A 63,917-nucleotide genomic window follows, 5' to 3' on the forward strand; every position below is an offset into this window, starting at 1 on the left:
CATCCTTACAGTACAACTTTTTATTTTTCATTTGGCGATTTTCTCTCACAAATCTCACAATTCACTTGCACGCTATGAACTGAACTGCTTCCGCATCAGAGATACGATAGCTCACTTGCTTTGCTATTTCCTCAAATACTTTGAATAGGAACATGACGTAATTTTGGTCTAGAATCAAAGTACTACATGTCTGCCATCTAGTGGTAGGGAATACAAATGAGATATTACAGCGGTTGGCCCGCTCCGTCTGGCCGTTAGTCTGAGGGTGGAAACCGGACGAGAGACTGGAGGTGGTACCGACCAGACGGCAGAAGGCCTGCCAGAACTTGGCCGTGAACTGGGGCCCTCTGTCCGAGACGATGTCCTTGGGGAACCCATGCAGGGGGACTACGTGTTCAAGGATTAATTCTGCGGTGGTTTTAGCAGAGGGGAGTCCGGCGAGAGCCACCAAGTGCACGGCTTTGGAGAAACGATCCACGATGGTGAGGATGGTGTTCTTTCCTTGGGATTCGGGGAGTCCAGAGACGAAATCGAGGGAGATGTGGGTCCAAGGGCGTTTGGGTACAGGGAGGGGCTGCAACTCCCCGGTGGAGGGCGCGTTGGAGTTCTTGGAACGGGCACAGATGTTGCAGGCCTGGACGTACTCCTGTACGTCCTTCCTCAGCGTCCTCCACCAGAAGGCCCGGCCGATGAAATTGATGGTTCTCTGGACTCCCTGGTGTCCAGCCAACGTGGAGTCGTGTCCCCACTGGAGCACCTCTTGTCGAAGGATGTTGGGGACGAAGAGGCGTCCAGCGGGCGTGTCCGGTGGTGGTGGGTGTTGGCCGTGCGCTTGGCGAACTCTCTCCTCTAACCCCCACCGGAGGGGAGCCATGATGATCTGGGGGGGTAAGACAGGCGCGGGTTCGGAGGTGATGGTGTCACGTTGGTGTTGACGGGAGAGTGCGTCGGCTTTAGTGTTCTTGGATCCGGGACGGTATGAGAGGTGGAAGTTGAAGTGCTCAAAGAAAAGTGCCCACCGCGCCTGTCTCGGGTTCAGCTGCTTTGTCTGGCGAATGACGGTGAGGTTCTGATGATCCGTCCAGACGGTGAATGGGTCACTGCCGCCCTGGAGCCAGTGACGCCATTCCTCCAGAGCCCACTTGATGGCCAACAGCTCACGATCCGCTACCCCGTAACGCTGCTGAGTGGGATTAAATTTTCTGGAGAAGAAGCTACAGGGATGTAGCTTCTCGTCTGGACCTCGTTGTGAGAGAACAGCTCCTACGCCCACATCGGAAGCGTCCACCTCAACAACGAAGTGTTTGGTCGGTTCTGGATGAATGAGGACAGGTGCAGTGGTAAACTGATGGCAGAGTGACTTGAATGCCTGGGTGGCTTACAGGGTGAGGTGAAAGTCTCCGCGAGATGGTTTAGTAAGAGCAGTGAGAGGCGCTGCAGTGGAACTGAAGCCCCGGATGAATCGCCTGTAGAAATTGGCGAACCCCAGAAACCGCTGTAGCTGTTTAAGCGACGTGGGTAGGGGCCACGCACGCACAGCCTCCAGCTTCTGGGGATCCATGGCCACACCCTGGGCTGAGATGACAAAACCAAGGAATGTGGTGGTGTGCTGGTGGAAAGCACATTTCTCCAACTTACAGAACAACTGGTGGGCCAGCAACCTCTGTAGCACTGCTCGGACATGCTGGGTGTGCTCCTCTTGGGTCTTGGAGTAGATCAGGATATCATCCAAATAGGCATAACACCATCTACCCAGCATGTCCCGGAGAACGTCGTTAATGAAGTGTTGAAAAGCAGCTGGACTATTGCAGAGGCCAAAGGGCATGACAAGGGTCTCGTAGTGACCGGTGGGGGTTATGAATGCCGTCTTCCACTCGTCGCCCTCCCTGATGCGTACCAGGTAGTAGGCGCTCCGTAAATCCAACTTCGTAAAGAAGTGGGCACCAGAGAGGGCGTCCAGGGCAGTGTTGGTAAGAGGGAGTGGATGACGGTTCTTCACGGTGATCTGGTTGAGCCCCCGATAGTCAACGCACGGTCGGAGACCCCCGTCCTTCTTTTTGACGAAGAAGAACCCCGCGGCCGCAGGTGAGCTGGAGGGTCGGATGGTACCTGAGCGAAGACCCTCCGCCACGTACTCCTCCATCGCCAGTTGTTCTTGGGCCGACAAGGAGTACAGATGGCTGCGGGGCGGTACCGCGCCCAGCACGAGATCGATAGCGAGATCGTAGGGGCGATGAGGAGGCAGCCGAGCCGCGCTACGCTTGCCGAAGACCTCGGCCAGGTCGCGGTACTGGACGGGGATAGCTTCGAGGTCGACATCGGGGGTCTCGGACTCCCCTGAACACGTCCCAACCTTGGCCCGGAGACAGAGCTCCTGACAGGTCGCACCCCAGTGAATGATCCGTTTGGAAGTCCAGGAAATGAGAGGGTCGTGAGTGATGAGCCAGGGGTGTCCAAGGATGATCGGTGGTGCGGGAAGCTTGGTGACGTAGAAGTGAATGTTCTTGGAGCGTGAGCCGATGACCAGTGTTAATTCCTGAGTGCGGTGAGTGATGGGGCTAAAGCTGAGGGGGCGACCGTCAAGGGCGGTGACATTCAAAGGTTGGGATAACGCCTCATTTACAATCCCCAACTGGGCAGCATAAGCCTGATCGATGAAGTTCCCAGCCGCACCCGAATCAACGAATGCGGTGGTCTCGACCTGTTGGTGGCCCATGAGGATTGATACCTGTAGCAGCAACCGGGAAATGAAGGACTTAGGGTAGGTTTTTCGCAGTGGTGGGACCAGATGAAGACCTCCCCCTCTTCACCTGGTCTGTCCGTTTCCCGGACGAAGAGGGCAGATCGCTCGGTGATGGTCCGGGGAGGCGCAATAGGCACACAGGCCCTCGCGGTAGCGTCTGGCCCTCTCTGCCGCTGACAGGGAGGTGCACCCTATTTGCATGGGTTCCCCGGCTCCGGTTGAGTGGGCCTCTGAGGCGACTGGTGGAGGTGGTGGAGACGCAGCGACAGCGTGAGAGGTAGATGGCTCTGGAGTCCTCTGGTAACCGGGGGGTCCTGTAAAGGAACGGAAAACAGATTTAGTGTTGTGACTCATCCGCTGATCCACTCGGAGGGCCAGCTGGATCATGCCCTCCAGGGTGTCAGGGAGCTCCCGCACAGCCAGTTCGTCTTTGAGACGGATGGAGAGTCCTTCATAGTAGGCTGTGCGGAGAGCGGCGTTTGACCAGGTTGTTTGAACAGCAAGGGTGCGAAATTCCGTGGTGTATCTGCTGACGCTGCGACTCCCTTGCTTGAGGTGGTAGAGGCGTGAGTCGACCTCCACCTCGCTCTCAGGGTGTTGAAAGACGGTTCTGAGTTCGGTGGTAAAAGCCGGATATGAATGAGCATTGTCCCCATCGGCCTTCAGAACCGCCGTAGCCCACTCGGCTGCCTGCCCCGTGAGGAGGGACGTGAGGTGAGCGATCCTGCTGCGGTCAGTGGGGTAACGTGAAAACTCCGCTCGGAAATGCACCAGCTCCTGCCGCAGACTCACAATTTCCACAGCCTGCTGCCGGATCACTCCCACCAGCTGTTCCAAATCCGCCGGGACCATCTCGGGACCAGACATTCTGTCACGGAGGCAAGACAGGAAATGAAAGATCGAGGAAAGGTCCCTGTGTAGCGTGGCGGAGAGCTCGAACGCGGATGTACACGAACAAGCAGGTTAACCACGCAGTTTATCTGAGAACGCTCCGACAAAGGAGTTGAGATTCCCACCAGGAAATCCGCGTTCTCACACGCACACAGACAAACACACAAAAGCTCCGGAGAGCGGTACTCACGTGAGTAGAGACGATGGGTGAGAAGACGACCTTCAAAAGAGTCCAAGAACTCTGTTTTATGTATATGAACTCAATGTCTGGTGCCAAACCAACCTTTACTTCCTGTTTATATAGCCACGGAGATTACTTCCGGGACCTCGTGACCTCACATGATCCGGTGCGTGTGACAAAATCATACTTATTTGACCACCATCAATTCGTGGCAGTAAATGAAGAGGTATCATATCGGTACCGCAAGGCTCAGTACTAGGGCCATTACTTTTTACGCTTTACATGTTACCCTTGGGTGATATCATCAGGAAATATGGTGTTAGCTTTCACTGTTACGCTGGTCATACTCAGCTCTATATTTCTTCACGGCCCCGCGAAACATACCAATTTGAAAAACTAACGGATTGTGTAGTTGAGTTAAAAAATTGGATGACAAGTAATTTCTTACTGCTAAATTCTGAAAAAACAGAGGTGTTAATCATTGGACCTAAAACCTCAGCGTGTAATAACCTAAAACACTGTCTAATACTTGATGGCTGTTCTGTTAATTCTTCGTCATCAGTTAGGAAACTAGGTGTGCTATTTGATGGCAATCTTTCCTTTGAAAACCACATCTCTAGTATTTGCAAAACTGCATTTTTCCATCTCAAAAATATATCTAAATTACGACCTATGCTCTCAATGTCAAATGCTGAAACATTAATTTATGCGTTTACGACCTCAAGATTAGATTATTGTAATGCTTTATTGGGTGGTTGTTCTGCTCACTTAATAAACAAACTCCAGCTGGTTCAAAATGCAGCAGCTAGAGTTCTTACTAGAACCAAAAAGTATGATCATATTAGCCCGGTTCTGTCAACACTGCACTGGCTCCCTATTAAACATTGTATAGATTTTAAAATCTTGCTAATTACTTATAAAGCCCTGAATGGTTTAACTCCTCAGTACCTGAGCGAGCTCTTATCGCATTATAGTCCCTCACGTCCACTGCGTTCTCAAAATCAACCGCGGGCGGCAGATCATTTTCTTATCTAGCGCCCAAACTCTGGAACAATCTACCCAACACTGTTCGGGACGCAGACACACTCTGTCAGTTTAAATCTAGATTAAAGACCCATCTCTTTAACCTTGCTTACACATACCACATGAACATATTATTATAATTCAAATCCGTTAAAGGATTGTTAGGCTGCATTAATTAGGTCAACCGGAACCGGGAACACTTCCCATAACACCCGATGTACTCAGTGCATCATCAGAAGAATGGCATCAGATCAGATGGTCACTGCAGTCCCCCGGATCCAGTCCATACCCAGCCCAGACAGTGGATCAGCACCTAGAGACGACCTCTACAGCCCTGAATGTCAGCGGAGACCACATCGACTAGATGAGCCCAGAGACGGATCCCTAGTGAAGACCTCGTCACCTAGACGGCTGTCGGCACAAGACCACGGGAACCAGATGAGTCCTCTGCGTCTGGCCAGAGGAGAACTGGCCCCCCAACTGAGCCTGGTTTCTCCCAAGGTTTTTTCTCCATTTGTCACCGATGGAGTTTTGGTTCCTTGCCACTGTCACCTCTGGCTTGCTTAGTTGGGGACACTTTCTCTTCACACAATATTTTATTTTACTGTATTTGATTAACTACGTTTACCTGAAAATTGAGTGTTTATTGTTGCCCTTTTGCATTGTTGATGTACTATTTCCTATTTAATACTGTACAGCCGCTTTGTCACAATTCTGTATTGTTAAAGGCAGTATATAAAGGTGACTTGACTTGACTTGACTGGGGGGATCGCGGATGAGGGACCCCGTGATCCTCCAGTAGTCACTAAGCCAAAGCCTGTTCATGCCATGCCTGTCAAGCCAGAGTCTGTTCACGTTATGCCGGCCACTCAAAAGCCTCATCGCACAACGTCTTCTGCTCCAAGGCCTGCTCACGTCACGTCTGCCGCTCCAAGGCCTGCTCACGTCAAGCCTGCCGCTCCAGGGCCTGCTCACGTCAAGCCTGCCGCTCCAGGGCCTGCTCACGTCAAGCCTGCCGCTCCAGGGCCTGCTCAGGTCATGCCTGCCGTCCCAGAGCCAGTTCACAAGATGTCCGCCATCCCAGAGCCAGTTCACAAAATGGCCGCCATCCCAGAGCCAGTTCATAAGATGGCTGATCCTCTGATGTCAATCAAGTCAGGGTTGCACTTTCTGTGCCACGTCAAGTTACAGCTGTGTCTCCTGAGCCACGTCAAGTTACAGCTGTTGTTCCTGAGTCAAGCCAAGTTACAGCTGTTGTTCCTGAGTCAAGCCAAGGTACAGCTGTATTTCCTATGTCAAGTCAAACCACAGCTGATCTTCAAGAGTCAAGTCAAGTCACAGCTGATCTTCACGAGCCAGGTCAAGTCACAGCTGTTCTTAACGAATCGAATCAAGTCATTGCTGATCTTCCTGAGCCAAGTCAAGTCATGGCAGACCTCCCTGAGTCAAGTCAAGCCACGCCAGAGTCCCTGCCAAGATGGCTGCCACGCCAGAGAGTCATGTCACGTCACTGCTCTCGCCAAAATTTCCCCAGAGGATTTTTTTTTTTTTTGGGGGCGGGTCATAGTACCCAAGCTCCTGCTGATGCAGAGCTTGGGCCAAGACTGAAAAAACTAATGGCCGTCGCCAGTGCCCCCAGAGGTGGCAGCTCCGGCTGCAGAACCTCCTAAAGGGGCGGCATTTCCCCATGGACTCTCTGCCTCTTCTGTCATGGCCATGAAGGCCATCAACGAACTCACTGCCTCTCCTGTCACAGCCATGAAGGCCAATTATGAACTCATTGTCCATGTCCCTGCTCTGCCTGCGCCGCCACGGCTCCCTACTCTGCCTGCCCTGCCATGGCTCCAGGCTCCTCAGGATCAGACATGGTTCCATGGCCCAGGTCCACCATGGTACCACAGTCTGCCACTGCTTCATGGCCCAGGTCCTTCACTGCTCCACAACCTGCCACAGTTCCACGGCCCAGAACCGCCATTGTTTCACTGTCTGCCACTGCTCCACGATCCAGGCCCACCTCTGCTCCACAGCCAAGACCTGCCTCTGCTTCAGGGCCCAGGACCACCACTGCACCATGGCTCATTGTCTTGTCCACTGCTTCATGGTCCTGGCCATCATTATGAACCTGTTCCCCTACATGAGCCTGGCCCTCCATCCCTCCCCCTGTATTGCCTCTGCTCCACCTCCAGGACTGTGTTTTGTTTGGACGTCTGGAGCCACCCTTAGAGGGGGGGACATGTAACGTGGGGTTGTTTTTGTGTTTTGCTTCACGTTTATGTTTTCATGTCTTTTATTTTGAAGTTTTGCCATGTTCCTTGTTTGTGTCTTGTTTGTGTTTCCCTTGCCCTCTTGTATTCCTGCCATTGGTTTCTCTGTTCAATGTGTCATGTTCTGATTGGTTGTTCTAGTCTGTCTGCTCATTGGTTTGTTCATGTCATGTGACCCCTATTGTTTGGTATAAGTAGCCCTCATGTTCGCATTGTTCCTTGTCGTGTATTGAAGTGTAATCCTGCTGTTGGTGAGTTCTGTTCTTGTTTATGCCTGTGTTCATGCCACGCCAAGTCTGTTTCACGCCAAGTCTGTTTCAAGCCAAGTCTGTTCATGCCAAGTCTGTCAAGTTGTTGTTGGATTATTATTTGTTTAGATTCACATTTTTTACAATAAACTGCATTTGCATTTAAATGTGGTATTTTCACATGCTTTCAGATGTACTACCTACACAGAGCCGTAGTTCACAGAGAAGCTACGCAAACAGCTGTCATTATCATGAACGAATGAAATGAATTATCATTTCTTTCGATTTTATAATCACGCAATAATATTGTCTACGATTTTTGCGTAACCTATCAGTGAACTACAGCTCTGTGTAGTAATTGCTGCTCCATCTGAAAACAGGTCTATAAGCCCTATATACAACTAGAGATGTAATGATATGAAAACTTCTTATCACGGTTATCAGTATTATCATGGTATTGTTAAAATGTGCTGGAAATGTTCAAAAAGTACTGACACATGAAACATTTCACCAACTTTTGTATTTAAATTCAACAAAAATTAAATAAAATTACTTTTTGTTTGCATAAACACTAAAACAATAAAGTTACCTATGATGTCTGGATTTTAAATGACAACATGACTGACAACAGTTTATCTCATACGAAATGTTAAAATAAAACTTCGAAAAGGTTTAATAAAATAGCAAACCTCACATTTTAGCCTTTAAATAAAGAAAAGGGTTAAGTCAAAATGTTTGATTAACAAATGTTTATATGCATTTTATCTGATTCATAAGTATTTCTAGATACCTGTCTGAATTGTTTAAATTTATATAACCCACATAAGCTTGTTTTTCATCAACCAGTCAAAATTTACGGCCAGGCATGCAAATTCGGTCCTTTTTTTGGCCAGACAAAGAGTGCACAGGCTGAATGTACAAGTAACTCTGTAAATCCACTCTCTGACACTAGATGGCGCTTACGGAAAAGCTGAATTGCAGCTGTTTCCCGTAACCTCCGTGGATAAAGCAGCCTTACGATTAAAGAATCAAGTATTACAGGGAGCAAAGATGAAAATAAAATGTCATCGAATCTTTTCTAAAAACAGTCAGAACTTTCAGAGGTACATTCTTCATTCATATATTCATTTGTATTAATCCCTTAGCACTCTTTTAAAACCTTGCATCTTTCTGCAACATTTTCACACTGTGAAAATGTGAGACTGTTACCTAAAACTTTGCTTTGGACAGTATTTATGTATCCTTAATTGTTCAGATCATGGTAATCGGATACAGTTTTAATGATAATTAAATATGAAACGGTAATACTAACGGTGGAGGGTTTTTATCACAAGTTATCATTAAAACAGTAATTGTTCCATCCCTATATACAACGTTCCAATCTAGATCCTCTTCCTACTTAGCACCCCACCTCCTCATTAGCAAACTATCATCTATGAAGTATGCAGTGTCTCTTTTCTTAGCAGCCTCAGAGCTAATCACAACTGAGAAACATTCATGCAAAGATGGGTCCTCCTTTTGGGCAGCAATAATCTGAGAACGAGAAATAGGCAGATCCAATGAATGGGAACTTTCCAATAATCCCGCTGAGCTTTTTACATTAGAACCTCGTACATCATCTGTTTTAGCTTCAGAGATAATCCCTTCATCTGCTAACACATGTCCCACTAATGAGTCAGCCAACTCAACTTGCTCCACAGCCTTAGCTGACTGGGCACAAGTCAGAGAACACCTCAGGATGGAAACGAGCAACATCATTAGAATTTAAACAAACAATCGGAACGTCTGTCACTTCTGGCATTGGCACAACTTTGCCTCCGGCCAAATTGTTTCCCAAAATGAAAGTTATCCCTTTCACAGGCAGTGAACTACACATTCCAACTCTCACAAATCCAGACACCAGAGTACAGTCTAGATGGGCACGATTCAAAGGGACAGGCACTACTTGCATTTCAATTCCACAAAGTAGAATATTTGACTCACAATATGATTCATCAGAGAAAGGCAAAATATTACACACCATAATGGTGTTATGAAGTGGACGGGACACAGATGGTAAGTAAACGCAATAACAGTTTATTGTAATGAGTTCAACAGACAGGGTGAGAAGAAGAGGTAAGTAGACAATCTTGATAGAGTTTGAGAGCGCAGAATGTAACAAATGGACTGCATTGCCCCAGTATCCCTGAGGATGACAATTTCTCTACGATCCTCATCTTTACCAGACAAAGAAACAAACCCTGTCATAACAAAAGGCTTATAACTTGGTTCAAAGACATCAGTACGACTTGATAGCTCAGACGGTGGCACAGTCTTTAACAATGCAACACTTTTAGGGTTTTGAGCCTGTTGCTTACGCCTAAGCACGGGGCAATCAGCAATCAGATGTCCATGCTTATGGCAATAAAAACAGTCCCTGACCTCTTTTGACTGCAATGCAGCAGGTTTTACCCGAGCACTCTGACTTTGGGATGGGCCACTAGTCACGCTCTTTTCAGTGCGCGTCACGGAGAAAACGCCCTTATGAGTGAGCACGAACTCATCTGCTCAGACAGCAGCCTGCGACAATGACTTAACCTTTTGTTCATTTAAATAGACCGCCACATTCAGGCAAACACCCTTTGAACTCCTCAAGCAGAATTAATTGTCTTAGGGAGTCAGAGTCTTCGGTTTTAGTTGCACTGCACCATTTACCAAGTAACAGGTATTTTTCCCTAGCAAATTTGACAATTCCACAACATTCTCTTGAACAGACTTGAAAATTATGTTGGCATTAGTGGTAGCGCATTGGCATGGTTCAAATCATACTTATCTGACCGTGGCAGTGAATGAAGAGGTATCATACCAATCACAAGTGCAGTATGGAGTGCCTCAAGTCTCAGCACTAGGGCCATTGCTTTTTATGCTTTACATGTTACCATTGGGAGATATCATTAGGAAACATGGTGTTAGCTTTCACTGTTATCCTGATGATACTCAGCTCTATATTTTGTCGCGGCTCAGCAAAACATACCAATTTGAAAAACTAACAGAATGTGTAGTTGATATAAAAAAAACTGGATGACGAGTAATTTCTTATTGCTAAATTCTGAAAAAAAAACAGAGGTGCTAATTATTAGACCTAAAACATCAGCATGTAATAACCTAAAACACTATCTAATACTTGATGGCTGCTCTGTCAATTCTTCATCGTCAGTTAGGAACCTAGGTGTGCTATTTGATAGCAATCTTTTCTTTGAAAGCCACATCTCTAGCATTTGCAAATTTGCAAAAAAACTCTATTTTCACTGGCAATTTGAAAATATCAAAATCTGCAAGCAGCAGATCATTTTCTTATTTAGCGCCCAAACTCTACCTAACACTGTTTTGGAGGCAGACACACTCTCTCAGTTTAAATCAAGATTAAAGACCATTGGTGGGCAGTGTGCCGACATACAGCATCATTGCGCTACAGGCGTCTCATGTTCGAATCCTGTCTCTCCCACTTTGCTTTCTGTCCATTTTGATCTGTCCTATCATAATAAAGGCTAAAAATGCCAAAAATAAATTAAAAAAAAAAAGATTAAAGACCCATCTCTTTAACCTAGTTTACACATAATACATTAACACATTTCTATTAGCTAGACAGACTGGCTTAACCGACCGTCTGCTAGCCGCCTCACTTCACAGAAATCTGATCCCCAGTTAGCCAAGTACGAACTCTAAACAAACACCAGTAGTAGTGTGTTTACTACTGGTGTTTGTTGAATTTGTGAGACTGGTTTGTGAGAAGGTAGCAATAAATGGCCAAGTTACACTGTTATTGTCAGGCATTCACCACAGCCACCTCCATCTGCCACACCTCCGGTAGCACTGCCCACTCGTTCATCATCACCCGTCGGAGAACGCTAAGGTCACCTTCTTCATCTCGTTGCTCACCGGTAAGGCCCTACAGTGGGCAAAAGCTATTTGGAACTCTGAAAATCCCATCATTCATTCTTATGAACAGTTCACGAGCCATTTCTCAGAGGTTTTCAGCATGACAACCGGTACACTCACCTCTTTCGATCAGCTCTTCCGTCTTCAACAAGGTATTTCTTCAGTGAACGAATACACTCTCCACTTCCGTAAGCTGGCGGCGGCTAGCGGCTGGAATGAGACAGCACTGCTGGGAGCCTACAGACAGGGACTTAACCCGGACATTCGCGCTGCGATGGCTTTGTACGACGACAGTATTGGACTGGAGTCCTTCCTGCAAAGAACCACTCGAGTTTCCCAGCGACTAGCCGCCTGCCAGCCCTCAGTGACCGCTCCTCAGCTCGTCTCGTGGCTGCTAGCTCCCCAGTACCAGAACCCATGCAAATCGACTCAACTCGCCTTTCTCGCACCAAACGAAATCGCCGCATCTCGAATGGATTATGTCTTTACTGTGGACGACCTGGTCATCTTCTACGTACCTGTCCCATAAGACCCCCACGCCCCGTGGTGAATACCCTTTCCACAGAGACCCAAACCACCTCTCTTACACTATTACCCGTAACATTGCATACTTCTAATTTGTCTGTATGTGTTTCCGCTCTGGTAGACTCTGGATCCTCTGGCAACTTTATCTCCCAGGACTGTTTAAATCAGCTTCAACTCTCCCATTGTCGACATTCTCAAGTGCTGGCAGTGAAAACCATTAAGGGAAAACCACTGGCACGTGGGAGGATACGTCATTCGTCACCTTTCATCACTCTACAAATAGGACTGTTTTACTCGGAGGAGATGCGGTTTCTGGTACTGGAGGATTCCACCGTCAGTATCACCCTGGGATGCCCGTGGCTCCAGAAACATCGTCCTGAACTCAGCTGGGGTCCTTGTGATATCATCCGCTGGAGTGACATAGACTTGTCAACGTACCTCACTAACCATCCGTTCCTGTTCACCTGTCGTCAACACAAGTGGAAAGCCCTGAGCCATCCTTCACCCCTGAGATCCCAGCTGAGTACATGGCGTTCCAGGATGTATTTAGCAAGCAAGCAGCCACCCACCTACCACCGCATCGGCCATGGGATTGTGCCATCGAGTTGCTACCTGGGGCCCAGCTCCCCAAGGGGCAAGTATACCCTCTGTCCATCCCGGAACGCCAGGCGATAGAGGAGTATATTGTGGAGTCAAGGATTCATCCAACCATCCACCTCGCCGGCCGCTTCAAGCTTCTTCTTCGTGGGCAAGAAGGATGGAAGTTTACGTCCATGCATCGATTACTGTCAACTCAATTCTCAGATCAAACAACAACCATATCCACTCCCTCTGGTCCCAGCCGCCCTCGAAGAGCTTTGTGGAGCCCAAGTCTTCACGAAGCTGGACCTGCGGAGTGCGTATAACCTCGTATAAGACGGCCTTTGTTACACCTACTGGCCACTATGAGTACCGGGTCATGCCGTACGGCTTATCCATTAGCCCATCCGTCTTCCAAACGTTTATGAACGAGGTGTTCCGGGAGTTCCTCCATCGGTTCATTGTTGTCTACATTGATGATATTGCCAGCACGTCCAGCAGGTCCTCCACAAGCTACATGAACACAGCCTCTATCTCAAGCTTGAAAAATGTGAGTTCCATCACCCATCCGTACAGTTCCTTGGGTACATCATCACTGCCGAGGGCGTGCAGATGGATCAGGGGAAGGTTTCTGCAATTCAAGAATGGCCACAACCCCTTACAGTTAAAGAACTTCAACGTTTCCTGGGATTCTCCAATTTCTACAGACGCTTCATCCAGAACAACAGTTCCATCACGGCTCCATTAACCTCCCTCCTGAGGGGTAAACCGAAAGCTCTCATCTGGAACCCCGCTGCTCACGAAGCATTCCAACGGCTCAAGGAGATTTTTAGCACCGCACCCTTACTACACCACCCAGATCCCAAACTTCCCTTTACGGTTGAGGTCGATGCTTCCACCACTGGAGTGGGTGTGGTGCTATCCCAAGCGGTCGGCGAGCCTTCTCTCCTCCATCCCTGTGCTTTCTATTCTTGGAAGCTGTCTCCGGCGGAGCAGAATTATGATGTCGGCAATAGAGAATTACTGGCCATCAAACTAGCCCTGGAGGAGTGGCGCCACTGGTTGGAGGGATCTAATCATCCATTCACCATTATCACTGATCACAAAAATCTCCAATACCTTCGAGAAGCGAGACGTCTCAACCCCAGACAAGCACGTTGGGCATTATTCTTCACACGTTTCAACTTTACAATCACCTATCGACCCGGTTCCAAGAACATTTCTGCCGACGCTCTCTCACGACAGTTCTCCTCAGATCACCCTGCTGAACCTGAACCCATCATCCCCTCCAACCTAATCATCAGCCCCATCCTCTGGGAGCAGGACGATACCATCAGGCAAGCCACCCTCCAGGAGCCCGCTCCACCGGAATGCCCGGAAGGGAAGATCTTTGTTCCTCGCTCTCAACGACTAATCATTCTGGGCACAGCTCATCAGTCTCCGGGCTCTGGACACCCAGGTAGCCAACGGACCCTCTCGCTCCTTCAAACCCGATACTGGTGGCCCAGTATGCGCCGTGATACCATCAGGTACGTCCAGAGCTCCTCTGTCTGTGCTATGTCCACCTCTCCCCGTCAACTTCCCACAGGAAAACTGGTACCACTGCCCATTCCACAGAGGCCCTGGTCCCATATTGGAGTGGACTTTGTGACCGATCTCCCGAGCTCCGAAGGTAACACCTGCATCCTAGTAATGGTTGATCGCTTCTCCAAAAATGTGCAAGTTTTTCCATTTAAAGGGGTTGCCCACGGCACTGGAAACTGCTGAACATCTGTTCCAGCAGGTGTTTCGCCACTTCGGCTTGCCCGAGGAGATCGTGTCGGACTGGGGACCTCAATTCATCTCTCATGTCTGGAAAGCTTTCTTTAAGCTTCTTGGTGTTTCTGTTAATCTCTCCTCCGGTCACCATCCACAGACCAATGGCCAGACAGAGAGAAAGATCCAAGAGCTGGGACGTTACCTCCGGGCATACCGTCACAAGGATCAGCACAGCTGGAGCAGGTTCCTCCCGTGGGCCGAGTACGCACAGAACTCTCCGCCAAGATACCACCGGCTTAACACCCTTCCAGTGCATACTCGGTTACCAGCCTCCGATGTTCCCCTGGAGGGAGGAACCTTCCCATGTTCCAGCTGTTGACCACTGGTTTTGAGAGAGCGAGGAAGTGTGGGACTCAGCTCATCACCATCTCCAGCGGGCAGTTCGACAACACAAGAGGTTTGCTGACGTCAGAAGAAGACCTGCTCCTGCTTACCAACCTGGGGATCAGGTCTGGTTGTCCATCCATGACCTATGTCTACGTCAGGCCTGCCGCAAGCTGAGTCCCCGCTATATGGGTCCATTCAAGATCCTGAGGCGGATCAACGATGTCAGTTGATCCAGCTTCAGCTCCCTCCAAGGTACCGCATACACCCCACGTTCCATGAACCATCTTAAAACCCTTCTATCCCTCTGCCACAGATCATACGGGAGCTGAAGCGGAACCTCCTCCTCCAGAAGTCCTGGACCAGTCTTCCATCTACACGGTTCATGAGATCTTGGACTCACAGTGTCGAGGGGGCCACCTAGAATACCTCGTGGACTGGGAGGGGTATGGACCCGAGGAACGGTCCTGGGTACCCAGAGATGACATCCTAGATCCCACCTTGCTTCTGGACTTCCACAGGAGTCACCCGGATTGTCCTGCCCCTCGCGGTCGTGGTCGCCCTCGGCATCGGGAGCCGCCCCTGGAGGAGGGGGTAGTGTCAGGCATTCACCACAGCCACCTCCATCTGCCACACCTCCGGTAGCACCGCCCACTCGTTCATCATCACCCGAATTCTAATCTGTTGCACCTGATCCTCATTGAGCCACGCCCTATATAAGAGACACTCGCACACTCTCTCATTGTCTGGTCTACCGTTCACATACTAAGCTACTTTGGACTCTATGCTGTTTCCACGTGGATCTCTCCATTGTGCTCTGGCGTTTGGCGTGGCTCAATATCTGGACTCCGTGTCATCTCTACTTTGCAAAGACTTTTAGTTAAGAACTCTTTATTCTGCTTTTCACCATTTTGTTCATTGTACAAGTTTGTCAATAAAACGTTGGATTGGATTGCTATTCACCTCTCGTCTCCTCCGTATCAGTGTGTGTGTTTGTGACAGTTATATTTTTAAACCACAGATGCAGAAAATACCATTATTTTATGTATAAAATGTGCATGACCTTTGGAGGTTAAAATTCACTCTTTGGACTTATGTCACAGGTCTAGTCCTCCTTCTCTTTTCTGCATTGTGATTTTACAGTTTCTTTTCTGCACTCTGACAAACATGAGTCAGCGAGCCCAATTTCCCAATAAAGGCCAAGACACAGCTGTTTCGTTGACATTTTTACTTAAAGGTGAAACAACAGCCCTTTTAGTGGTTTCACTGCAGACATAAGACATCTAAAAATATAAAGGTAAAATGAACAACCTCATGGCCTTGCTAACGAGAGCACTATCCGACAGGAGTTTATGGAAGGCCATTTAACTATTAAAATATATGTTACCACTCGGATTGAATGCTCAAAATATCAACTTAAACAAAATTTAAAATTAAAATTTGCAAAATTGCTACTCATTTCACATTAATCTCATTAATATTGCCAAACTGAGACGGAGCAAGAAAAAAGCGTACCCACATCATGCATTTCCTATTGTGACTGCTGTGTCGCATCATCTTCCATCAAACAAATAGCTGCCGCTGAATTCAGAAGGATTCACAATAACAATTCTAACTCCGTTACACTCACCCCCACTGAATTCTTCTGAATTAAGGCAGCAGTAGTACAAAAATACAATACATTCACCATTCGCACATGGAGAGACCTACTGGTAAGCCAAACACGAAGTTATCTGAAAAGATGAAGTGGAAAGAGATGAGCGCCAATCTCTCAGACCAACATCTGGCAGTAAGATGCCCATATACATCTCACTAAACTCTATGTCAAGGCAAATAGTAAGCAAATGTAACAAAAACAGGTATGCCATAAAAAGAAAATACATAAAAAAACAAAGCATCAAATCTTGAGTATCATACGTTTACAACATTCAAACAAAACAAAGAAAAATTCAAACAGTCTGAATTTTTTACATTGCCCTGGTGAAAAAAACAGCATATGCTGGTAGGTATATTTTGATGCTGGTTCAGGCTGGTCCTTTGCTGGTTTATGCTGGTCATGTTGCTGGTCAAGGACCAGCATAAACCAGCTAAGGACCAGCATAGATCAGCAAAGGACCAGCTTAAACCAGCATCAAAACATACCTACCAGCATATGCTGTTTTTTTTCACCAGCGTGACACAACATTTTGTCCACCCTGGTGGTGTACAACAGTCTATTCACGGGTTTGAGTAGACGTCCAAAACGAGACCTGGGTACAGCAAATGTACCAGAATCAGGAACCGACACCCAATCATCGTTATCAACTTTGAAGCTCACTAATCAGCTGGCCCTCAAAACTTGCCCCCTGATCACTGTGTATGCGTTCAGGAAATCCAAACACACAAAAGTATTTATCCCACAAGACATGAGCCACCTGTTTAGCAGACTGATCTTTACATTGGAACGCTTGTGCCAATCTGGTAAAGACCAAAAGCAGACCAAAAGTCAGTGCACACTAACTGCAATGGTCTACTGGTCACAATATTTTCCAAGGGAGCTCGACCCTTAGGCTCAGCGGTTTTACTGACAACACATCTTTGACAGTGTAGTACGTACCCTCTAATGTCTCTGTCAAGACTCAACCAAAAGAAACAACGTCTCGCAAGTCCCAAACTTCTGGACTGCCCCGCTTGGTCATGAATGCCCCTTAACACCTCTAACTGAAGCGACTCAGGGACTACGTATTGGAAACACTTGCCCTTCGACAACTGATCATGGGAGATCCGGTAGAGAATCCCATTTCTCACAACAAATTTCTCCCAATGCTTAGGGTATCTAAGCACCTTGGCAGATTGCTTTGCTCGCTCCACATAATGAATAACTCTTGACAACACACTATCAGAGAGCTGTTTCTCATGCAGATCATGCTCGGAATTAGGGTTGCCAAAAGGTACCGGGTTCGGTTTCCTGCTCACATTTGAGCGCTGTTGAGCCGATTTTTAAACATTGTTGATTGGCCATAGTGTTCACACGCTCAACAGGCACGCTCCTCACCGAGTGCTCACACATTACTTATCATTGTAGCCAATCACAGTCATGTCTGTTGAGCGCATGAACACTATGGCCAATCAGCGATGTTTAAAAATCGGCTCAACAGAGCTCAAATGTGAGCGGGAAATGGACGTTTTTAAAATTTCAGTACCGAAAGTACTGAACCCGGTACCTTTTGACAACTCTACTCGGAATATGTCAGTTGCATCTCAGGCTCAGAAACCATCTGGGGAAGATGATCCAAAACAGATAAAGCACGAAATCTTGCACCATCTTCCCATTTTCTTTGTGAGTCAAGCACAGCCATTACATCCTCCTTATCCAAGGAAATGCATGCAACACTCATCAAATTACTGTGCAAAAGATTACTACTAGAAGCACTCGGCTTTCCTTTAGACCCACTAGACCACCGAAAAGCATTCTGAACTGAACCAGCTGAAACATCCTGTACATCAGACAAAAGCTGGTCATATGATTCACTCAACAGTCCAGAACCGATATTAGATCTCACAAACGGAACCCCACTCAAAGTGTCAGCCACAACATTCTGTGAACCTGGTACATATTTGATGTCGAAATTGTATGCTGCAAGTTTGGCAACCCAATGCTGCTCACAACAATCAAGCTTAGGTTTGGTTAGAAAATGAGTGAGCGGGTTATTATCAGTCCATACCATAAAATCATGGCGTCCAATCAGCTACAGTCAATTTCTTTAATGCACAATTACATTTATTTGTGCACCCTCTTTTGGTTTTCTTTATCTGACCTTTCAAAAGATTAAAAAGGGGTTTAGCCACAGTTGAGTAGTTAGGTACGAAATCCTGATAATAGTTGACCATCCTAAGGAAGGACCTTATGTGCCTCTGGGACGCTGTAACTCCATCAGCCTCCATCAGATCCAATCAGGTCATTTTGGATATACTCTCAACCTTACCTGGATCTGTGGACACACCAGACACATCAATCACATGCCCCAGAAATCGTACAGACTTCCTGAAGAAGTTACATTTCTTGGGGACAAGTTTTAGATTGTGTGTTCTCAATCAACTGAATACCATCTCAAGACGGTCAAGTGCTGTTGTTTTATCAGGCCCATAAACTATGAAATCATCCAATTAACATAACATCATGCGCATGAAACTTCCTGGACTGTTACACAGCCCTTGAGGAAGCCAACTGTACTCATATAAGCCCATAGGTTTTGTAAATACAGAGTACTTTCGGTCATCCTCATGTAACGGCATATTGTAAAAGCCGGAGGTCAGGTCCATCGTACTGAATAGTGAATTCCCCCCTAACGCAGCCAACAATCGGCCTGGTGGGGAAGTGGAGGCACATCTTTTAATGTCCTTTTATTTAACCATTGAAAATCCGTACACACTCGCAGGTCTCCATTCTTTTTCCAAACAAGATCTAAAAGAGATGCAAACTCACTAGTTGACTTGAGAATAATCTCTGAGGAAGATTTTATTAACTTAAATATAGAGGAATTGTGTCCAAATTAATCTACCATTATAGTTCTACTCTATATGTTGCTGGACCAGCACATCCTGTGTTATTATAGAAACCAGAAGTATAGAAAAAGGGCCCCACTAACAGAGTTGTACCTCATGTTATTGTAGAGGCCCTCTAAGAGGCCTTAAGGAAAAACATCTGTTTCCCATGGAAGTGTTTACCTTAGGGGACACCCCCCATGATTTAGGTTAACATGCTTACGTGGAGACCACTATATAACGCCGTTTTCAACCATGTAAAGATTAGTTCTCTATAGACAACTCGGCTTGATTGTCCTCGGCAATAAAGTCTATCTTTTGACATCAAAACCCAAGACTCAAGAGTGATTCTTAGACGGGGAAAGAGGGGAAACCACAACAAAATTGGCGTCACGAACAGGATTCGAAAGGACAGCGAGGTGGACCACGGCAGGCAGACTCTGGATGAGCAACACAACAACTTGGCCAAAGGTAAGCAGTTTTGCTTATATAGTTAGGTTGTGTTGTTTTCCAGAGTTTGCTTGTGGTGAGACACTTTAAATCCTTCTAAATTTATCGAACTGTAATAATTGGAGGAAAAGAGTTGAAATAAATGGGTTTTGATTCCAAAAGCACTAAATGCATGCATTGATCTGTATTTTCTGTTGAGTTGGGCTTGAGGAGAACAGTGAATTCAGGTTTTTATATTTAAGTAGAAGTAGATTAAAAGAGTTAAAAGAGAAGCGCTGGGTAAGAAAGTCCTACAAGGTTAGGCAAAAGTCCTACAAGGGTAGGCACTGCAAGGGTTGCCTTTCCTTGAGTTAAGGTCTCAAGTGAAGACAGAGTGCAAACTTGTAAGTTTATTTATTAAGTCCTATGGTTAATGCTCTGTTGGTGTTAGGAAGTTACAGAGGGCTGGAGGAGTAGGCAAAAATCCTGCAGCGTACTGCTTTTTTACTGTGTTGAGGAAAAAGTTTCAGTAAAAGAGCGAGTAGAACTGACAGGTCACTCAGGAAGAGTGTAGGCTATTTAAGTGTATGTGTGGGGTTGATTGTGTAACAAACTCTGCATCTTGTGAGCGGCAGCTGCGGCCCCTCCTGTGTTTCACAGAGAGGAAGCGTAGTTGTTGCCTCGCTTGAGAGGAGCGTGAGCCCGAAATAAGGGACAGTATGAATGTATAAAAACCTGTAAACAAGGGACAGTGTGAATGTATGAATCCTGGAATTAAAAGGACAGTGTGAATGTATTAGCCCTGGAATTAAAAGGACATGGATAAATGAGTGCAGAGCTCTAAATAATAAAGTGACTTATATGAATTTTGTTATAAATAGGTATAAGATATGGACTTTGAAGATTATTGTAGCAAGAGACCAATAAAAATAGGATATACATTTATTATTTAATGATTTATCATAATAGATGAATAAGATTGCACGTGCTTAAAAATGTATATATTATGTCTGAAGACGTCTAAAATTTGTATCTTGTTATCCCTGGGAGACAGTATGGAAGTTAATCCATTACAGAGTTTCAAAGATTTGGGTTTGAATTAACTGAAAGATAACTTGTGGAGAGCAATGTTGAATGAGAGCAAGATTGGGTGACCAAATTAATAGAAATTTTGATACATAAGCCATAGACATTTCTCAATAAGAATGTAACTTTGGTGATTAAATATATGTAGGTTGGGAAATTCATTCACCATTACTAGATTATTCTGAACATCTATGTGAATTTAAAAGAAAATTATGATGGTTTTTACCGTAGGCATGTCATGCTGTTGTAGAAAATATTATTTTGTTTAATTGTAATATTCCTAGATAATAAAGGTAGATTACTGCTGTTTTCTGCATTTTGCAAAGAAAAAACTGCTTGCTATTTTTCTGCAATGAAGAACTTGCTTTACTAAAATAGAATAAGGGAACTGCTGCTTTAACCAGATGAATGTTTTATATGGTAGGACCATTGAAAGATTTGGCTGAAAAGTGAAATTTATATAAAGAGCTAATTGCTCAAGACACAAGTTTGACTAAGGTCAATTTGATTAATGCGGTCTCTGAGTGTTAGAGTTTCAGATGGCTTCGACAACAGTGCCTGGAAAAAAGGAAGCAATGTGCTGGAGTCTGTCTACCAGTGTGGTGAAGAGGCAAAGACAAAGCTGCAGAGAGAAGAAGAGGGAGAAGCAGATGGACTTTCCACCCCCCTCCAGAAAGAGGAGTGCATACTTCTGCATGGAGAAAGGCTGACTCAAAACAGGAAAAGGTGAATCTTTCACTTGAGACTTTTCCTGAGGATGAAGAGAACATCCTGAAATGCAAAACTGTGACAGGAAAGCCAGACTGAGAGGAGGCAGAGAAACAACAAAGACCCTACACCACATCAGGCCATCACAGACTGACGACCTAATGCAACGGTCAAACAGCTTCAACAGACTAATGGTCTACACAGAAGAACTTTCATCACTTCCCATTGAGTGCACAGGTGCTGCATATCTAATGATCACTATAGAGACTGCTTCAAATTTGTTTATTATATTAGAGTAATTAGTATTGGTTATTCACTGGTCTCACAGCAGTTCTTTGAATTCTATGTTTTAACTAACATTCTTGATCTGCTTTTCAACAGTTACCAGTCCAGCCTTAGGTCTTAAAGAAAAGGAATTTTGACAGACAGAAGATAGTGCATGACTTACTGATCACACAAAAATGGAGCTGGATTTGGCATAGTGCCTAGAAACCTTGGTGGGAGACAGAGGCCTGCATGGTGAAACAGTGTGGACCCTCAGAAATGAGAAACATATGGACCTGTCAAGGGTCTCGTTCTATACCAAAACAAGTCTGGGGGCCTCTCTCTTCCACTCTAGGGAGAAATTTATTATATACATAAGGTATAGAACACGCCTTAAAAAGCTGTATAAAAGGGGCAACGCAAAGAACTTAGTTAGATTTGCTCTGCAGAGGACTTCTCGGCTTTATTCTCTTTGTAAATAACGTCTATCATCTGAAATCAAGACCAAAGGCTCTGAGTGTGGTTCTTCAGCAGAACGGGCAGGAACCACCGCTATTTAATTAAACTAGGGAAAGGTACAACTGAATCGTCAACAAGAATGCTGAGTTCTTATGAAGAAGACTCTAACAGACAAAAATAGGGCTGATAAAACAAAAATATTGGTCACTCCATTTTGTTTAATGGTCATTTTCTAGGACTAGATTAAATAAGAATAATATGTCTGTAAAGTTCCAAAATTATGAAATCACAAATGTTGTCATCACTGGGGGTAACAAGATAGAAATTATTTTGGCCATGGATCCTAGATCATGTGGAGATCTCCAATCCTCTTTTTAGATAGCATGACTAAAATTCAAAGTAGACAAACATGTGACATTTGAGAAATTACAATCGGCTTTCTCAATTGCACAGTACCTGAACTAATTATTCCAAACAAAATAATTTATTAAATTTTGTTGAAAAAAGAGGTTGCACAAAAAATTAAACTTGATTTTAGCCTAAGAGTGGGGTGTGAAAGGGTGTGAAAAAGTGTGAATGATGGTGTGCAATGGTGTGACATGGAGTGAAAGAAGATGTCTGACGAGACACTGAGGCAAATCAATTAAATTGCCAAAACAGCTGTATACAAAAATTTAAATGTGGGCCCACAGGGCAGATTATGGCCTTAAAATGACCCTGGATGAATTGGTTAAGTTTCCGGGTCAGCACCTAAGTTATTGTTGTGGCGAAAAGAAAACCAGTGCCACACTTGCGCAGCGTATTACGTGGGAAGGCAAAGCAAGGAAGCTTGCTCTGTCCACCCCACAGCTAACTTTCTTTTCCAGCATCCCAGGATGGAGCTGATTCTGTGTCAAAAGGATAAATATTGTCTTTCTGATTGTTAACATTAATAAAGTGGGTTGAGTGTTTTCCTGCTTAAAAAGCCTATGCTACTTAGCAAAATAGACCAAAAAATTTATCCAGTGATAGAGGGACTAAATTTCTAAAACAAAAAGAAAACTTAATTAGCAAATTGTTGAGAATAACATTGAAATTATTAAAAAATAGTTAGGATGAAAACAATTTAATAAAGCCAAATTCTTTATTATAGAAAAGGGGTATTAACCCTGCTCTTTATGTTAATACAATGGATTGCAAACAGATGTATGAGAAGCCAAAAAGGGGCTATGACAGCCCTCAACCCACTTGACATTTCTACAGGTCTCACCGAAAAGGACGACTGGCCAGATGAAAAATGAACATACCTGATATCACTAACCAAAACTCTGAAAGTTTCCATTTACAGGCAACAGCAGTTCTATCAAGGCCAGGGAAGGTTTGCCCCACCAGTGTATGCAGTTATGATCTCAAGGGGAATATCACATTGATCAGCAAAACGGGTCCACATCTCTCTCCCTAAAAAACGCCAACTAGCTTCAACAACCCTACACAGCATGGAGTGAGGGATTAAGGGCGTGCTAGTAACGACCCTCCCTTGCCGACGAGGGAAAGACCATTGCAACGACTCGCAAAGAGTCACCCTGGTGAAGATGGAAAAAAGGGGGAAGGAAATGTGGAGCTGACAAGAAGGGAGAACACAAGAAAGAAAGACAGAATTAGAGAATGAAGAAGACATGTAAAACTGTGTCATAAAAGAACTTTTAATATTAGAAGGAGTAGGGAGGCAGGATATTTTACTTCTCCCTTGAAGTAAAATGTATATGTGGGGGAAAGATGCTCATGGTTTTGACTGTTGTGCGAAAGGGGGAAGTGACAAGGAAAGTTAAGCAACAAGAGTCTTGGTCACCACACTTGAATGCAAAGTTAGAGGATTTTTGGTCCACATGGGAGACTTAGGATAGATATAGGGTCAGAAAGGTAATAATAGCTTAATCTTGACTACAACTGAACCGGGACTGTAGGAAAAACAACATAGGAATGTTGATGAGAATTATGACATGTAGGAAGATGATACCAAACTAAATGTTTTATGGGAAACAGCACAAACAATTAATGATAATTGGGCAACTTTCACAACCGTTAAACTAAAAAGACTGCCTATTCTGTTCTAAAACACAGATGAGCCAAGTAATAGTAGTCCCTAATCCATTCAGTTATGAACACTGTACTGAATTCAACAGAAACTTTTGTCATTTGGAGAAAGTCTTCAGACCTCATTGTCCAGCTGAATGTCTAGGCTCCCTAAGCAATGCTAAACACAAACCATACTACAAGCATATACCTCGACTGAGAGCTAAATGTAGAAGCTTAGATATAACTGAAGATTTGAAAATACAAGTTGATCAAGTAGAGATTCCACTATGGTACACCATAGACTACAGCAAAGAATATGAGTGCTTTGTTAACCCCACAGGTGTTGTAAATGTGGGACAATTCAAAGGGAAATGCAGTGTCATTTGGAATATAGATACAGCAATATTTCAAAGTTGTAACGAGGACGCTGAGGCGGCATTTGAATCCAATTGCGGAAGTTTATTACAAATTACAGCACACATAAACGTGGAAACAGGCAGAGGGTCGATTACCAGAAAAGCAGTCCAACAGGGCCAGGTCCATGTAGAGCAGGTGGGCCTGGATCGTGGAGCAGGGACAGACAGTGAAGCACCGGAGGACCTGGGTCGTTGGGCAGGGACAGACAGTGAAGCACTGGAGGACCTGGACCATGGAGTAGTGGCAGACAGTGGAACCTTGGAGGACCAGGGCCATGGAGCTGTGACAGACAGTGGAACCTTGGAGGACCTGGGCCGTGGAGCAGTAGCAGGCCATGAAGTACTGGAGGGCCTGGGCCGTGGAGCTGTGGCAGACCGTGTAGTACTGGAGGGCCTGGGCCGTGGAGCAATGGCAGAGTAGGGGACCATGGTGGGGCAGGCAGAGCAGGCAGAACAGGAAGCCATGGCGAGGCAGGCAGAGCAGGCATAACAGGGAGCCATGGCGAGGCAGACAGAGCAGGCAGAGCAAACAGGAGCAGAGATATCCACAGTGGGACTAATGACATGCATAGCAGAGCGGTGTGTACTTGAATGATTACTTTGGTCTTCTTGATTGCGACATGGCAGGTAGAGAGTTCATCGTGGAACGCCGCCCCCTAGGAGGATCAGAGCTTGCGCTGACACCTCTGGACAGATGCGAGGCAGGTCTGGCAGGGCAGTTATAAACTTGTGACAGGACCGATCGTGGACAGGCCTCTGGAGCAGACTCATGGACAGGCGAGGCCTCTGTGGACAGGCAGTGTGCAGCCCACAGGCCACTGAAGATGGACCGATAAGGCCTCTGGAGCAGACTCATGGACAGACGAGGCCTCTGGAGCACAGTGTGCAGCCCACACACTGAAGATGGCTACGGCCATTACAGGCAGCACAGCAGATAATGGGGTGTCTGTTGACCTTGAGGGTGCTGATGATATGGGCTTGTGGCTTGGGAGCGTGGGCTCTGCGTGGCTTGGGAGCGTGGGCTCTGCGTGGCTTGGGAGCGTGGGCTCTGCGGGGTCAGCTGATACGTGAGGTGGCTTGAGAAGGTCAGAGGGGACCTGGTGAGATTCTGGTAGAATAACAGTTTTATGACTTGACTCAGGGAGGCCTGCCGTGGCCGGACTTGACTCAGGAGCAACAGCAGTAACCTGACTTGGTTCTTGGAGATCAACTGTGGTGTGGCTTGGTTCAGGGAGATCAGCTGTGGCTTGACTTGGTTCATGAAGGTCAGCTGTAACTTGGCTTGGCTCATGAAGATCAACTGGGACTTTGCTTGACTCAGGAACCACGGCTGTGACTTTGCTTGACTTGAGGGCTACAGCTATAGCTTTACTTGACTCAGGAGCAATAGCTGTAACTTGACTGGACTTCGGAAGAGCAGCTCTGACCTGACTTGACACAGGAAACACAGCTTTAACGTGACTTGACGCTGGAACAACAGCTGCAGCTTGACTTGACTGTGGAACAACAGCCGTGATCTGACTGGACTCGGAAACTTGACTTGACTCAGGAAACGCAGCTGTAACTTGACTTGACTTGGAAACTTGACTTGACTCAGGGGACGCAGCTGCAACTTGACTTGACTTGGAAACTTGACTTGACTCGGGAAACACAGCTGCAATGTAACTTGACTCAGGAACAACATGGCTTGGCTCAGGAACAACATGGCTTGGCTCAGGAATAACATGGCTTGGCTCAGGAACGACATGGCTTGGCTCAGGAACGACATGGCTTGGCTCAGGAACGACATGGCTTGGCTCAGGAACGACAGCTGTAACTTGGCTTGACTCGTGGGGCACAGCTGTGACTTGGCTTGACTCGTGGGGAACAGCTGTGACTTGGCTTGACTCGTGGGGAACAGCTGTGACTTGGCTTGACTCGTGGGGAACAGCTGTGACTTGGCTTGATTCATGGGGAACAACTGTGTCCTTGCTTGACTCATGGAGAACAACAGCTGTATCTTGGCTTGGCTCGTGGAACACAGCTGTGACTTGGCTTGGTTCATGGGGAACAGCTGTGGCCTTGCTTGACTCTGTTGCTTGACTTGACTCTGTTGCTTGACTTGACTCTGTTGCGTGACTTGGCTCTGTTGCTGACCGGGCTCTGAGCTTGACCGGGCTCTGTAGCTTGACCGGGCTCTGTAGCTTGACCGGGCTCTGTAGCTTGACCGGGCTCTGTAGCTTGGCCGGGCTCTGTAGCTTGGCCGGGCTCTAGCTTGGCCGGGCTCTGCAGCTTGGCCGGGCTCTGCAGCTTGGCCGGGCTCTGCAGCTAGACTTGACCCTGGAACTGGACTTGACTTGGAAGCCTGACTGGACTTGGAAACTTGACTTGACCCTGAAACTCGACTGGACTTGGAAGCTTTTGACCCTGGAGCAGCAACTGTAGCTTGACTTGGTTCTGCAGCTTGACTTGGTTCTGCAGCTTGACTTGGTACAGGAACAGTAGCTGTCATTTTAGCTGCCCATACAGCCATTAGGGGTGAGTCCAGTACGCGTGCCATCATAAGGCGTGGCTTGGAGACAGCGATTATCTTGTGGAGTGGCTCTGGGATGGCAGCCATCTTGTGAACTGGCTTGGGGAAGGCGGCCATCTTGTGGATTGGCTCTGGGACGGTGGCCATCTTGTGAACAGGTTTGGGAATGGCGGCCATCTTGTGGACTGGCTCTGGGATGGCGGCCATCTTGTGGCCTAGCTCTGGGACGGCGGCCCTCTTGTGGACTGGCTCTGGGAAGGCGGCCATCTTGTGGACTGGCTCTGGGACGGCGGCCATCTTGTGGACTGGCTTGGAGATAGCAGCCATCTTGTGAGCTGGTTGTAGGAGGGTAGCCATGACAGGTGCAGACTCCGGACAGGCAGGAATGGCGTGAGCAGGCCCTGGAGCGGCAGGCATGGCGTGAGCAGGCCCTGGAGCGGCAGGCATGGCGTGAGCAGGCCCTGGAGCGGCAGGCATGGCGTGAGCAGGCCCTGGAGTGGCAGGCATGGCGTGAGCAGGCCCTGGAGCGGCAGGCATGGCGTGAGCAGGCCCTGGAGCGGCAGGCATGGCGTGAGCAGGCCCTGGAGCGGCAGGCATGGCGTGAGCAGGCCCTGGAGCAGGAGACGTGACGTGAGCAGGCTTTGGCTTTGCAGGCATGACGTGAACAGGCCTTGGCTTGGTGGATGTGGCCTGAGCAGGCTTTGGCTTGGCAGGCATGACGTGAACAGGCTTTGGCTTGGTGGATGTGGCCTGAGCAGGCTTTGGCTTGGCAGGCATGACGTGAACCGGTTGTGGTCTGGCAGATGTGGAGTGAACAGGCTGTAGCTTGGCAGACGTGACGCTAGCAGACTTGGTTTGAGGGGGTTCTTGCACGATGGTGACAATACCAGACATGAAGGTTGTGGTGTGAACGGTCTCTGGTTTGTTTGATGTGACGTGAGCTGGTTGTGGTGTGGTGGTTACTGCGGGATTGCGGGGTCCCTCGTCCGCAACCCCCACAGTAAATGTGGATCCACTTAATAGCAGGGCATGATCAATATATCTCTCCAGTGACCAATGAATCTTTCCCCCAGGTAGCCACGAACGAATGGGATCATTCAAACCCACCCGAAAAATGTCCTTCAGTGCCACGTCATTAAAATCAACAAGGTAACACAGTCCACAAAATTCCTCTACATATTCCTCTATAGCCTTGTCCCCTTGACGAAGGCAGAGGAGACGAGATACTGCTGGGTTCATGTTGGCTGATCGTTTCCGCTGGATTCTTGGTAGGCGAAGTATTCTGTAACGAGGACGCTGAGGCGGTGTTTGAATCCAATTGCGGAAGTTTATTACAAATTACAGCACACATAAACGTGGAAACAGGCAGAGGGTCGATTACCAGAAAAGCAGTCCAACAGCATACAACACATAAACGTAATCCAAGCAGCAGAGAGATAAAGCAGGCAGTGGGTCAAATACCGTGAAGTCAGTCCAGAAACAGCAAACAATCCAATAGGGGTAACCCGTAAACTCAAGAGTCCATAAACAAAGCAAGGTAGCAACAGGTAATCCAACAGAGTAAATATAGAAACGCTCGGTAAGGCAGGTGAAACTGGCAATACTTCGCAAAGTATAGAGCACATGGTCAGTCTTTAAATAGTGTCAAACAGGAAGTAACAGTAGAAGCAGCAGAGGGAGCATGCAGGCAGTCCTAGGGTGAGGGCTCCCTCTGCTGGCTTGGCGTTACAAAAGTGTTGATGATTCTAGAGATTTTCCACCCCTTCGGGCATCAGGAATAAGCAAAAGCGAACCAATTTGGCCAGCTAAAACCTGTAAAAATCAAACTATATCATTACCTAATACAGACCTATATAAAGACCAAAGTATAGCATTAGCTGATTTCTTTTGGATGTGCGGAAAAAGGAAACTTTTGTCTGCCCTACCATTAGGATGGAGAGGTAAATGCACAAGAGTACGATTAGTGCAAGAACTCCATATAATAGAATGGGATTCAAAATCCTCATTGGGGAGAAACGAAACAATTAATCACAAAGTTAAGAGAAATTATATTAGAAATTACCTATATCCCTAATAATACAGCCCCAGAAGGAACATTTACAAAAGCCATGGCTAAACTTAAAGAATTACAAATAGAGATGGCAACTAACGCTGGAAGAGACGAAAAACATGGGATTGGTTTAATTTAAAATTAGGATCATGGAGAGCATGGCTAGCAAAATTAGGAATACTCTTGGGAGTGACAATCGGAATAGGAGGATTGCTATTTTGCTATATACTACCATTATTAAAATCCCTAGTAATCAAGGCCACAGTTAAACAAATGGGAATGTCAAGGTATCAAGATGATGGAAAAAAGAATCTGACTCAACATGAATGTTATCAAGACTTGCTTTACAAAACTGCATTGCAGTTACATCTGGCAGATGAGATTTCAACTTCTTCTGACGATGAATAAGACAAATCTATCTGTAATCTACGTTTTATTATATGTGTTTTATTTCAATATCAAATGATATGTATCTTATTTTGATTTATTTTTGTTTAGTATTACTCCTATGTACTTTTATTTTCATTGTATTCTACATAACTGTGATAACCACAGGCAAGGCGAACCAACCGCACGCACATGCTTCAACAAACTATGTTAATGGAAAGATATGTTAAGGTGTCAGGGTCTTTTACTCCCTTCTAGCCAAAAGATAAGAGGGGAGATGTTTGGCCCTGACATCTTCCGGAATGCCGTGGCATGATTTAGTTAATTGATAATGAAACATAGTGACTATTTTTGTCACTGAGTAGTAATTACTAAGAGGCTGGATCTTGACGCAGCACTCCGGAAAGGTGAGACGTAAACGTCTCAAAGGGGGAATATGAGGAAGATTTTATTAACTTAAATATAGAGGAATTGTGTCCAAATTAATCTACCATTATAGTTCTACTCTATATGTTGCTGGGCCAGCACATCCTGTGTTATTATAGAAACCAGAAGTATAGAAAAAGGGCCCCACTAGCAGAGTTGTACCTCATGTTATTGTAGAGGCCCTCTAAGAGGCCTTAAGGAAAAACATCTGTTTCCCATGGAAGTGTTTACCTTAGGGGACCCCCCCCCCCCCATGATTTAGGTTAACATGCTTACGTGGAGACCACTATATAACGCCGTTTTCAACCATGTAAAGATTAGTTCTCTATAGACAACTCGGCTTGATTGTCCTCGGCAATAAAGTCTATCTTTTGACATCAAAACCCAAGACTCAAGAGTGATTCTTAGATGGGGAAAGAGGGGAAACCACAACATCTCCTTCTCCATTTCATTCAACACACGACGCAGTACCCGATATTCGCTAGAAGCTACATGTCAGGACAGAAGTCGGAATGGCTTTGTGTCTGAAAGATGGATCCTATGGACAAATCCAGTCGCATTTCCACAATCCAAATGATGACGCAAAAACACATCATTGTACTGCACAACTATAATCGGCCAATTTCTGTCTACAATGATCAGTCACGTCTCAGGAATCTAGATCAAGCCCTTCTAGACCAACTGACCTCAGTTTCTCAACAACAGACCTCAGATCAATTGAACTACCTTTCACTGGCTGAGTCTGTTGCATCTGAGAAAGCATGTGCCTATCATCAAGTCTTCAAGTGCAATACCTGCAAACAGGTCGGCTATCTTGGCATTACGTCTCAGCATAACAGGTTTGTTCCATGTATTGATTAACTTTAATGGGACCCACCTATCTCCCCATAGGTGTGTGATGAGTCTGGCCACAAGAATGCATCTAGGTGCCGACCGCAAACTTGTAAGCTCTGTCAACACAGCACTACCTGGAGACACTTCCACGTGCTTAGGTAATCTGCCCCACACAAGGTACTCACGACCAGGCTCTAGAGAGACTGCCGAATTACATTTCACCGTGCCGATTTTGTCAGGCACCCCGTCACCCCTCCAGTGATTCAAGCCTGCAAGCATAGAGAGGTAAGCCTCAGATCATTACAAACATTAGGTGTGGAAACAGTCTTTCAAAACAGTTCACACTGCTTAGAACATTGTACGATATGTTTGATGACGTTTGTAGCAACAATAATGTCATCATGGTGCCCACTGACAACTAAGGTGGGTACCAGCATTTTGCATTCATAAATCTCCAGCTCAAGTGTGACAGTACGTTTCTACCCCCCCGGTGAAAAAAACAGCATATGCTGGTAGGTATGTTTTGATGCTGGAATGCTAGTTAGGTAGGTTTTGATGCTGGTTTAAGCTGGTCCTTTGCTGATTTATGCTGGTCCTTAGCTGGTTTTTGCTGGTCATGTTGCTGGTCAAAGACCAGCATGAACCAGCTAAGGACCAGCATAAACCAGCAAAGGACCAGCTTAAACCAGCATCAAAACCTACCTAACCAGCATCCCAGCATCAAAACATACCTACCAGCATATACTGTTTTTTTCACCAGGGCCCACAACCAATTAGTATAACATCTGGGCTGTCTCCACTTTGATCACTGATTATCCCAGCTTCTAACAGTTTGTGCTCTGCGCTCTCACTCATGGTACAACCCATGGATCCGCTGTCAAGCATACCATCCAGGACCACTTTATCAGCCACATGACTGGAGCATAGAACAAACTGTCACTACTGCAGACAACATTTGAGTTCTGGAACCCTACATTCTCACCACAACAGACAACAACATTTTTTCAACATTTGGAATATCAACATCATTTTGGTTTCAGTTGCTATCCAAACTTGTACAGCCTCCCACCATATACAGGTTGGTCAGTTTCCTGACTGAGACTGTGGACAGGCTGAATGAGTGTGCCCAGGCAAAAAACAACCAAAACACAACCTGTTTTTGAGGCAGTAAGACTTAGTGGAATGTGCAGTATTACCGCAAACACCGCAGCTCCTTCCTCTGCCCCTGTACCAATTCACATTCCTCTCAGGCTGGACATTGGTACCCTGCTGCACTCTTTCCATCATCTGCTCCAGCATACCCATCATTCAGTTCAGGACATTTTCATCTGATATTCCCATCTGATCATGAGACTTAGGAACTGCTCGATACGAGCAGCAAGCACTGCGCAACAGGTCCTGCACGCCATCAGACACAGGAGAAGGACTCACATAGTTTGCAAAGCCAGCACCAGGTTCCTGCAAATGAGACATCGGTAAAAGCTTATCAGTCAGTGCAACATCAACATTTCTTATGCCGAGAGAGCTGGCAGAGCCCAAAGAAGAGCTCCCCAAACCCCATTTCCAGCCCTGGCAATAAAACATACAAGTTGAAATAGTTCTGCCAGAGCTCAGCAAAATATGCACATCTTTAGCGGTAATTCACCAATACGCTAAATGCCAACTGCCATTTAAAAAAAGGAGGAAAAGAAGGAAAACGAGAAGAAAATCTCAAAGAGAATACGAGAGTTCTAACAACCCACACCATCCAGCCAAAGGTCCAGAATTTATGTATGTTTTTTTTTTTTGTTTGTTGTTTTTTTTAATAAACAAATGTTTTTTTTTTAAATAACACTTTTGAAGCCATAAAAAGTATTAAATACATTAATTAGTATAAGAAAAGTCTTAAGTATAATTTCAAGAGGTCTTAAATTTGGGGACAGAAAGACAAGAATCGTGTTATGGATTAAATGTGCTAGTCGTTTGATGCGGGCCACACGGACCGTTTATACGCGCGGATCACAGTTCACACAGCAGCGGAGCGCAAGTTTACTAGAGCAGAAGCATTTACTCGCCAGCACTAAACAGCGCTGTGAGATCCAGAGTGAAGCGCTTGAATTCGGTGAAGAACACAATGACATGGCGATTTAAACAGATGAAACAGCGCTGACAAACATGAGAAACACTGTGCGCAACGATAGTCAGAATAATTTAATATGGATTATTTATTGTAACACTGACTGCACTATGGTATTGCGGCAGAATTGTGGGACATATCGAACTTTGTTTATTATGTAGACATGTATTAAATCTATTAGAAGGAGTAATGGAATATAATTACAGTATTTTGTAGTGATTAATAGCGTTTGTGCATTTATACTAAGACCACTGTTTTTTTATACAAATACCTAGAAGCTGTCACGCTTCTGGCAGGAACAGACGAACAACGACGTAGTGAAATGAACACTTTAATAATCCACAATGAACAGGAAACACAGGGAGGTAACGATAAGGTCTGACAAGGCAAGAGGGAAAACACACGCTATATATACACAGACTGATTATAAACACAGGTGCAGACAATGAGGGAGAAACCAAAACACACAGAGCTGCAGGGGGAAATAATGGGAGAAACCAACTAAAAAGTCCAGGGGTGTGACATTACCTCCCCCTCCCGGAAGGCGCGTCCTCGCGCCGACAAACAGGGAAAACAAAATGTACCAAGTCTTAGGAGGGGGCTTCGGCGGAGGACGGACTCCTGGGAGGAGGGCAAAAGATGGAGTCCAGGGTGGTGACGGAATAGTCCATGGAGGTGATGACAGAGGGAGGAGCCAAGGAGGTGACAGGAGGGGGCTGGAGCAGGAGGAGCCAGGTGAGACCCAAACCGCAGCCATGATGGAACCCCACGGTGGAGCCGACGGAGGGAGGAGCCATGGTGGAGGAAAGGCTGACGACTCCCGGGGGCCGACCGACGGAGGCGGAGCAGGTGGTGGTAGAGCCTGAGGTGGAGACGGAGAGCCGATGATCCTGGGCGACACCGAGGATCCGGAGGGCTAAGGTGGAGCCCAAGGCTCTGGCGACCAAGGCGGAGACGGAGATCCGGAGGTCCGCGGCGGAGCCGGAGCAACAGAGGACCGAGGTTGTACCCGCGGGAGGGAGGAGGTCCATAGAGCCGGTGGGACGGAGCGACGAGGCGCAGCCGGAGGAGTGGAGTCCTGAGGCGAAGGTGGGATGATGACAGACCGGGGCGGAGCGAAAGGACGATGGAGCCCGATGGAGCCGGTGGACCGATGGGCGACGGTGGAGACGAGGGAGCTGAGAGACGGGGTGGAGCCGCAGGGTCGGAGGGCCGAGGCGGAGTCCAGGACTCAGAGGCTGAAGGCGGAGATGAGGGATCCTCCAGCCATGACGCCGATGGTGACTGGCAGACCTGCGGTGAACCCACCGCACAGATGGTGGGCTGAGGGTGAGCAGAGGTGCTGACAGGCAGCAGTGGTGGCATGGTTGAATCATTACGGCCATTAAACAGAAGTAACTGAGGGAGGGTGGGTGGGAAATTTAAGTAGATGGACGGTTCAGAATTTACAGGGGGTTCAATATTTAAATCCTCAGGGAAACATAGATCAAGTTCATTGTCTCTTTTTGTATGTCCCAAAATCCAATTAAGCTCACCCTCAGCGGTGGTGCAGTGGGTAATGCTGTCCTCAGCAATTTCCCATTCCACTGATATCTCCACCGTCGCGGTCATAGTGGCCGGCTCACACACCTGGTCTGACGGCTCGTGCAGCTCAGGCTCCATGACGATCAGCAGCTCTGTCGCTCCTTTCTGCGATGGCTCGCTGGTCGCGGTGGGCTTTAGCTCTCCGTCATCAGTGGGCTCTGGCTGGTATTCCGCTGGTCGGGGTGGTGGCTTGTTGGGATCTGGGTCCGGAGTGACACTGGCGAGATTCTCCAAGGAACAGGCAGGAAACGAGGATCGGTTTCTCGCCAGTGTCCACTCCACAAACGAGGCGAAATCGGCTCGAGGGCCGTCCTTGGACGTAGCTGGTGGTGTGAGCTACTAGTTGGAACATGACGGTATATCCCTCGAGCGGTAGATCCTCCTGCTTCAGCCGAAGGAGGATGAATTCCGGACAGAGTAGGGGATTCATAGTGAAAACATAACGGAACCAAAAAACTGCAAAAAACGAACAAGAAACAAAACGGGGGGGAACACGCAAAAAAAAACAACTGTATTGGTCAGACCTTCTGTCACGCTTCAGGCAGGAACAGACGAACAACGACGTAGTGAAACGAACAGTCTTTAATAATCCACAAGGAACAGGAAACACAGAGAGGTAACGATAAGGTCTGACAAGGCAAGAGGGAAAACACACGCTATATATACACAGACTGATTATAAACACAGGTGCAGACAATGAGGGAGAAACCAAAACACACAGAGCTGCAGGGGGAAATGATGGGAGAAACCAACTGAAAAGTCCAGGGGTGTGACAGAAGCCATGTAGTTCATTTTTATACCATGGTATTGAGGTAAATAATAATTTCTAATTATTTCATCATATAAAAATAAGATTGTTACAATTTTTACAGATGTTACTGTTTTTGATAATGAACATTTTCTGAGCTGTAAATCAGGATATCAGTTTAATATATTACTAGACATCTTGCTTATTCCATATTAATTCTATTTCTGCAGGTCTTTAAAAAAGTAACAAAAAGCCTTAAATTTGATTTTGAAAAACCCTGCATAAAATTTCTTCCTTGATATTTGTATTTTGAAAAGAGGGAAAGACTGCATAGGGCCCAGAGGCTAAAAGGGGCCCAGAATGGGGACCCAGAAAACTCAGTGGGAGGGTGTAGCATGGGTCAAGGAAGAACACATTCTGACCAGGGGTGGTTCTAATACCTTTGTTTCAGACAGTTTGTTCAATTTGCACAAAGAACATGGACTGGATTTCTTACTTTTATGTTCTTAAAGTACACCAAAATGAATTAATTTCACTTTAAAATGTATAAAATTTTCTCCGGGGGGCCATATATATATGACAAAATAATCACAATATAATTTTATGAACAAATAGTTTCACTCTATACTACCTGAAGTACTAACTAAAAGAATCACAATTAAAATAAAACACTTACTAAAATGTACTAAAAAGAATGCATGTCCTGTGACCATTACCGAGATCAGAGAACCATGAACATAGACTATAATGTGTTGTTAAACTATTGTATTAATAACTATTAAGTATTATATTAATATTAATTTAATATCTCTGGGGACTGTATGTTTTGTAAATCGAAAGGGGTTCTGTAAGCAGAAGCAGTATCTCCACACTCTGGCTCAGTAGGTGGCGGTACTTTACTTTTAAGCCGGTTTGCCAACTACTAATAATCGTTAGGAATGAGGTTAAGAATGATTTACGGATAATATTAAAATTTAAAGAAGCGGTAGGGGTTTCAGGAATTAATCCGTTGGCGTTGACTCAAGAGTTGAAGAGATTGGTAGGCGAGATAGCATTTGCAAAAGTGCTACAAGATGGGGCTTTACTGATAGCTTGCAAAAATGAAGAGCAGAAAAACAAGGCTATAAAATTAAAAACTGTGGGAAAGCAGACGGTGTTGGGCTTTAAGATTGTAGGACAGAAATCGTGGACTTATGGTGTGATATATGGAGTACCGATAGGAGTTAATATGGAGGACTTAAAAAGGAATCTAGAGGGAGGAAAGATCATTGACGCAGTCCGTTTACAGATGAATAGGCAGGCATAATGCTGCTTATGGAGGGTGTGAGGTGAGGAAGAGGGCAATAGAGGTACAGCAGGTAAAGGTAAGGAATAACTTAACGTATGCTGAAGCTGTGAAGGTAGTGAATGCTAGGAGTAAGTCAAGAGAGATGGGAAGTCGGGAGTATGGGAGAAGAGAGGATGATACAGGAAGATCTGATGGTAGGGGGGTTAGAGATGAGACAATGTTGGTAAATAAGAAAAATTTTGTGCTTTTTATGGTAGAAGTAATTAACTGTACTGCCCAAACAGAAAGACGAACAGAAAAGATACAGATAATTCTCAAGGCAGCAGAGAGATTTCTAGAGATAAAGGGGTTGAAATGTGAAGACATAAGGCAAAGTCTTAGTACAGAATTTCAGTCAAGCCAGGAAGTATGGGTTGGATAGCAGATTCATGTTAATCATTTTACAATGGAATGCTAGAAGTCTGTGTGCTAATGGGCAAGAGTTTAAAGGATATATAAGTCATTTGAAGGAGAAGCCAGATGTTATATGTATACAGGAAACTTGGCTAAATTCTAGATTAGATTTTGTTGTAAAGGGATATACAAGTGTGAGAAGGGATCGGGAAGATGGTAAGGGTGGAGGTTGTGTCACGTTCTTAAAAGAGGGTATGTCTTACAGAGTTTTGGAGAAAGGAATATCAATGGAGTATATTGTGGTAGAGATATGGTTAGGTGTGAAAAATTATGTTATAATAAACTTCTACAATCCATGTAAAAGACTGACACAGAACAGTCTGGAAGAAATAAAAGGAATAAGTGAGGAAAGAGTAATTTGGTGTGGTGATTTTAACGCACATAATACCTTATGTGGTGGGTTATCAACAGATACAAATGGATTAATAATTGAAGAGATGATAGAGAGTAACAATTTGGTTTGTTTAAATGATGGGAGTGGTACACGTTTGGATGTAAATACGGGAAGGGAATCAGCTATAGATCTTACAATTGTCTCATATGTGTTGGGTGGAATTATGAATTGGAAGGTTTTAAAGAATTGCACAGTAGGGAGTGATCACTTTCCTATAGTTAGTACAATTGTAAATAATGAAGATAGGAATTTAAATCGGGGCACATCAGGGAAATGGAAGTATGAGAAAGCGGACTGGGAAAAATTCAGGGTGTTGAGCGAAGAAGGACTTAAGTTGATAAAGATGGAAGAAGATATAGAAATTGAAAGGATATGCACAGAGTTAGTATCGGCCATTCACAATGCTGCAAGTGAATGTATTCCGAAAAGTTCAGGAAATAGAGTGGGGAAAATAGTTCCATGGTGGATTGAGAAATGTTCAGCAGCAGTAAGAAGGAAAAGGAAGGCTTTCAAAATCTTAAAGAGAACTCATAATTGGGAAAACATGATAATATATAAGAAAAATCGAGCAGAAGATAGGAAAATAATTAGGAAGGAAAAAAAGGAGTATTGGAGATCATTCTGTGAAGAAATTGGGAGAAGTACGCCAGTAGAGGATGTATGGAATATGATCAAAAAGATGAGTGGAATCAGGAAAGAGTATGATTATCCAGTGCTAAGTACTGGGACAGAGATTGCAGTATGTGATGAGGATAAAGCAGAATTGTTTAGGAAAGAATTATCTAAAGTAAACAGCTCTGATAATCTGTTGAAGTGATGAGGCGTTGGAAATAATTCTGGAATTTTACAATAGGGTATGGATGGAAGGGGTGTTACCCCTGGGATGGAAAGAAGCACTAATAATACCCATAAAGAAACCGGATAAAGATCCTAGCAACCCCTTAAATTATAGACCAATTGCTTTAACATCTCATTTATGTAAATTAATGGAAAAAATGATTACAGATCGACTAAGGTATAATATGGAGAAAAATAATTTTTTCTCTCCATATCAAAGTGGATTTCGTCGTGGAAGAGGAACAATGGATTCAATCATTAACTTAGAATTAGATATTAGGAAAGCTTTGATTAATAAAGAAACAGTTGTAGCAGTTTTCTTTGATGTAGAGAAAGCCTATGATATGTTATGGAAAGAAGGTTTGTTGATTAAATTAGATCAGTATGGAATAGGTGGTAGGTTGTATAATTGGATTAAAGAGTTTCTAATAGAAAGATATATTACAGTAAAGGTTGGGGAATATATATCAAGGAAAGGAATTATTGATAATGGAACACCACAGGGTAGTGTCATTAGCCCTTTATTATTTATAATTATGATTAATGATGTATTTGCTACTATAGAGAGAAATATTAATAAGTCACTGTTCGCAGATGATGGAGCTCTGTGGCTGAGAGGTAGGAATGTCAAATATATTGTTAATAAAATGCAGTCAGCCTTATTAGATGTTGAGAAATGGTCTCATAAATGGGGTTTTAAATTTTCTGTGGAGAAAACCAAATATATTTTCTTTACAAATAAAAGGGCAAATATAAATTTAAAGTTGCAGTTATATGATAAAGAATTAGAACAGGTTAAAGTGATAAGATTTTTAGGTATGTGGTTTGATACAAGGGTTACGTGGAGTACACACATAAGTAAGATGGAGGAAAAATGTAAAAAAATTTTGAATGTTATGAGATGTATTTCAGGTCGTGAGTGGGGAGCGGATAGACGGTCATTAAAAACAATTTATTCAACAATGATAAGAGCGATATTGGACTATGAATGTATTGCCTATGGTTCAGCATCTAAGACGCAATTAGGAAGACTGGAAAAAATTCATTCACAAGCTTTGAGAATCTGTTGCGGGGCTTTTCCTTCCTCTCCAGTTGCAGGTTTGCGGGTTGAGATGGGGGAATTGCCAGTTCATCTAAGAAGGATGCAACTGTTATTGACTTATTGGGCAGGTTTAATAGGACAAAGGGACAGTCATCCGATAAAAGGATTGCTTGAGGCAAGTTGGGAACAGGGGAAAAAGCAAGTTAATAGCTTTGGTTGGATCATCATGGATGTAGTGCGTGAGTTGGAATTAAATGAGTATGAAGTTATCCCAACAGTAATCTTACCGGCAACACCTTTATGGATTTTACCTCAACCAGTTATAGACTTTATTTTATTGGAAAAAAGACAGGTGAAAGCTCAAGGGTTACAAGAGGCAGAGTTGACAAAAGTCAAGTCAAGTCAAGTCACCTTTATTTATATACCGCCTTTAACAATACAGAATTGTGACAAGGCGGCCGTACAGTATTAAATAGGAAACAGTACATCAACAATGCCAAAGGCGACATTAAACACTCACATTATAGGTAAAGGTAGTTAATCAAAAACAATAAAATAAAATGCAATATTGTGTTAAGAGAAAGTGTCCCCAACTAAGCAAGCCAGAGGCGACAGCGGCAAGGAACCAAAACTCCATTGGTAAAAAAGAGTATATCGGGAATAATTACAAGCAATATATACAAGTGTATACAGATGCATCTAAGGATCCAAATGGCCAGGTGGGAATAGCATACACCATCCCAAGATTAAAAGTATCAGGAAAAAAAGAGAATTTCAAATCAGGTATCAGTGTTTACTGGAGAGTTGGTAGCAATTATGATAGCAGTGAATACAGTATATGAAATAGGATTAAATAAAGCACTAATATGCACAGATTCAAGTTCAGCCTTACTATGTTTGGATGCACAACAGTCTGAATCCAGACAGGACATAGTCTTGGAGATCCTTCAGTTATTGTACATGATACATCAGGAAAAAAAGGTAGTTCAGTTCTTGTGGGTTCCAGCACACACAGGAGTGGCGGGAAATGAGGAAGCAGATCAGCTAGCAAAACAGGCAGCGGCAAAAGAAGGTATAGATATGCAAATTTTGTATAGTAAATCCGAACTTAAGTCAATAATTAAAAAAAAGATAACAGAGAAATGGCAATCCTATTGGGATAAAGAACAAAAAGGTAGGCATCTGTACTCAATACAATCATTGGTAAGCAAAGGAAGGAATTCAAGAGGAAGTAGAAAGGAAGACTGTGTTCTTTCAAGACTAAGGCTGGGGCATACGGGACTTAATGCAACATTAAATATAATAGGAAAACATCCAACAGGGTTGTGTGATTGGTGTGGAGTCAGAGAAACAGTAGAACATGTTCTCATTCAGTGCAATAAATATGCTGAGGATAGAAGGAAATTAATTGAGGAACTTCAGAAAAAGGGTGTGCAGCATTTAACATTAAAAGAACTTTTAAATCCAGTAGGAAGTGATAATCTATTAGTAATATTTCTAAAAAGGACTCAGTTAATTCATAGAATATAAAGATTATTAGTATTATGGGGGTTAATATTAATTTTAGTAGTAATAGCAATATTATTATTAGTAGTAGTAGTAGTAGTAGTAGTAGTAGTAGTAGTATCATCCCTCGTCCCTAGTCTGGAAAGGACCTGGGCTGTAGATGGAGGAGCTGAACACGCAGCAACATCGAAAAGCCGTGTCCTGAATAGTCTGGGATGAGGAAATTACAAGTCTCTGATTCATTGCTCACAGTAGATGGCGGTAATGCTCTATCTAAGAAGCGAGCCGCCAATAAAAAACGAGGAAGAAGAAGAAGACAACTGCGAGCCCCAGTTGAGAAACATGGCAGCGGTGGTGCAGGAGGTGTTGACGAGTACGCACGTGGAGAAAACGAATAAGAAAAAGGTGAAGATGATCATTCATTGCTTTGACTACAGTGTTATTCGCTTTTACATGTCGGTGTAAATGTCTTTATGTCGGATGTTTACAAGGAAAGATGTTGACAATTATCAGTTATCGCTTGACAATTAAAAACTGTATTTGTCGTTTCTTCGTGATCTTTTTGATAGAATGGAGGAAATCTACCGGTTACAAAACGAAACATATGACTGATTGTATCATATAACGTTAGGTCTAGCTAATATTATGCCAATTTGTAATACCATAATACGGATTAAATGTCGTATTAACTATAAGTATTTTCTTGTTTATATTATATTCTTAGGGATTTCAATGACCTGACACTTCTGTAATGAGCATGCTTTAATTAATATTCATTGTTATATTTAGGCTGATGTATCTGTTACTGTTGTAATGAAAAAAGCCTTATTTATTAATGAAGTTCTTAAAACAAGAACTTTAAAAGTTTAAAAATAGTCTTTCATTATTATGCCTTAGAAAAACAAATCATAATAAAACGTTTGACTACTAAAAACGCATCTTAATTCTTGTGGAAATGGAGCCAAAAGTTAATTGGATGTAACCAAAGTGAAAATAAAACAAACAGGAATAGAATAAAGACATTTGCGGACATTCATGACAGTCTGTATTTTTTTTAAGAACTAGATTTTTCTGATCATGGACAGTTTTATTTGTCATTTACCCAACAATGTATGAATTTATATGTGAATATATTTGTAAATATGATGGGCTCTTTCTCACTTAGCCTCCAAAACGCTATTGGGAGGAAACAGAAAACACAGACCAAAAGAGAACAGAAGAAGAACAAGGTGCAGCTGGCCAGGACCAGAATAAATCAAGAGAGAAAAAAAATAATGGAGGAGGAAAAAAGAGGAATGATGAAAGTTTGGAGGTAAGAGTAATTTTACATTTCATGAAATATTTTGACAGTAGTTTACTAGTAGTATCCTGTTAATAGTTTGAAATCAGAGTGCTTCTAATAATGAACTTTTTTTCTGAGTTTTAAAGGGGTTTATTATGCCTTGTTTTCACTTTCACATAGTATATTGATATCTATCAGCGCACATAGGCATCAAACAAATACAAGTATTGGTGTGTTGAATACATGAATAGTACTTTGGATAAATATGTTTGCTAGTAGAGCCATTAATCAAACTTTCGCTAACAATTAGATGTCATACAATTAATTTCAAAAGATTGAAGGAATAGTTAGCATAATTCCCTCACCCTCAGGCTATCTAAGATGAGTTGTTTCTTCGAGGGAACAGATTTGGAGAAATTTAGCATTACATCACTTGCTGACCAGTGGATCCTCTGCAGTGAGTCCAAACAGCTAATAAAAACAAACTCATCTACATCTTGAATGGCCTGTGAATATATATTAGACTTTTAAGATTTTATGTACGGATCTATTATACTGACGTCCTATTTTCTCCAAACTTTTTACGTTTACTTAAGATATAACTGACTCTGTTTACAAGGATATATGCCAAGACAGGCATTTTGGCATAATTTTGTATGTATTTGTCCTTTCAATTTTGATAAGATTTGGATGAGAACTCAGATTTTCACACAGTCTGAGAGGCTGCTTTGAGTGTGTGCACTGAAAACTGTTTGAAATTCAGTTCTTTCATGTTGTCTTGTACTTAAATGGTTTGAAATTACTTGAATGTTTAAATTGGCATGTTTTATTGTTGAGACTGGTCAAGTCATTCAGTTATATAATAAAGTAGGCCTATATGATTTTCTAGAACAGAAGTGTTCTGTTCTACATGTGCAGGAGAGCATATATGAGTTAAAATGGGTATTTTGTTTTTTTTAAAACAGAATCTACTGTACATAACAATTATAAATTTAGTATTACATAGGTGGACCTGAATCGGCTTGGACAATTTGAAACATGAAATTTCCCATATGTGACCCATATTTGTAGCAGTGGCCAAAAATACACTGTATGGGTCAAAATGATTGATTTTTCTTTTATGCCAAAAATCATTAGGATATTAAGTTAAGGTTGTGTTCCATGATAACATTTTGTAAATGTCCTACCGTAAATATATCAAAACTTAATTTTTGATTAGTAATGTACATTGCTAAGAACTAATTTTTAAAGGTGATTTTTTTTTTTTTTTTTTTTTTTTTTTTTTGTACCTTCAGATTCCAGCTTTTCAAGTAGTTGTATCTCAGACAAATATTGTTGTATCCTAACAAACTATACATCGATGGAAAGATTATTCATTCAAATGTATAAATAAATGTCAAAAAATTAATGATTATGACTGGTTTTGTGGTCCAGGGTCACATATTTGGATGGCAAAATTAAATTTGATATGCACCTTTTTTGTGATTTTTCGCAAATAAAGTTAATCAATCAATTTAACAGTCACCAACGTCATGACTTAAGCTATTGTTTTAATTACATTTTTTATTTACACCGTTTAGGTTCACATTTCATTTGAATGGTTTTGCTTCAATTTGTTTGGCCTGATCTGACAATTTGACCAGTCAAAAAGTCAGTATTTGAACAGCTGCTCTTGTTGGTTTCTATTGTTGTTTTAGAAACAGGACCCTTTCCCTGGTGAAGCTCCTATACCACATAAGCGACTCCAGAAGTTTCGGAGAGGAGAGAAGTACGAAGTGGTAAGTCCAAATTATGAATAAATAAATAAATAATTGAATGAATGAATGTTTTACATTTTAAATAAAAATGTTGCACACATTGTCAAAAATTAAATTTGTAATGTTTGTGTTTTGAGTTTATTTGGCAGAATAGAAATAGAAATAGATGCAAGTCACTGTAAGGGGTGGGTAATGTGAACAAAATCTTATCACTATTTGTCTGCAAATAATTAAAAAAAAAATTAAGTCACCCCTGAGTCTTAGAGTTCTAATAATGCAAATGTTAAAAAATCTTACATGGGAATGGCTTTAAACACATTTCAATGGTATCTTATTTTCCCGGAAATAAGATGCCATTGAAATGCTGTGTATAACCTGTGTTATACTGATGACAAAAACATGGAAGAAACGAAACTTTAAATATAATCATTAATGGTATTAATGTTAATGTACACTGATTGGGCGATAGAAGCAATCAAACCAACAAAAGACCCGCTTTTACCACTGTAAGTGCTGTGACAAGTCCCAGTTAGTCTAACGCAGTAGAACAAAACAAGTAGATAAAATAGAAATACAGACCATTTGTGTTAGAGGGTCAAGTGTAGATGAAAGAGATGTGTCTTTAGCTATTTCTTGAAGATGACTAAAGACTCAGCTGCTCTGTTTTCAAATTGTATTTTTCACCTAAATTTGTAACATTTTTTTTAAAACATCATCTGAATCTGTGCTTGGACTGCTTTTCATGTTTTCAAGTTCTTTTACTCTGTTTTTGTGTGTCAGCCTAAAGAAGCCCGTCCAGACCTGAAAGAAGCCATTACATTCTCTGAAGCCATGTCTGAACTTGCTCAGAAACAGGCTGCACGATATGATCTTCTGCTTCCAGAGGATGCTGGGTAATGTAGTTCACACACTGCCACATTGACTATAAACCCTGAAAAGTATTAAAAGAGTAGTTAAACAAAAATATAAATGATTGCATCACCTTCATATAATTTCAAATATGACTTTCTTTATGTGTTACAAAATGAAAATGGAGAATGAACGTCCAAGCTGCTCTGTTTCCGTACAGTAGAAGTAAATGTGCACTGTGACTGCTAAAAGAAGAACAACAAAAGTAGTCCATAGAACTTTCGTACTACATTGCAAGTAGTGGTCGACCGAAATGTTTTTTTTTTTGTTTTTTTTTGTTTGCTGGTTATATCTTAGGCAGCAGGGTCACACTATTTAATATAAAGAAATAAAAACACATCTTTAACAACACATCAAAACACATCAAAAACACATTTAAATTCTCCTGTCAGGGTTCAGTTCAAACAGCGGAATGGTCACGCACGCTCATTATTTTAATGCAGTCTACAAATTTGTGGGTTTTTTTTTTTTTTTTTTTTTTGTATACCTTTACTTTTTTAAAAGTTCTGTGTAATCATTTATTAGTCAGAACTATTTAACAGAGACAGTAAACTAATGAAGACTGGGAGAATGGGAGCTCTTTGCACTCAGGTGCAAGTGTTCTCATCGCTGTCAAGGTAAAACCCCCAGTTTGGCCGAACAGAAAAAAAAGCCAGTATACCGAACCACATTTTTCTTGTGTGTACAGTTACACCCCTAGTAAGTAGTCGTAGCAACTTATTTACTGAACATTACGTTCCCAGGGTTAGTTTGCTTGTTTTTAGTGTTTAGCGCATACATTCCCTGTTGGTGTTCCAGTGGGTATGAATGATTTTATGCAGTATTTTATCAAAAAATGTAAAATTATATAAAAATATTTAATGTATTTTTTGAGGACTGATTAGTGCATTGGCCTAACAGAAGGGCACTAGACCAAAAGGAGAATCCAGGCGAAATACCGGTCCCCACAGACCACGATTTCAACCAAGGGGATACCTCACTTTATCTTTCATAAAGCACTATCATAACAAAGCATTATCATTTATTTATTCATTTATTTTTTTAATTTTTTTTACAGTTGGACAATTTCTAAATTTTATAATGAAATAAAAATACATGAGACATCTTTCCTTGCAACAAATGTGGAAGCAAAATGGCTAAACAAAAAAAGTACTGTTTATGTTGCAGTTGATTTTTATTTTTTAATTTATATGTTTAGCATCAAACATTTTGATATCCGCTAAAAAAAAAAAATAATGTTAGTCAACCAAAAATTTGTGGTTTGTCTGACCCAGAAGAACTAAACTTTTGTGAACACAACTGCTTGTGTTTTGAACTATTTTTAATACAGTATATTAACTTGATTGGTAAATGCACGCACAACACACACAAAGCTCATAACTGTCTGTCTGTCTGTCATCAGCTTCCTGGAAGGAGATGAGGATGAAGACACAAATACAATCTCTCAAGATGACATAGCAGCTGCAGTTGACATCACTTCTGGATCAAAGGTGATAGGTCACTGATTTATTCTGAACACTTTTGCATTGGTCTTACAGGATTTTGTAAAGCTTGAAAAAATATGTTAAGAAATTAACCAACTATGTGGTATCAATATCTCCTTTCACACACACTGTCTTTACTGGTAGATTACCATTAAGAGATTGTGTAAATGACCGTTAAGAGAAAGTAAACAGGGCTTTTAAAAAGTTCTGACATTTTTTAGTTATGAGATGTTGTCACATTACCAGTAAAGTAACATTATATTGTTATGTTTGAGCAAATCATGAGATTACTGGTGTGAGCATGTATGAGGTCAGGATGTACTGATGTAAAAGTCTACTGTGAGTTGATCATAAATGTGAAGAAGCAATTATTGTGTGCTGTTTACAGTAAGCTGTAAACCATATCAAATAGCTGAGAGGGTGAGAGTGAACGTAGGTTACGCGTACATATCTAATTCATCCAAGAAGTTACTTGGTGGTCTTGGGGGTCAATAAACAACTACAAAATGTACTTTAAGAGGGTGGGTGGTAGTAACTTATTGTGATTCAAAGGAGCTGTTGATACCCAGAGATGGTAAAGGATAACATTTCCAAACATTAGAGATAAGAAGGCAAGTATCTCTTTCCAGTCGGACGGTGATGTGGGAAAATGAGATACTATTGGAGAGTGCAGCAGGTGTAGCAGTGTCCTCCGGTTTGATCCAGGTCTCTGTCAGGGTTAGGGCTGTACAATAAATCGAAATGAAATTGCAGTCGCGATTAGGCAAAAATAATAAATAAAGTATATAATAATGCAATGCTTATCGACATAGCTTTTATCACTGTGTAGAAGATTAATAAATACGTTGCATGCCTTATTCTGTAAGAAGCCACATCATCTCTCAGAAGGTTTTTTTTTTTTCAGATAGTTAATTTTCGTTATTTAATTCCAGAGAGCAATAGAAAAAGAATTGAATTTTAGCATACATAGGCATAATGCACAGGTTGTTAGGATTGTGCTGCCTATCGTGTGTGATGCGTGGTCTGTGAGTGGTAGTAATAGTAGGGATTTGAAAATGCATAGTAAAAAATTGGATGCAAAAACTGAAACAGAAGTGAAACAAGTTGTAGTAAAGAGGACGAATAGAAAGTGATGCTCATGTCCCTTGTCAGTGTTTTTGCTCAGTGGAGTCACACAGGTAGAGATCCTGGTCTTTACGCTAGTGTTGGGCGATCAGCCTGTGAGATCACTAATACACAATATTATCTAATTAAATTAATTATTTGCTTAGTTTCATTGCCTGAAAGTGAACCAGCTACAGCATAAGGCTAAAAGCTGCTTAAATGTTTTAGTATGATTTAATTTGTATTTAACATAAGTTTAATAGAAACATTGTAAGTTACTAATTGTAATGCTTACATTTCCTTAGTTATTCTAAAAGCAGCTACAGAAAATAAGCCAGGAACATCTAGCGTAGCGTATTGTGTTTTTTTTGAGAAAGCAACATTTATGCGTGGTTAGTGAAAGACTAAAATTTTTAAGTCACTGAAATAAGGCCATAAAACACATACAGAACATTAGTTCACAAGAACTTTGAGAACTGGATCTTGTAGCCTAGAATTTTTGCTTCAAAATGATGTGAAAATCACATATTTGCAAACAGATTAGATCACAGTAAAGTTTCGTCTAAACGTTCTTGCTCTACTTTTACTTAATCTACTGTCTGTTTTATAAAATGTTAAAAAACATCCTGACATCATGGGACATGTATCCTGATAGCACACATACATCAGAGATGTCAATTTGACATCTGCATTTACATCTGGAAGACGTATTTTTATTTATTTTTTTCAGTACCGTAAAATACAAACAAACACAAAAAACAGGATTTTTAGCTGAAACCATGGACATTGGTGCTGTGCCTTGCCACACAGATTCTACTTACAGTATAGACCATTTCACTAGATGTAAACAACACTGGTCCAGAAGCACTTCATGTTTTTTTGTTTTTTTATTTTTTATTTTATTTCACATATACAAATACATCTTAAAGGTGCTAATGTAACATTTTCATCCAGTCAAATGTTATGTTGGTTGTATTTTTTTGTGATGTTTGTGTAAAGTTAAAAAAAAAAAAAAAAAAAAAAGAAACAGGAACTGTATCGGGACCAGTATGTTTACATCTTACGAAATGGTCCATATAAGAATTCCGTCACCCAGGTTACTATTTCATCATCGTCCAGAGGCTCGGCCCCTAATTAATTTAAGAAAAGCACAGGTAAAGACTTACATGAATAACATGTCCTCCTTAGATTTACCAGGGGAAAGTGTGTTGTATTATCCAGGAAACTGTTCTTCTGTTTTTGGACCATATTTAAAACCAATGACTGAGCTGCATGCAGTATTTTTTTTTTTATTTAGAAAATCTTCTATTTCTGCTTGTTACTACACATCTGTCAAATATGGTATGTTTAAAGTGAGCAAACATGTTTAAATTTACATTTAGTCATTTAGCAGACGCATATATCCAAAGCAACTTACAAATGAGGACAATGGAAGCAATCAAAATCAACAAAAGAGCAATGATATGTACACATAGCAAGGTTTTTCTTTATTATATATTAAATGAAAAGAAAACAGAATAGAAAAAGGTTTTTTTGATGTAGTATAAAAGTAGTGTAAAATATTTTATTTTAGTTGACAGACCTTACCAACTAAAGGGTTTTATGTCCTCAAGCAGTCTGTGTGTGATTAATTTTATTTGGTATGTTCCACTCAGTTTTTCTTTTTCTGTCCCTACAGTACTTCAACTTGCATCTTTCCCAGTTTGGGCCTTACAGGCTTGACTACAGCAGAACTGGACGGTATGTGGTGATAAGTTATATTAAAATAGACATTTTAGTCACAGAATATTAGAAATATAGCATAACATTAATATTATAGAGGGCATTTGAATTTTCTGCTTAATAGATGATTTATCAGGTTCAAGGGTCAGTAAGAAATAAGAACCCTTAGAAACCTTTAGAGACCTGGTGTTAAACACGTCAAGTTTTGAGTGTTCCTTTTGGTGAATCCCTTCTTTATGTATTTATAAAATTAAAGGGGTGGTTCATTGTGGTTTCACTTTTTAACTTTAGTTAGTGTGTAATGTTGGTGTTTGAGCATAAACAATATCTGCAAAGTTACGACGCTGAAATTCAATGCAAACTGAGATATTGTCTTAAATTATGGCAGTTTAATGCCTACAAAAATGACTTGTAGGGACTACAATGAGCTACTTCCTGGGTTGGTGACATCACAAACCCAGACATTTACATAAACTCCGTCCCCAGGAACATGCAATAAAGGGAGAGAGGCAAGAAGAGGTAGAGTTGTTGCCATGCAGTCAAAACTAGGGGTGCATGAAAAAATGTATTGATATATGAATGACGATTCTGTCTTCCAACGATTCTACTGGATTAAAAAGTTTCAAAATCAATGTTCTAAAGCAGCGGTTCTTAATCCTGTTCCCTGCATCTCCCTGCTCTGCACACGCTCTGCTCTGCATCTCTCTACACATTTTAACTTAATTTGCCACTTTATTCAAAATTTAGTTTTGACATTCTCAGTGTTGTATATTGTCTCACTGTACATTGTGTAATATCCTAACAATTTGTTTTTGTTGGCAGTTTGTTTGGATTATACTCACTGCGAGTATAGTATAGCCTGGTAATTTTAATAAGGCTTTTTGGAACGGTTATAAATATGTTAAAAGGAACTTTGACAAAATTCCTGTGATATTTTTATTGACAGTTCTTTTTTTTTAACCCTGTATGTCACCGTTTTATTGTGTTTTTCCATTTAATAACCTAACTAATAATTAAATCAAAATATCTCTTTTACGTTAACATTTACATCAAGATACCTTGGGAATTTTTATCCAGAAACTGAAAACTTAGTATATGCTTAAATCATTTTGTGAATTGCATTTTCTTTGTGTTTATTGAAAAATTACAGATTTATAAAAATGTATTTGTCTGCAACAGGCATCTGTTAGTGGGTGGAAAGAAAGGTCATGTCGCCTGCATCGACTGGCAATCCAAAGACCTCATGTGTGAGATGAATGTCATGGAAACGGTGAATGATGTCAAGTGAGTGCACATTTATTGAGACATATCTCTTGATTTTCTGGCACACTTACTTCATGTGTTGTAGTAGCCATTCTAACTTAAAGTCTTAGCTTTCAAATTCTGTTAATGCTCATAATTGCTCATGCTCTGTACATTTATCTCAGAAAAGTCATTTATTGACCAACTTGTTATTCAGTTAAGTTTGGGATACACTTAACGACTAACTGAAATATTCTAAGACTGGTCTCAGCTCATTTGACTGGAGTTAGTCCACCAACACACTTAATGACTGGTGCCAGTCACAACTGGACAAATTCTGCCTAACCAAAAAATCTTATGATAACACTGTGCAATATCTTATACCAAAACAAACATGGATGTCAGCAGGCAGCTGGCAGTGTTTATTTGCTGTGCAATCTGTGCAGTAAAAGGAAAATCCTGTTGCATCGTTTACCCATGGTCCCACTCCACCGAGAACAACACCGTGCACAACACTGGTTTTATGTAATTATTAAAAGGTTTAAGGTTTGTTTTACTTACCTTAGTTTGTGCTCAATATAACAGAAAACATTAGCATTAAAAGTTACAACAAAATTCGGAGTTGTGGACTTTTATCTTTCTGAATCCAGAAAATTACCTCTAGAGAAGAGCATTTTGCTAAATATATCCACTATATTATGTACTCATTTTATTTTTACTTTACCCGTTTTTTAGTATTTAATGTATGTTTGAATACATGTTTTAATGACAATTGCTGTTAAAATGTTTATTAAAAAAAAAATGGAGTAGAAACAATTATTGCTATAAAAACTGCCTTATCTGCAATTTAAATGTTTGTATGCAAATCAGTTGTTAATTTTAACCTTTAGTATTATATTAATGTACCGACAGATTCCCCTATATAGTTTACAGCATTTTTACTGAAAAAATAAAAGTTGACACATTTTGTACCTGATACATATCCAAATGAAGCAATATCAAATCGAACCTAGATCCACTTGCATCAAATTGCAAGTTTGTGAATTGAGTCAATGCCCAGCCCTAGTTATACCAGCATTTCCTGCTTTGCTAAATCTCCAGGATTATAAGAACAAAAATCATATTTTACCAATTTGTAATTTTGCTGTATGTTTCATTGCTGTGTTTGATACATTTGTGACCCTGGACCACAAAACCAGTCTTAAGTCGCTGGGGTTTATTTGTAGCAATAGCCAAAAATACATTGCATGGGTCAACATTATAGATTTTTCTTTTATGCCCAAAATCAATAGGAAATTAAGTAAAGATCATGTTCCATGAAGATATTTTGTAAATTTCCTACTGTAAATATATCAAAACTTAATTTTTGATTAGTAATATGCATTGCAAAGAACTTAATTTTGGACAACTTTAAAGGCGATTTTCTCAATATTTTGATTTTTTTGCACCCTCAGATTCCATATACTGAAATAGTTGTATCTCGGCTAAATATTGCTCTATCCTAACAAACTATACATCGATGGAAAGCTTATTTATTCAGCTTTCAGATGATGTATAAAGCTCAATTTTGAAAAATTGACACTTATGACTGGTTTTGTGGTCCAGGGTCACATTTAAAAATGTATCAGATTTCTGATAGGTGTACTTGAATTACCAAAAGCAGCATTATTTTTTCAGTACTTTTTAATACAAATTTTAAAAAAGTGTATATCATGATATATTGGTATTGATCAATATTGTAACTTGTAAAATCCTTGCAAGCCCTTGTCTTGTTCACACCTCATCTGTTTCCTTAGAATTCCTGGAGTATTTATTTATTTTTGTGTGTGTGTGTGTCAAAACAGTTTCAAAAACTTGATGTAGGGTTTTTATCACAATGCATTCCTGTCCTTTACCCTTGTGCTTTAGTAATAATTGGTCTTACATAAAGCTCGCTCTCTGCGCTCTCTGTTCTACCTCCAGGTGGCTTCATACAGAGGCCATGTTTGCTGTGGCACAGAAGAAATGGCTCTACATCTATGACTCTAAAGGTTTAGAGCTCCACTGTTTGAAGAAATTCAATGACGTCTTAAGAATGCAGTTTCTGCCCTACCATTTCCTACTTGCCACAGCGGTGCGTCAGCAAGTGCTTTTGGCAAATCTTTGAACTTCTTTAGGCATTCAACACTGCAGTTAATTCCAAATACAACTGAGAAGTGAAAGTAATGAATAAAGTTCTGTTTGTTAAGGCAGTGTCGTAATAAGTAACTTAAAGCCGAAGTCCACTTCCGGAACAGCAATTGACATATAATGTACTCACCTCCTTGTCATCCAAGATGTTCATGTCTTTTTTTTCAGTTGTAAAGAAATTCTGTTTTTTGAGGAAAACATTTCAGCATTTTTCTCCATAAAATGGACTGATATGGTGTCTCGATTTTGAACTTCCAAAATGTAGTTTAAATGCAGCTTCAAACGATCCCAGTGAAATGTATCTTGAGAAACATGGCTTCAATTTTTATTGCAATACGTCCATGTGTGGTCTTTCTTCTGTCGCATAAAAATTAATTTAGGCAAACATTCCAGGATTTTTCTCCAGTCACGCATGATGTAAGTGGAAGTACTGACCCAGTGTTTACAAAGCGAACAAGAATGTCAAACACCCTTTACTGAAAAAGGTAAAACAAGATGTTAGGTGATTTGAAGTTGGAGGAAAAAAATGAGATTGAGTTTTTCAGCCTGCCCTACCCTACCCTTTTTTAACTGAAGTACACAGACAAAGAACTAACAGCATGTGACCTTTCCAACATGAGATTCTTAATCAAATAGTAATAATAAGAAGAAGATCCTTCTTCCTCGGCTGGGATCATGTAGAGCTCTTTGAAACATTGAAACTGCAATTTGGACCTTCAATGCATTGAGCAAGTCTATTATATGGATAAAATGTTTTCTCAAAAACCTTAATTTCTTTGCGACTGAAGGAAGAAAGATATGAACATCTTGGATGACATGGGGGTGAGTAAATTACCAGGAAATTTCTATTCTGGATGTGAACTACTTCTTTATAACTGGTTTTCCATATGCCAATTATGGAAATATGCAAATAAATAATAATTTCACCTTTCAGAGTGCCACAGGGTTTCTGCAGTATCTGGATGTATCGGTTGGTAGAGAGGTCAAAGCCATCTGCACAAAAATGGGACGGCTAGATGTGATGTGTCAGAATCCCTATAATGCAGTAATTCACCTGGGCCACCCAAACGGCACTGTCAGTCTATGGTCACCCAACCAGAAAGAGCCACTGGTAAAAATGTTGTGTCATCGGGGTGCTGTTCGTTCCTTAACAGTGGATAAAACTGGCACGTGAGTATCACTAACTGTCACTTTAGTACCTGGTTCATGGAACGAGACCAGCAGTCGCAGACAGGATGTTACAGTAGAGCTTACGGATGATGACTAACCCCACCCACCATTAATCCTTATCTCACTGAGCCTTTAAGATCTTCAGTAATGAATAATTTTCCAGAATTAAAAAAATCCCACTATGATCTTAAAAGTGAGGCAAAACCAAGAAATGAACTTACTTGCAGATGAACATGGTTGTTGGTAGTTATGTGATTTCGACTTTGGTTCTTCAGCTTGTATCAATATGTTTTAAGGTTACATGCAATCATTTTGTGAATATCACTAACAACATCAAAACTAGGCCAGCATTATGTTGGAAAAAACTAATAATGTGATATTTAGATTTTCTGAGATTATTGCAATATGAAAGAATACAGGAATTAGCTTTATTTCAATAGAGTGACGCATTCTAGAGTTAGTAGGATGTTGTTTTTGGAAAATATATATATCAGAGGTTGCGTTAACTGAAAATTGTCTGTCATTGACAGATTTTTTTTTAAAAATTTTATCAGTGACGGAAAAATCTGAAGGCCGTCTGTCGCTTTGACATTACGCTGAGAGTGATCTATTGTAACTTGTAACTGTAATTCCCACCCCTGTCCAGTTGGCGGTGAATGCGCTCCAGTGTAGCAGCAGAGCAGGGGATCCAGAACAAAAAAGAAACTTACAAATCTTTTGACTATGTGTTTACTTACGCACAGGCGAGTACACAGGCAGAAGCTACAATGATCTATCACACCACAATAAAGAGTGCCAAAGCGGTATTTATTGCTTGAATTTCCTAATGAAATGGACTGAATTTGAGACTTTTTTTCATATCAACAGTAACACAAACCTTGGCCTATTGCGATTTATCGGATGGGAGGCAAATACTGTTCATTCATGACCCAAAAACACACCATAGACCAAAAGATCGATTGGGATTTACGAATCAATATTGGTTCATTAAAAATGAGAATGTATTAAAATTGCTGTCACTGCAGGATGTGGTGTTGAAAAAAGTTACAGTCTCATTTGTTCGTCTGTTCTCTTCAAAATAAATGCATAAAAGCCTATATCAGCCTGTAGGTTCATAATTTAAAATGAAAATCTGAACAAAAATAAGAGCAATTACATGAAAATTAAAATGACGGAATTTTCTTTTTACGACCCTGTCCGTCAAAATGAGGGACAATGTTAAAGTCTAACACTGTATATATATTATTTTTATATTTATGTGGAAAATAATTTATAATTCATACTTACTATAAAACCATAAATAACATACCTACAGTATGTGTTCTATGCTATACATGCACCCATATGTGCAAAAAAGTAATAAAAACAAACATTGCGTTCTTAATAAAAAAAAAAAAAAAGTCTTGTGACTTTCTGGTGTTTACAGGTTAGGATCTTAATATGCAAGTTATTCACTGGGTAAAACGCATATTAAAAACGTTACGTTAAAAACACACCTGTGGAAGCATCTGTGCATGCTGTGTTAAAATGTATGCTTATGAATTTCGTTTGTTGTGAACTTTTCCTGCAGCAGCTCATTCTGTGTCTTCTGCTAAATATTATCTATATGCCTTATACGCCTTCACTACTGTAAAGTTCTGTTTTCAGCGTGAAATTTATCAATTATTTTCACTTTGATTGTTGATTAGTTGTTGCAGCCCTAGATTATTCCTTATATGCCCTTTTATTTATACCATTAAAATATGTTTATTGCAGGTACATGGTGACGTCAGGTTTGGACAGGAAGCTAAAGGTGTATGATATCAGAGCTTTTAAACCTCTTCACTCCTGTTTCCTCCCTGCTGGAGCCTCTTGCTTATCTCTAAGCCAGAGAGGACTACTTAGTGCTGCTACTGGAGATATTGTACAGGTAATGTGCATATACACACAAGTAAAATTTCCTGGATAAGCGGTTATTGTTGTTGCTTGCAACCCACCTCCAAAATCATTGCTTAACCTTTCTTAAGTGCAAAAATTTTAGATTAGAAATACAGCGAAAACAGCGTTTAATGCTATTAGAAGACGAAACATGTCATTGTTTAAGTAAAATGTCCATATCTGAGTACACGCAGCATCTTTTATAATAATACAAATAATACTTTTAAAACCATATTCCTTGAATAAAGCAAGCAAAAGCAATTACCAAGCTGAAACAGACTGCTGCAATCATTGTGGTTGCATTGTTTTGAATTTCTTATGCTTCTGGATCAAACTCTAGGTCAAACATATATATGGCTCTGTCGCAAAGATGCTGTACCCCTTAAAGGAGAAGTCCACTTCCAGAACAACAATTCACAAATAATGTACTCACCCCCTTGTCATCCAAGATGTTCATGTCTTTCTGTCTTCAATCGTAAAGAAATTGTTTTTTGAGGAAAAACTCTTTTTATTTTCTCTCCCAAAAAAAAGACCTATCGTTTCGCTAGATAAGACCCTTCTTCCTCGTCTGGGATCATTTAGAGCCTTTTAAGATGCATTTAAACTGCATTTTGGAAGTTCAAAATCGGGGCACCAATGAAGTCCATTATATGGAGAAAAATCATGAAATGCTTTCCTTAAAAACCATAATTTCTTCATGACTGAAGATAGAAAGACATGAACATCTTGGATGTCCATTTATCTGTAATTTGTGACATTTACTTAAGACAACACAGCACTCAACATAAGATTTAACAATAACTGATGTACATTGCTTGAAATGTTGTATATGGATGACAGATTTGAAAGGGATAAAGAGACTGCATAAAGTACAGCACATTGTGTGCTTGCTCTCTTGAAGCTGCACACACAAGTTGCTGCTAAGAATTCTTAGAAGTTTATGTACACAGCAGTGGAATATTGTAATATTACATTAATTAGAGTTGCAATAACTATTATTACAGTAATAGAGCTGTATGTTTGTATCCATAGGTTTATCAGAACATTTTGGGAAGCAGTCCTGTATTCAAACCCTATATGGCTCACCGCCTTCGAGGGCAAATTTGGGGTCTTGCTTACTGCCCCTTTGAAGATGTTCTAGGAATTGGACATGGAGAGGGCTTCACCAGCATGATTGTACCAGGTAAAACAGGAATACATGTTCACTCAAAGCACATGTGCACTCCTTTATACCAGAAGTGTGCCTATAGTATCTATGCAACTGTTACTGATCTTGCTTTAAAAAAAGGCTAATATCACTTATATTATGCTGTGTTTTTTACAAATAGGGCAACAACACTCCTTTAAAACCAGAGGTTGTGTTAACCGAAAATTGTCCCTCACTGACAGAATTTTTTTCAGTGACGGAAAAATCTGAAGGTCGTCCGTCACTTTGACAGATTACACTGAGGGGGTGATCTATTATAACTTGTAACAGTAATGAATTTCCTAATGAAATGAACTTGAAATCTGATAAAAGTAACAAAGCACAAAGCTCTATGTACTGTTCAGTCATTGACTGAAAACAGCATAGACCAATATAGATTTAATAATCTCTACTGGTTAGTAAAAATGAAGATCTATTAAATCGAGAAATAAGTGTCCTTAGCTGTCACTAAGGGTGTGGTGCTGAACAGTCATCTATTCTCTTCAAAATATTCATCAGTTTTTAAAGGTTCATGATTAAAAATTAAAATGTGAGCAAAAATAAAAGCAGTTAAATGTGTTGTTATAATTACATGAAATTAAAAATATTAATCTGAAAATTAATGTGACGGGTAAAAATAGTAAAAATTGCGACCCTGTCCGTCAAAATGACAATGTTAAAGTCTAACGCAACCTCTGTTTACAATTAGCACTTTATTAATGGATGTAAATGTACAGTTGTACATTTGTTTATATATACAATATGTATATGTATACACACACACATTTTAAAGATATACATTTGTATTAATTTAAATGTATAAATTTATAAAAAACTGCAAAATTTTCTGCATGCAAAATTAATTTTATGTAGGGGTGGTAGAAGGGCACCATACAAGCTAGAACCATCACTGCAGATGGGCTCTGTTCCAAGACCTAGTCAACCTAATTTTTTTACCCATTATGATCAGAAGGTACATTAAAATTTATTTTCATAGTCTAGTGTTTGTGAGCAGAGCTATTTAAGCTATTCTTTGTAAAATTAATGAAAAAGTAAGAAGAGATGCATTGGAACTTGTGTTTTCAAACTTTGAAGTGTTGCTAATGCAGCTCATTGTCTGCTGCCTAGATGTTTACATCTAGAGGACATATTGATGTATTGTGTTCCCTTTTTAATTTATTCCTTAAATTTTGGAAAGAAAAATGCAGTGGATGTGCTGGCACACATAATGTGCATCACAATGAGAAGTAGTGAATGAAAGTCTATCATGGTTTTTAATCTGTTTCTTTCAAGAATATTACAGAGCTGCAGGGTTGAATGTCACCAAAAATGTACAGGTTACAGTTGCCTTAAAACCAAAAAAAAAAAAAAAGGAGAAATCACAGCTGTTTTTGTTTCTCTCCAGGTGCCGGAGAACCAAATTTTGATGCTCTTGATGCAAACCCATACCGCAGCAGTAAACAGAAACAGGAGTGGGAGGTCAAGGCTCTGCTGGAGAAGGTGCAGCCTGAGCTGATAGGTTTGGACCCAGGACAGCTGAGTAAAGTGGACCAGGCCACATTTGAGCAGAGGCACAAGAGAAGAGTTGAGGAATTGGTAAGTATATGATGCCCTAGGTTTTGGAACAACCTAGATGATGAACAGATGAACTCTGTTCCAAAACCAAGTGAGGTACCTGCATATACTGTTGTCTTGGCGCGTGTCCGCGAAAGCAGTCAGTTGTGTTTTAGGTGAATGTAAACAGCTGAGAAAGAAATCAAATGTGTATTATGATATTGGACCCATGCATTGTGTTTAAAGTGACTGCGCCTCATTTACTAGTTGCGGTTAGTGTTTTACTCCAAAAAATAAGAGAACATCACTCACTGCTCTTGACTGAGTAACTTTTAACAATGATTAATTTATATTTCACTTATATAGTGAATAATATGCTGTTGTTTTCTAACTGATTATTCAGTTTTTGTATCTGAACACGTAGAAACCTAAAATTTACCTTAATTTTTATCATTGTTTTATTTGTGGTCTTGCTTGTAATTTGCTCATTAATTATTATTTACTGACTTTTCACTCGTCTGTATACTTTATATTTGTTAGGCTAGTACTTTTGCTGTTTTTGCTGTGGTATCAGAATTGGAACTGAGAATTGTAAAATGTAACTAGTATCTAAACTGGGTCAAAAACAACAACTTTTATTTTTTGTGTCAGGGTTAGAGAAAATGTTGGCAGAGCAAGCGATGGGTGACTAAAGCAAATTACCCTGTTTGCCACCTCATATTAATACCCCAGTAAAACATGAAGTTATGGCTTGTCACTTATGTCTTAGGGTGGCAAATATTGTGGCACCTGTGGAGGGGGAATATATATATATATATATATATATATATATATATATATAATATATCCATCAGTTTGGTGTCATTGGTTCTTACTTTGCCTCTTGTCTTTGTTTCAGGGCTTTGATCCATTAGCAAAAGAAAAATTTAAACCAAAAAACAAGCAAAAAGGAAGAAGCTCAGCTGGTGCCGTAGAGAAAAGAAAGAGGAAAGTCGCCAATGAGGATCAGAGGGTATTTTTTTTTTTTTTTTTTTTCTCTGTCTTCTGTCTCTGTTTGAGATCATCTTACATTGTTTGTGCTACGTACATGATGATGCCTTATGTAGAAGGAGAGGTAACATTTCTAGCCAATCAGACAAAATGTTTGCCTTGTGGACAGCAAGTAAAAAATTTCATCGCATTCCAGGAGGGACCAAGTATCTTATTTAGAGGCCAGAATATCTGAATAAGGTTTTTTGAGAGCAGAATGTCTTTGAGCCTCTTTCAGTGCAGTGTTTCTCTTTTGCTCTCTGTTCACACCACTTCCTCTCTATTTTGATTCTGCAGGATGAAATTCAGCAGTCCATACAAGAACGAACAGAGAGAGAGAAAGAGCTTAAAGTGAAGTCCAAAGAGAAGAAAACGTTGGAAAATAAATCAACACTTGATCGATTCAGAAAGTGAATCGGTCAAGTGAATCGGAAAGTGACTGCTGTGAACCAATCCTAGATGAGAAAATTAAAAGAGAAAAGATTATTCATACATGCTAATCTGATGCGAATGTAAAAATGGTGTTGTACAAGTCAATTTTTACAACAACAAACCATGTAAATGTCATTTTCTTTTTCCCTTGAAAGCTCTTTTCTTGTTTAATAAAATATTTTCTAAAAAAATTCTACATGTGATTTTGTGTTTAATTCAGTTTTGTCTTTAAAGGCACCATAAAATTGGGGTTAAAATGACAACAGTTGAGAGACTTTATAATTATGTAGCTTGGCTATTAACCAGAAGCAAGACACTATTAACCAGAAGTTTATCATTCCAGTTCTAGATGATTAGCACTGGCTAGTTAAATGGAATGATCAATTACCAAGTATTGAACAATTTAAAGTTGATATTACAATATATTTGCAGACAATAGAAAAAAGTAACATTTTAAAAGCAAGAAAACTAAACAGCTGTTTAATAAGTACAAGTGGATTTTCTTCTTTTTTTTTCATTTATTTATTGTATTCTTTAATAGTGTTAATGTTGTATCATACACAGGGTCATCGCAACAGGAAAAAAGGGAGACAGAGTACATAGGCCACCAAGGTTTATAGGGGCCCATATCAACAATACAACCCCACCTCGAACCTGATTTCCAGCTTTCCTTTCGCATGAAATGGCCCACAGACCAACAGCCCAATGAGAACATGCAACATTCACAACCATTTATAGAAACAGAGCAGAGGCGCAAAAGCTTCTGTGGATCTGCTTACCTGAAATCCCTCCATCACTGGGACAGATTAACAAAAAAATTCTGTTGTTTGGCAAATAAATAATTTTACATACCTATTCCCAACATTTTATTATGTAAGCTTTGTTGCACCTCGAATGAAAAGGGAATTTATAGTAAGGCAATATTAATTAGCCGCTCCCTAAAATCATTCTCTCAAATGGCAGAGCATTTGGAGCTTAAATTGATAAAACGTCCCTCTTGAACTGTTAAAGGAGAAGTCCACTTCCAGAACAACAATTTACAGATAATCTAATCACCCCCTTGTTTTCCAAGATGTTCATGTCTTTCTTTCTTCAGTCATAAAGAAATTGTTTTTTGAGGAAAACATTTCAGCATTTTTCTCCATATAATGGACTGATATGGTGCCCCGATTTTGAACTTCCAAAATGCAGTTTAAATGCAGCTTCAAACAATCACAGATGCTGTTGTAAACAATCCCAGATGAGGAAGAAGGGTCTTATCTAGCAAAACAATCGGTTATTTTCATTTTTAAAAAATACAATTTATATACTTTTTAATGTTAAACACTTGTTTTGTCTTATACCCCCTGAACTCTGTGTATTCTGTTTGCGTGTTCAAAACTGGGGCAGCGTATCAGTCCATTATATGGAGAATCCTGAAATGTTTTCCTGAAAATCACAGTTTCTTTACAAATGAAGAAATAAAGACATGAACGTCTTGGATGACAAGGGAGTGAGTACATTATCTGTAAATTGTTGTTCTGGAAGTGGACTTCTCCTTTAACCATTGATCACCTTCAGAACAGCACAATAATCGTATTTTAATAGTGATCACTATTTCTGCTTCTCTCGATTTATTAAACATAATTGTTATCTTTGCCCGCTGGTTATTTATCCTGAAAATGTTTCATTTTTATTTGCCATTAGCATTATCTTGCATTGGTTAAGTCTCCACAGGCTTTCATGGTTGAAGTTTCCAAATATTTTTGAGTGGAAATACCCTTATCAAAGCTAGGATAAAGTTAAAATGACAGTAAGTAAAAAAAAAATCCTGTATATGTACAAGGAAATTTAACAGTAAAATGCTGTTTTCATATAATAACAGTAAGTTACTGTATTTTGCGATGCATTGTGGGATATGTTGACCAGCAACAGTATGACACTGTTTAACAGCATAATACCATATTTTCCCTTGTACATGTCCAGGGACAGTAAGACATTTTGGTTTATCTGCACAAGGTCATTTTGCAGCTCTGCCTTTTATTGCTTTATTTCTAAAGTACTTATTACTTTTAAAAATTAACGTTTAAACATTTAAACAATTAGGCTTTTGGGATTTAAATTGGATTCATGACAGTGTTTTAATCAGCAAGTTACCACAGGAGTGTCAGCCCTTCGTACAGACTGGCATCATATAACACACAACTGGTAAGAAACTTTTTTTTTTCTCTAACCCGCACGTCTCCCTGGTGAAAAAAACAGCATATGCTGGTAGGTATGTTTTGATGCTGGTTTATGCTGGTCATGTTGCTGGTCAAGGACCAGCATAAACCAGCATTAAAACATACCTACCAGCATATGCTGTTTTTTTCACCAGGGCTTTATCTGAGTAAAAAATTACTGTGGAATGAGTTTTTTTTTTTTTTTTTTTTTTTTTCTTTTGTGGTTACAATTTTAGCGTGAGGTTCAAACCGGGTATTATCTGCTGCTGTTATTTGCAACCACACTTTTGGTTTTATCTTACCGAGTACACTTCTAAAGATTAACATTATAAAGAGCCAGCAAAGCATAATTTGATGAAAGGATAGCATGTTTTAATCATGAAACAGTAACCGAGCAAGATATGATAGCATGTGTATGGACAAAATTTCATAATTCTTGCATGATTACTGTGAACGTACTCAAAGCGCTGATAGCGATTGCAAAAAAATAGCAGCAGATGGACAAAAAGAATCTGTCAGTTTTTATTTTATTTTTAAACTTTATTTTCATTTTTGTGGAGGACGTCTGTAATTAGTTAACTAGAGACGCTATCTATTCTTTACATTGTTTTCCTTATACTTGTAGTTCAAAGGCTGACTTTGTAGAGAAGCAAATGACTCATTCTTTAAGGAAATGTAAGTTTACCTATTGTTTGTTCAAGAAATCATTCACCTAAAAATGGTTATCTCGTTATTTACTCAACCTTATGCTGACTCAAACTCATAGGACGTCCTCTTGGAGGACAAATTAAGATATTGTCGTGGTGAACTGATGTCTGTTTTGCCCATATGGAAGACCAGTGGGAACCAAACATTCGAGCTCCAAAAGGAACATAAATGTATGATTAATTACCAGTAATTTTGTCTAATAACAAAATATCAGACCAAAGAACCACAAATTAGAAACTGGAATTGCAAAATTGTTTTCACTCAAACAAATTGAATCACTTCAGAAAACTGGCTAAACCATGCGATTAATTACCTTTATCCTCCATTTACTGTATATCTGTTGGTATTAAAGTTTGGTCCCCATTTTCTTTTGCATTGTAGGGACAAACAGACATCACATCTCCATTAAATATCATAATAGGTAAAGGTAAATAAGAAAATTATCCGTTTTGAATTCTACTTGATATATAATAGTATAATAGTTTTATTGCCTCTGTAAAATATTGCAACAAGTAGCACATTAAGTTGTTGGGGTTTTTTTTGGTCATTTGCAGATACTGTGAGCCATTTTAAATTGTTTTCTTTACTAATAGATGTCTGCCACTCCTTCTGACCTTGAGAAAATGGGTAACCTGCCTGTGACTCCTAGCTTGATGCTTCTTGGTAAGTAAATGTCTGCATTTTGTTTCACTAAAACAAAGCTCATGCTCCAGACTGACACTAGTTTCTATTATGTGGAAAATAATAGTACTAGAATCGTACTAGAATCCTTTTATTATAAATGCAGCATGTATGACTTATGCAGTGTACTCTGAGACTTCAGTAAATTACTAGTTTAACGACTAGTTTTTAGTTAGAAAGTTTAATTTGATCAAATCAAATTAAAAAACATTAAAAAAACAAAAACAAAAACAAAACATTAGCTGGTGTTCACTGAAGCCTGATTTGAAAGTACACTTGTATTTTATGAACAAATAAAGACTTTATGCATGTTTGTATGTTTGTATGCATGCCTGTTTCTGGGAATAATGTAAAAATGTCAAGTCAAGTCAAGTCACCTTTATTTATATACCGCCTTTAACAATACAGAATTGTGACAAGGCGGCTGTACAGTATTAAATAGGAAACAGTACATCAACAATGCCAAAGGCAACATTAAACACTCACATTATAGGTAAAGGTAGTTAATCAAAAACAATAAAGTAAAATGCAATATTGTGTTAAGAGAAAGTGTCCCCAACTAAGCAAGCCAGAGGCGACAGCGGCAAGGAACCAAAACTCCATCGGTGACAAATGGAGAAAAAAACCTTGGGAGAAACCAGGCTCAGTCGGGGGGCCAGTTCTCCTCTGGCCAAAGTTCCCGTGGTCTTGTGCCGACAGCCGTCTAGGTGATGTGGTCTTTAATGTGGATCCGTCTCT

The 63,917-nt window shown here is 41.2% G+C and overlaps 1 protein-coding gene across 1 annotated transcript; it reads left to right on the forward strand.

Annotated features, from left to right (window-relative positions):
- Positions 1-40,945: 40,945 nt before the first annotated feature.
- Positions 40,946-59,770, forward strand: wdr46 (WD repeat domain 46). The gene is made up of 14 exons (XM_051102243.1): positions 40,946-41,037; positions 41,798-41,944; positions 43,612-43,692; positions 44,452-44,564; positions 45,983-46,070; positions 48,847-48,908; positions 50,070-50,174; positions 52,095-52,245; positions 53,236-53,471; positions 55,227-55,380; positions 56,421-56,571; positions 57,980-58,170; positions 59,027-59,140; positions 59,455-59,770. The coding sequence occupies exons 1-14, from the start codon at positions 40,975-40,977 to the stop codon at positions 59,569-59,571; spliced, it is 1,773 nt and encodes a 590-aa protein (XP_050958200.1). The 5' UTR covers positions 40,946-40,974; the 3' UTR covers positions 59,572-59,770.
- Positions 59,771-63,917: the final 4,147 nt, after the last annotated feature.

This window comes from Labeo rohita, unplaced genomic scaffold (assembly GCF_022985175.1).
Source record: "Labeo rohita strain BAU-BD-2019 unplaced genomic scaffold, IGBB_LRoh.1.0 scaffold_214, whole genome shotgun sequence".
Classification (NCBI taxonomy): Eukaryota; Metazoa; Chordata; class Actinopteri; order Cypriniformes; family Cyprinidae; genus Labeo; species Labeo rohita.

What these genes read in the sequence shown, in the direction of transcription:
- wdr46 (XM_051102243.1), top strand. Translation starts at nt 40,975, where the DNA reads ATGGCAGCGGTGGTGCAGGAGGTGTTGACGAGTACGCACGTGGAGAAA. An exon ending in GGAATGATGAAAGTTTGGAG is followed by an intron (nt 41,945 to 43,611) that starts GTAAGAGTAATT and finishes TTGTTGTTTTAG; the next exon opens with AAACAGGACCCTTTCCCTGG. An exon ending in ATTTCCTACTTGCCACAGCG is followed by an intron (nt 52,246 to 53,235) that starts GTGCGTCAGCAA and finishes TTCACCTTTCAG; the next exon opens with AGTGCCACAGGGTTTCTGCA.